At 49.6% G+C, this 68428-nt stretch overlaps 4 protein-coding genes and 1 non-coding gene across 10 annotated transcripts; 2 read left to right on the top strand and 3 right to left on the bottom strand.

Moving 5' to 3' along the window:
- Positions 1 to 9192: 9192 nt before the first annotated feature.
- On the bottom strand, positions 9193 to 9299 carry LOC127686641 (U6 spliceosomal RNA). Its single transcript, XR_007978222.1, has one exon. It is a non-coding gene; the product is annotated as a U6 spliceosomal RNA (small nuclear RNA).
- A 3575-nt stretch (positions 9300 to 12874) lies between these two features.
- On the bottom strand, positions 12875 to 18114 carry Sapcd2 (suppressor APC domain containing 2). 2 transcript variants are annotated; one of them, XM_052181818.1, is made up of 7 exons: positions 17200 to 18111; positions 16696 to 16794; positions 14599 to 14711; positions 13841 to 13990; positions 13590 to 13697; positions 13400 to 13501; positions 12875 to 13319 (listed from the first exon to the last, which is right to left on the bottom strand). In XM_052181818.1, the coding sequence occupies exons 1-7, from the start codon at positions 17765 to 17767 to the stop codon at positions 13191 to 13193; spliced, it is 1269 nt and encodes a 422-aa protein (XP_052037778.1). In that variant the 5' UTR covers positions 17768 to 18111; the 3' UTR covers positions 12875 to 13190. The 2 variants fall into 2 exon arrangements, with proteins under 2 accessions (XP_052037778.1, XP_052037780.1); XM_052181820.1 differs by lacking the exon at positions 16696 to 16794 and having other exon boundaries at positions 17200 to 18114.
- A 5817-nt stretch (positions 18115 to 23931) lies between these two features.
- Uap1l1 (UDP-N-acetylglucosamine pyrophosphorylase 1 like 1) lies at positions 23932 to 29335 on the top strand. Of its 2 annotated transcripts, XR_007977785.1 has the most exons (10): positions 23932 to 24284; positions 24522 to 24726; positions 24900 to 25075; positions 25289 to 25461; positions 25562 to 25755; positions 26155 to 26295; positions 26805 to 26990; positions 27519 to 27585; positions 27929 to 28752; positions 28870 to 29335. XR_007977785.1 is itself a non-coding variant. In XM_052181817.1 (9 exons), the coding sequence occupies exons 1-9, from the start codon at positions 23996 to 23998 to the stop codon at positions 28019 to 28021; spliced, it is 1524 nt and encodes a 507-aa protein (XP_052037777.1). In that variant the 5' UTR covers positions 23932 to 23995; the 3' UTR covers positions 28022 to 29335. The 2 variants fall into 2 exon arrangements, 1 of the variants encoding a protein (XP_052037777.1); XM_052181817.1 differs by having other exon boundaries at positions 27929 to 29335.
- Positions 29336 to 35872: 6537 nt separating this feature from the next.
- On the top strand, positions 35873 to 39995 carry Dpp7 (dipeptidyl peptidase 7). Of its 2 annotated transcripts, none has more exons than XM_052181816.1 (13): positions 35873 to 36019; positions 36108 to 36221; positions 36300 to 36439; positions 36536 to 36699; positions 37245 to 37380; positions 37454 to 37535; positions 37637 to 37803; positions 37969 to 38029; positions 38537 to 38655; positions 38746 to 38896; positions 39049 to 39113; positions 39493 to 39563; positions 39680 to 39995. In XM_052181816.1, the coding sequence occupies exons 1-13, from the start codon at positions 35923 to 35925 to the stop codon at positions 39825 to 39827; spliced, it is 1515 nt and encodes a 504-aa protein (XP_052037776.1). In that variant the 5' UTR covers positions 35873 to 35922; the 3' UTR covers positions 39828 to 39995. The 2 variants fall into 2 exon arrangements, with proteins under 2 accessions (XP_052037776.1, XP_052037775.1); XM_052181815.1 differs by having other exon boundaries at positions 35874 to 36019; positions 38746 to 38902.
- An 84-nt stretch (positions 39996 to 40079) lies between these two features.
- Man1b1 (mannosidase alpha class 1B member 1) lies at positions 40080 to 59247 on the bottom strand. 3 transcript variants are annotated; one of them, XM_052181814.1, is made up of 13 exons: positions 59011 to 59246; positions 58437 to 58545; positions 57471 to 57586; positions 53904 to 54058; positions 51730 to 51839; positions 50279 to 50464; positions 48646 to 48794; positions 48166 to 48354; positions 44037 to 44227; positions 43574 to 43694; positions 42855 to 43052; positions 42641 to 42772; positions 40080 to 41883 (listed from the first exon to the last, which is right to left on the bottom strand). In XM_052181814.1, the coding sequence occupies exons 1-13, from the start codon at positions 59119 to 59121 to the stop codon at positions 41680 to 41682; spliced, it is 1971 nt and encodes a 656-aa protein (XP_052037774.1). In that variant the 5' UTR covers positions 59122 to 59246; the 3' UTR covers positions 40080 to 41679. The 3 variants fall into 3 exon arrangements, with proteins under 3 accessions (XP_052037774.1, XP_052037772.1, XP_052037773.1); XM_052181812.1 differs by lacking the exon at positions 58437 to 58545 and having other exon boundaries at positions 59011 to 59247; XM_052181813.1 differs by lacking the exon at positions 42641 to 42772 and having other exon boundaries at positions 59011 to 59220.
- Positions 59248 to 68428: the final 9181 nt, after the last annotated feature.

The following is a 68428-nucleotide window of genomic DNA, read 5'->3' as shown; positions in this document are numbered from 1 at the left end:
TTAGATGAGCTGTATAAGTTCAAAGCTTTGAAAAGTGAACAGGTTGTAGCAATATCAGTGTGTGTCCCAATGTGTGCGGATTCTCGTGATAGGGCCACTTACCTGCTTCGGATCTACCCACAATGGCTTTGGGAAGATCACATCACACTTGAAAGGTGATTGGCACTGTAGTAGCCACATTCCTTACAGTACTCAGGGGTGCTCTTAGCAAGACTGCTTACAGCCAGACATGGAGATACACACACCTGAGACTCTAGCACTCAGGAGGCAGCTTTGGGCTAGCCTGAACTCTACACTAGCCAGGCCCACACAGCAAGACCTTGACTCAAAGGGCTGAAAACAAACTCATTTTCAGGTCCTCCATTAGGAACTTATCTTCTAACAGTCGACAGTTGCTCCTAGGTGGCAGTCTTAGCTGGCTGTCCTCGTTTGTGACATCGTTGGCATGGCAGAATAGTCCAAGGTACCAGCAATGGCTTCCTCCCAGTTCTGGCTTGTCCATCCCTGCAATAGTGCAAGAACCCCTCCCACTGATTATGTTCTCTCTCTCTCTCTCTCAGATTTATTTATTTTATGCATATGATTACACTACCATTGCTGTCTTCAGACACACACCAAAAGAGGGCATCGAATCCCATTACAGATGGTTGTGAGCCACCATGTGGTTGCTGGGAATTGAACTCAGGACCTCTGAAGTGCGGTCAGAGCTCTAAACCACTGAGCCATCTCTGCAGCCCTGATTAGGGCATCTCTTACACATGTCCCACTTCCAGTGCTCACCACTGGGTCACTGTCATCCTAACACCCTGGGTGTTTGTTCCTGCATCGCAGATGTTGTGTGTCTGAGGGATGGCACTACAGCTCCATGCACATTTCTCCTAAGGGACAGGTGTGCAATGTAAGGAGCTTCGCTCTCCTCACATCCTGTTTAATTGGTTGTAAAGGACCTTTCCTTACAGTCTCCATTTTCCATTTGGCCTCCCTAAAATTTTATTTTATTTTATTTTATTCACTTGTTTCGTCTTGTTTTTCAAGTCAGTGTTTCTCTCTGTAGCCCTGGCCGCCCTGGGATTTGTTCTGTAAATCAGGCTGGCCTTGAACTCACAGAGACCCGCCTGCCTCTGCCTTCTAAGTGCTGGAACTAAACGCGTGTGCCACCACTGCCTGACCCATTTTTTCATTTGCTGCCATAGAGAAGCCTCCGATGTCTCAGAGCCTGTGCCCAGTGGATTTTTTTTTTGTATTTGGTTTTTTTTGAGACAGGGTTTCTCTGTGTAGTCCTGGGTGTCCTGGAACTCACTCTGTAGACCAGGCTGGCCTCAAACTCAGAAATCCACCTGCCTTTGCCTCCCAGAGTGCTGGGATTACAGGCATGCGCCACCACCGCCCGGCCGCCCAGTGGATTTTTAATCTAACTAATTAACCATTAGAGGGTCTCAGATGATGCCCAGAATACTTTCACATTCCTGGCCTCAGTTGGGGTCACATGTGGAAGTGCTCCAAGGCTAGACTTATGAGTGCCACCTTCTTAAGGTTTCTGTTGTATGTGTTTGGCTGTTTTTCCTACTGTTTTTATGTGCACTGACTGTATGGAGTCGAGAAGATGGCATTGGAATCCCTGGAACTGGTTATGATCCACCATGTGGGTGTTAGGGTCCCAAAGAGAGAACTTAGGGAAGTGAGGGGTGTGTTTGAGGCTCGAGCTGCGGGTGAGCGGTGTACTTGGACCCGCATTCTGTAAATAGCTGTGCCCCTCTCACCCGATTGTGTTATAGGGCGGACACTGCTTCTGACTGGGGACTCTTTCTTACCTTGCACTGGAAACCAGGAAGCATGCAAACTACCCTTCAAATAAAATTAGCTGGACTTGCTCTGCAGGCCCCGGGGATTCCTGTTAGTCCACAGTGCAGAGCAGAAGCTGCAGGGAGACAGATTCTCCACGTGACAACCCTCTCTAGATGAGTTGCTGGGACTTCACAAAGAGCCTGTGGAGGCCAGCAGCAATTATGGGAACTCTGCTCTGGACCGAGATGCACTGACTGAGGCCATGGTGATCCTAAAACTGGAGCCGGATGGACCAAATTTCTCGAGGGCTGTCATGGGAACTGTGAGGAAACACCCGGGCCCACTGGAGTTCCATGCAAAAGGGAAATACCTGTGATTTGGGATATGTAAGCCAAATAAACCTTTTCCTCCCCAAATTGCCTTTTGTACACTATGTTTCATCAGAACAATAGTAACCCTAACTAAGGCAGCAAATTCTTGATTTTAAATTTTTCTTTTAAAAAACGAGCAAACAGCCCTGGGTGGTAGTGTGGTGCACACCTTTTGCCCCAGCACTTGGAAAGCAGAAGCAGGCAGGTCTCTATGGGTTCAAGGCCAGCCTTGCCTACAAAGTGAGTTGCAGGACAGCCAGAAACATAAGAGTGAAGCTGTCTCAGGGAAAAAGTAAGATAAAATGATAAATAAGCAAGCAGGTTGGATGTGGTGGCTCCTGCAGTCCCAGATCTCAAGGGCAGGTAGAAGGGTTAGCAACTCACAGCCACTCACCCTAGTATGGGGTTTAGAGCCAGGCTGGGATACAGGAGGTCTCTTATACAAGTAAGGAAAGAATACATAATGGATTGACCTGAAAGTGGTTTTCTGGAGCATGATTTGTTTTGTGTGCCTGGCCATTTAAAGGACCCTGTGCCCTTCACTGTCAGTTGCCTTTTGGAATTCTGGAAATAGGAGTGAATATAAAAAGTGGGCAGAGGGGCTGGAGAGATGGCTCAGTGGCTAAGAGCACTGACTGCTCTTCCAGAGGTCCTGAGTTCAAATCCCAGCAACCACATGGTGGCTCACAACCATCTGTAATGGGATCTGACGCCCTTTTCTGGTGTGACTGAAGACACCTACAGTGTACTTATATATAATAAAAAAGTCTTTTAAAAAAGTGATCAGAAACTGATTCAGGGATAGCAGAGAGGCGGTTCCAGGACAGAAGAGAAGGGTCAGAGGGCAGAGTGAGAAGATAGTTGGTGACAGCTGAGCTATAGAAGAACCCAGACAAAGTAGTGAAAAGGGAAAAATAAAACAAAAGCTGCAGCACTCTCCCCCTCTCCTTTTTGGCATTTTTTTTAAAAGTAAGTAGCAATGTTAAGAAGACACAGAATTCCAGGCAGTGGTGGCACACACACCTTTAATCTCAGCACTCAGGAGGTATTGGCAGTTGGATCCCTGAATTTGAAGCTAGCCTGGTCTACAGAGTACCCTACTTTCTCTGTGACAGCCAAGGCTACATAGAGAAACCTTGTCTTGAAAAACAAAAACAAAAACCAAAAAAAAAAAAAAAAAAAAAAAAAAGACACACACACACACACAAAACAGCCCCCACCCTGACCTTTGACATCAGAGGCACAGGGTCACCATCATGCAGAGCCACAGCCACACTTGGCTACCTCGTGTGTGTGTGTGTGTGTCTGCACACACATACAGTGACGTGGCTCCACAGACTCTGTGTCATACAGGAGAGGTCTCAGCTCCTTAAATACTCCCTCGATTCCAGCTGCTGGCCCTGTGTGAGGCCCCAAGCACCCATGACCTTCCTGTTTCCATTGTTTTAGCTTTTGCACAGTGGTGGAGGGAACCATTCAACACACAGCCTTTTCAGGGGGGTTCTTGCACCTTGACATATGTATTTGAATTTCCTCCACATCACATCTTTGGATTGTCCAAGAGCGCATTTATTTTTGCATTTATTCATTTTTTGTGGGCGGAGTCTATGCGAGTGAGCGATGTGTGCCCGACTCAGAGGCGGCTCTCTACAGCTGCTCTCCCCGCCATCGTCACGTGGGCTCCAGGCTCTGAGTCTGACTTTATGTTTTCATGAACGTTTTGAGGCAGCAATGGATTTTCTTTGTCAATCATTAATGCAATTCACTGAAAAAATATTAAAACAGCCTTGTGTTCCTCGTGACTAATCAAAGTCGAATGTAGTCTGGATGACTCCAGGATGGGGACATGTGTTTTTCTTTCCTTGCAGAAGAAAAACCCTGTTTAGTTTTTATGGAGATGAGTCTAACTTCTTACAGTGACTTTCTGGGAAAAGTGTGCTTCGTATCAGGGTCTCTACCACTTGGATTTATGGTGTGAATGCCAGTAAAACATGTGCAGGCCTGACATTTTCTTGGCATGATATTTTAAACTATTAAATAATAGTTTATCCTTTCAGTTTCTTTTGTGGTTATATGGCTAAATAGGTGTTCTATTTCTTCTTGAGCATTGATTTTGTATTTTTAAAGAAATTATCCTCTTTTTTAAAGGATTTATTTTTTTTTATGTATATGAGTACACTGTAGCTGTCTTCAGACACACCAGAAGAGGGCATTGGATCCCATTACAAATGGTTGTGAGCCACCATGTGGTTGCTGGGAATTGAACTCAGGATCTCTTGAAGAGCAGCCAGTGTTCTTAACCACGGAGCCATCTCTCCAGCCCAGAAATTATCCTTTTGAAATGGATTATTACTTGCCTGGTGCCTGCGGAGGCCAGAGGGCATTTGGAGTCCTTGAGATTGCTGTTCTGCATAGTTGTGAGCCACCGTGTGGTTCTTTGGAAGTTGTTAGCGCTCTTAACTGCAGAGCCATCTCTCTAGTCCCCTCTTTCATTTTAAATGATCCTGTATTCATAGGTTCCAGAGACAATGCCTCTTGGCCCTCTGATGCCTCACTGCTGTGGGCATCACGCGACTAGAGGACAGGAGTGACCAAGAGCCTTAAGGAGCTTGTTTATCACAAGTCATGACACACTTGTGCACAGCTCTTATCTCAGGACAGCCTTGTGTAAACGTCGCCGGCCTCACTGTGACAGTCACCCACCCCATGGCTGAAAGGCCTCTCTCACAAACTTTCCAGGCCATCTCTCGCTCTTAACTCCTGATCCCATTAACAGTTCCCTCTGTGTCTAATCATGGTATTTCATGATGGTTACATAAATAGAACAATGTATATAACATTAAGCAATACTGTGCTGGCTAGATGTAGGTCAACTTGACACTAACTATAGTCATCCAAGGCAAGGAAACTTCTATTGAGAAAATACCTTGGTTAAGATTGGGCTGTTGTCAACCAAGTCATGATGGCAAATGCCTTTAGTCCCAGAAATCTGGAGGCAGAGGAGGCAGATCTCTGAGTTTGAGGCCATCCTGGTCTACAGAGCAAGTTACAGGACAGTCAAGGCTACAAAGAAAAACCCAATCTCAAAACAAAACAAAACACCAAAACAAACAAATAAAAAACAACCCAAACCAAACAACAAAATGAAACACAAAACAAAACCCCCAACAACAATGAGAAATTCTCCAGAAAAACTGGACACTGTGTGGAAGAAAATGTTTGTTAGAGGCTCACAAAGGTAGAGAAAGGCTACAAATCTAACCTTCTCAAAGCAGGTCTACAGTTGGGCCCATAATGTTGCAACTTTGAGTTCAAAGGCCATCTAGAAGCAAGACTTGTTCCCATCTGGGAGTCTTTATCTTTTAAGACCATCATCCTATCAGGTGACACTCACTCATGTGGTAGAGAACAGTGCTTTACTTAGAGCCCACTGACTTAAAAATTAATTTGGTATTAATTAATATTAAAGCAGTATTTGACCAAATAACTAGATACCCTAATAGAGTCAAGTTGACAAACAATTAAAACCATCATAGAATATGATGTTCATTTTTATTTAAATTACTTTATTATTATTATTATTTATTGTGTGTGTATATCACGGGGGACATGAGCCACAGTGCATTGTGGAGGTCAGAGGACAGTTCTTTTACACAGAACCTTTGCGCAGGTTCTGGTGTTGCAGCTGAAGCAGCTTGGTAAGAGAAGCAAGCAAAACTCGGTCAGCAGCCTTGCCCAGCAGATGCCCTTAACCCTGAGCAGCAGTTACCGACCTATTGGACATGGCTGCAGCTGTTCTGGGACGCTGAGGTTTTCCGAACAGTTCCACCACACACACAGCCGCACCTAAATGACGGAGTGGAGCGGTTCTGCTGCTTCTCTGGTGTGACAAGTGACAAGGGTGTTTTGTTTTTTGCTAGCCTCAGTCTCCTGGCTTCTGTGTGGCTCATTTCTTCCTGAACACAAGCGTCTCTCTGCACATCCTCCATGGAGGGTCAGCTATGCCCACTGCGTGCCCCGAGAGAGATTATAAGTCCAGAATTGTTATCTCCCTAGAGAGTCGCTCCTTATTATTAGGTAGTTGCCATGTATTACGATTGGTAATATCTCTTGCCTAAAAACCTATCTGTTTGCCCAGCATGATGGCGGATGCCTGCAGTTCCAGATCCAAGGAGGCCTGGAACCCAGTTTTACTTAGGTTGACCTCATGAACTTGCAGTGATCCCTCTGCTCCTGCCTGTGTGGAATTACAGTGTGTATCACTAGGCCCACTCTGAATATCATTTTTTTTTTTTATTTTTCAAGACAGGGTTTCTCTGTGTAGCCCTGGAGCTCACTCTATAGACCAGGCTGGCCTCAAACTCAGAAATCTGCCTGCCTCTGCCTCCCGAGTGCTGGGATTAAAGGCGTGCACAACCACTGCCCGGCATTATAATTTTTTTTAAGTTAAATGATTTTCCTCTTCCTCCCATCTTCATCGGCCTTTGGAAAGCATACACTGTGTGATTACTTGCCCAGTAAGACACACTTTGTGCAGCAAGTGTGACTGCGAAGAACGGTCTTGGAATAAGAATGAGTCAGAGAAGCATCCAAACCCCAAAAGTCTCATTTTGAGACCAGCAGGGTAAGGACCACTCCCTCCCTACTCTGGGCCTGCATGTCCCAGACACAGCATCATACCCTCTCACCTTCTTAGGGAACTCAGTAGCCTCTTGGCCAAATTACAAGTTTAAACATCTGGAGTCCCCCTTCATACACATGGAGCATTCCTAGCACCTCGGCCCCAGCCAATAATGTACTCTCTCCCTGAGAAACCCCACCTGCTCCCCAAGGCTTATAGAGCCCTTGGCACTCCTGAGTTCGGACTGTCACCTAAGACAGCTGTTGCCTTCCATCTCACATCTGTTGCGATGTAGCCTTAGCTGCCACACCACCCTGCTCACAGCACCCGGAGGACCTGTCACGAGCCGCTCCTACTTCCACGACCTGCCTAGCACTGCAGATGTCACGTTAGTCTCAGCTTGCATTTTCCCACAAGATAGCACTGCTGCTATAAGCAGTGTTCAATAAGTTGTCCCTATCTTAACCACTCTTCTGTGCAGGCTTTAATTTTATGCATATCTGTGAATATAAGCACACATGTCTCAGAGATTTACTTTAGGTGTCTCCTACTGATGTAGAACTTACTAATTAGGCTAGGCTGCCTTATTGTCTAGCCCCAAGGATGTTCCTGTCCCCATCTCCCCAGCACTGAGATTACAAGTGTGCACCCCAACCTCCACCTTTTTTTTAAAGACTTATTTATTATGTGAGTACACTCTAGCTGTCTTCAGACACCCCAGAAGAGGGCAGCAGATCCCATTACAGATGGTTGTGAGCCACCATGTGGTTGCTGGGATTTGAACTCAGGACCTTTGGAAGAGCAGTCGGTGCTCTTAACTGCTGAGCCATCACTCCAGCCCCACTCCCAACTTTTTATGTTAGTGCTGGGGATTGAACTCAGGTCCTTGCAATGTGCAACAAGCACTTTACCAACCTAGCCATCACCTTGTCCTGTGTGCAGGTTTTCAAATATGTCCACAGAGTATTGGATGCCTGGCAAGGCTGTAGCATGATTTATTTTCTGTTCCTAGCTCTTTAAAGGTTCCCCAGTGGCTAGTCAAGTGACTCTTTGGAATGCTTAGCTGTTGGAACTGCTTGACTTTATGACCTTAGGGGACTTCTGGGAAGAGAAGAGGAAAAAAACCCAGCAGAGGCTGAGAGAGATTGACTAGGATGGAAGTAGGACTGGAGTAAGATCCAGGGTCCAGGAGACAGGAGGAGGAGGGTGCGGGAGACAGGAGGAGGAGGGTGCGGGAGACAGGAGGAGGAGGGTGCGGGAGACAGGAGGAGGAGGGTGCGGGAGACAGGAGGAGGAGGGTGCGGGAGACAGGAGGAGGAGGGTGCGGGAGACAGGAGGAGGAGGGTGCAGGGTCAGAGAGTAGGGTTCGAGAAGATGGCTGAGGAAGAAAGAAGATTGAGAAAGGAAGAGGAGAGCAGGGGAGGGGAGGGGAGGGGAGGGGAGGGGAGGGGAGGGGAGGGGAGGGGAGGGGAGGGGAGGGGAGGGGAGGGGAGGGGAGGGGAGGGGAGGGGAGGAGAGGAGAGGAGAGGAGAGGAGAGGAGAGGAGAGGAGAGGAGAGGAGAGGAGAGGAGAGGAGAGGAGAGGAGACACTTGAGCAGCCATAACGGGAGAGGGTGAGACCGGAGCAGCTGAGCTGAGCCAGAGAAGATACTGTTAGGAGACAGAAGAACCCAGGAAAAAAACGCACAAAGTAGCAAATAAAAAATACAGAGAAGCTATGTGGGGGCGGGTCTAGGACAGCCTACCTGCTGATATAGGAAAGACTAGCAAAAAAATACAAGCTACAGTGCAGTCCAATCGCCCTGTGTCCTTTTTATGTTTTTTGTTTTGAGACAGGGTTTCTCTGTGTGGTCCTGGCTGTCCACATACATACATACATACATACATACATACATACATACATACATACAAAACTGTCTTTTCTTGAAACCACTGAGGTTTGTGTGCTCTACAACCCTGTCTTTATCAATTACTCTTTCCTGAATTATATCTTCCTCCCGATATACCCATATTTCCCATTACTGATAGTCTTTTGGTGGTATATTTCCAATTTTGTTTGAAAATCTTTTGGTCTGACTGTGCTGTAAAGATAGCATCTCTTGGTACAGACTTTGAGGTGAATATATTGTTTTGGCCTTTGATTTTTTTTTTTAAAGTTAATTTTACATTGTTGTCTACAAATAATAGATTTTGTTTGTTTTACTTTTTTATTTTTATTTTATTTATTTATTTATTTATTTATTTATTTATTTATTTATTTATTTATTTATTGGTTTTTTGAGACAGAGTTTCTCTGTGTAGCCCTGGCTGTCCTGGAACTCACTCTGTAGACGAGGCTGTCCTCGAACTCAGAAATCTGCCTGCCTCTGCCTCCCAAGTGCTAGGATTAAAGGCGTGCACCACTACCGCCCAACACAAAATATGGATCGCTTCATGAATTTGCGTGTCATCCTTGTGCAGGGGCCATGCCAATCTTCTCTGTATCGTTCCAATTTTAGTATGTGTGCTGCTGAAGCGAGCACTGTTTTACTTTTGAGACAAGATTTTACTATGTAGCTCTGACTGGCCTAAAACTTACAGATATCCATTTGCCTCTGCCTCCCAAGTGCAGGAACCATATTGGGTTGTTTAGTTTAATTTTTTATGTGTATCAATTAGTGTTATTCCTGCATGCATGTCCAGGCTGGTATGCAGGTACTAGGACCTGAACCCATGTGCTTTCAATAAGCAAGACATCTCTCCAGCCCAAATAATGAATTTCTTAATGGCATTTCTATTCATGTGTCATTATACTGCTTGTTCTCAACACGCCCTGCCCACATAATGCCCCCCTCGCCCACATACTGCCCCCCCCCACATACACATTGCCCTCCTAGCAGCCCCTGTTCCTTCTGTCTAGTTCTCTTTCTTCCTTTAGATAAGTCTCTTCTGTCTTCTTGCCATTCTGGTGGGTTTTTGATGGGTGATTTCTTTTTGGTTATTGTATTCCTTTTGTGACCTTGTAAAATCAAGCTTTCTCCTTCTCCAGTTACTAGAATTTGCTGGTGTTCTTAATGGTTAGAACTGATGGTGGGCAGGCAAGTCTAACCTTTTGACATTGGAACACAATGTCATCTGCAAGATGTCACACAATCTCATGTTCAAGAACAAAGGGGAAAAGGAATCCCATGAGACAGACCAGGCATGTTTAGGGAGCTGTGGTCCTGGACAGATCAATGCCACAGCCTTACGTTTAAAGGAAGCTCACGATTTTGTGTGGGCGGCATTCAGAACCACCCTTGGCTGCACACAGCCACAGGATGCTCACGGGGCTGCAGGCTGGACACACTGAGAACATCGAGAAAGCTGTTTGACAGTTCTGTCTGTCCCTCCTCTTCCCTGTCCTGTCTCTCTCCAAGGTACCCAGCCGCACCCACCAGCCAAGGTCCTGAACCTCCTTCCTTCTCCCCACGACCTTGCTTGGGTTGCTTTCTAGATAGCTTCCTGACCTGTCTGGAAATGCAGTTCTTTTCTGGCTGGAATAAAGGGTTTTTGTCTTCTCATCTGGGGAGACTTTTACTTGCAGTGTTTTTTATTTCCAGAAGTTCTACTTGATTCGTATTGTTTGACATCCTTTTACTCTATGGAAAAGTAACACCTTTTGTAAAACAAAGAGCACAGACTACTTCCTATTCCTTGTTCACATGCTCCAGAATCCCTCCATCCCTCTAGATATATAAACTGTTGTTACTGTTTACTTGTGCTGACTCCAGCATCTCCTCCTCAGGAGGAGGTCTTGTCTATTGTTGGCTTCTGTGACCTGTTTTTGTTTTTAATCCTAGAGAAGCTTTTCTCCTTAGAACTTACTACACACAAAATGCTTGAAACCTGTTTGTTGTATCTGTGTTCCTTCCAACCACATATTGCCTGAGAACAGTGAACGATGTCTCTAGACAGTTTGTGTTGTCACAACTGGGAGTCTACGTGCGCGACCAGCACCCAAGGGCTGAGTATGCAGTTCCCTCAGAATGCAGGCCACCTGCAGGAGAGGCTTCCCTACTCTATACCACTAGGGTTGTGGCTCCATGAGGATCTGCACTGGTCTGTTGGTGGCTCTCAGCCTATCGGGGACACTTCAACACTCCCTTGATAGTGGGGGTGCACACCTCTAATTCTTACTCCAGGAGGCAAAGGCGGACAGATCTCTGAGACAAGCCTAGTCTATAGGGTGAGTTCCAGGACAGCTAGAATTACAGAGAAACTGTTAGGGCCCCCATGCAGTCTGGTTCCAGGCCACACACAGATTTCCAAGAAATGACGAGCACATGTTGCTTGCCCTCCGTGCACTACCAAGGCTGTGTGGCTGCATTTGCTGAATCCCCATCTATGTCATCTTGTTTCAGTGTACCTCCTGGCACGTGAGAGGTCGCCTAAGGAATGTCACCCTGGAACAGAGGCTGTGTTGTTCCATCTCTTACCTCTGACCCTGTGATGATGTCAGGAGGGAAGGCAGCTCTTCAAGGTGTGGCAAACACTTCAGAGGATGAGCTGCCCACCCAACCTCCCACTGGTGTCATTTTTCTGTAGGTGAAGGCTTGGGACAGGGTTTCTCCGTGCAGTCCTGGCTGTCCTGGAACTCACTCTGTAGACCAGGCTGGCCTTGAACTCACAGACCCTCCTGCCTCTCTGCCACCCCAGCCACCACCTTTTTTTCCCTGCTGTGTCATGTGACATGAGCAAATTTAAGTAGGATGTAGTGTGCAGAGAAAGAATGCTATTTTGTAGATGGAGTAGCTAGCTCGGGCAAAGGCAAGAGGAATGTAAAGCTTGAGTCTCAGGTGGCCTGGCCACCTGAAGAGATCCAACCCTTGCTGAGACCTGTCTCTATGGGATGGGCAGAGCCAGGCCCCAGTTCTTGATATGTCCCCAGGACCTGAGGGACAGGAGTGCCAAGCCATGGAATGGAAGGACACAGAGGTAAAACAAGGAGGCCATCTTGGGAAGGTGTGGGGGAAGTGAGGTAGGCAGGCCCACCCTGTTGCTATAGAGACCTGCCTCTAGACGGCACTCGTCTAAGGCAAGTTTACCTGGATAAACTGAATTGGAGAACACAACCCCCATTTAGAACTAGCTTTCGTTCATGCCCAGAAACCACTCTAGTTCCTGAAGAAGATGGTTTGGGTGCTGGACTAACTTGTACCTGATTGCTTTGCCAGACAAACACAGTGGGTTCACATTCCACACTGGAGTCTCCAGGCCACAGAACTCACCCGTGACGACTCAGTGCTCCACCAGACCAGGCTAAAAAGGTTCTCCTCATCCAATCTGTGCCCACCCAAGCTGCCAATGGGAGGCGTTGGCAGAGAAATAGCGCATCCACAGAGGCTCAGCTTCTGCCCACGCACCTGAGCCGCTTTCCTATGACTGAGTCAGTGATGACACTGAGTAGGGCATTGAGAGACACAGATGTGGCACAGCCTTTAATCCCAGTACTAGAGAGGCAGGTCTCTGAGAATCTGAGGCCAGCCTGCTCTACAGAGCCTGCTCCACGACAGCCAGGGCTGCACAGAGAAACTCTGTCTTTAAAAAGAAATAATAATAAATGGTGTGTTGTGCCCACAGTGCACTTCATGAGTTGGCTGAGAAGCCCAAACTGATCCATCTGCGGGGGCAGGACCTCCCTAGAGGATGGCCACAGCCTGAGCTACCTTGACGCTGTCTTTCCCCAGACGGTTTGGTAAGGTGGGTAAACCAAGCTATTACCGTACTTCTAGGAGCCACACTAGCCTGCCCAGCTGCATCCAGATTCTCCTTCTCAGTCTGTTACACACAACCCCTGATTTTGTGGCTCTTCCAACAGGCACAGAGCCCTCTATCAGATGGCCCCATCTTCCTCCCATTCTATGTCTCCCTTCTGCTCCTATCTGAGCCACAACCACTTTTCTATCGTGTCCCTGGTGGAGAGAAGGAACCCTTAACCTCTTGGTCTCTGGGCCTCCTAGCTCACCCTCAGCACAAAAATCTACTCACTCACTCAGTAGTAATACCACGGTAAGACACAGGGCAGAGGAACCCAACTCAACCAGTGGCCCCTGCTGGGCATTATGAGAAATACAGCCCAGTGTGACCAGTACTTTTTACTAAATACCAGTGATGGATCCCAGGGAACCCTGCAAGGGGGTCAGGACAGATGTAATCATGCCCCCTTCTCTGTAAGGGCTGCCTGAAGTCAGGTAAACATGAGGATGGTCCTCCACCTCCCACTGACAACGGGAAGCAGCAGTTTCAGGCAGAGCACCTCTGTGAGCAGCACCCAAGTGAGGAGGCAGGTGCCTCCTCAAGGGCTCTGAGGTCTTCAGTCAGAAGACAGGCTCCCAGCAGTGCCACGGAGCTGAAGCCAAGTCTCTGTGCACTCGTCCTAGAGGTACAGCCGACTAGATGAAAGTGGAGTCCAGAGGCCCCGAGTCCTGCTGGCTGAGCGCTCGCGCCTCAAACAGCTGCTTGATGAGTGCAGACTTCTCCTGCTCCAGCTGCGTGATGCGCTCGCTCTTATCAGTCACCTCCTGGGCGGGTGGGTGGGCGGGCGGGCAGGCGGTCAGGGCCTGCTGGGCCTCCAGCCCCAGCCCCATCTCCCACACCTCACCTGAGTGAGAAGCCGGTTCTGTTCTTTCAGCATGAGGATGGCCTGCTGCTGCCAGACTGGAGTTGAGGGTGAGGTGGGGCCCAGAGAGGACAAAGGCAGAGCCTGTGGGAGTACACAGTGAGCCCGGCCTCTCCTGGCATAGCATCTAGAACAAGGACAAGGGGTGCCAGGCAGCCTCCAGAGCACTCACTCTGCCAGAACAGGCTGCAGTCAACAGCTCCCCCAGGCACCGGGCCACCTCCTGCACTTTGGGCAGCAACCTCCCCAGAGGGCGGGGGCTTCCTTCAGCCCCAGAGTCCTGGAAGAGAAGCAGGGAATGCTGGGCCCTGAGGAGACCCCTATAGCTGGCACTCCTGTTCCTCTCAAGTTTCAGCTCAGAGCCTCGAGGGAGCCCACCCAGGGCAAGTTGGGTCCTGCTGTCGGGGCTGGCCCAGCACTCACGGCGGTGGCGGCTCTGCTCTGGCTCAGGCGGTGCTGCCGGTCCTGCACACGCTGCAGCTGCTGCTGGTACCATTCTCGGCCCCGAGCCATCATCTCCAGGCCCTGCAGCAGCACCTCCTGTTCCTGGTCTAACTCCTTCATCTGCTTCAACTGTAACACACATGTGTGCATTGGAATGTACTCATGCTAGCCAGCAGACTGGCACTGTGCACAGCTGCACACACCTGGGTGCTCCAGGAGCTGCAGGTGTGGAGGCTGACACCCGGGCACAGGCGGACCAGCACAGACACAATTACCATCGGCACCTGTGCTGTCTGCAATGCACACACAGAAAGCCCCAGCTTTTCCAGGGAAGGTTCGGACGTATGCCTTGGAGAGCGCAGCCCGGCTCCTCCTCTTTTGATGATGCTGGTCTCAGTCCCTCTACTGAGGCTTCCCCAGGGCAACGGAGTGACTCAACAGACTCAGCACTCCAGCTTAAAGTAGTCATGCTTTCGTGTGCTCAGCCGGCCTGTGGAGGTGAGCCTCGCACGATAGGCAGAGCAGGGTCCCACACTCTGTCTCCAGGCATCTCTAAGGAGCCTCTTCTCCCTCTGCCTGACTTGGTCTGTCTTCCCTTAAGCCCAGGAAGGGAGAAAGAGATTCATAGCTGACCAGTTTTCCTACGGGGATTCCCCAAGTAACCTGGCTCATGGTTCCTCCCTGGTTTCCAACCTTCTGGACAAGATAGAATCCCTCAGAGTCCTGGCCCCTCTCACCAGACTGCAGTCCACACCATTGGTGATGGTATGCCTTCGACGCTCGCCTCGGGCCCGCAGAGCCTGCCGGGCCTCACCTGTGCCCGTGTCCAGGGTCTTGCAGGCTGCTGCACCTGTAATAGTTGGGGCCATACCTTAACTCTGGGCAAGCCTAATGGCCTCAGAATCTCACCCTGGCTCCCCAGCCTTCCAGAACCCTCCAGCTAACTGTGACAGTATAAACCCCAGGGACAGGCCTGCCTGTACTAGGAACCTCTGTCGGTACTGATTCCTGAGTGTGCTTTTGCTTTTTCTGTTGACTTTGTGTCTAGCTAGGACTTGGTCTCCTCTTGCCTGCCCTGCTTCCCTCACCTGCCCTGAGAGATTGGGGGGCAGGGGGCAGGGGCAAGGAGTCACCTAGTGCCTGACAGAACAGATCAGATATCTATATCAGAGTATCAAAGGGTAAGAGGCGAAATGGACAGGCGCTGGTGTGGTGACCCACATCTTCTGATCCCTGCACTCAGGAGGCAGAAGCAGGCAGCTCTCTGTGAGTTCAAGGCCATCCTGGTCTCAGGACAGCCAGAAGTATGTAGAGAGACCCTATCTCAAAAAAACAAAACAAAACAAAACAAAACAAAACAAAACAAAATAAAAACCCAAACCAACAAGCAAAAACAGATGGAGAGGCAGAATCCTCTGGCTGTCTCCACACCTTTCTCAACTGCACGAGGTCCTGTAGCACAGCACTGAAGTGGGAAAACTAATCCTTCATTGGTGATGGAGACCTAATTCTTGCACAGAAGCAATCACAGTATAAAGCAAGCTATGTATATATGTGCAGAAGCAGTGCGCACGTTTGCCAAAGACTCCTGTGAACATCGTCTGGAGGGCCTTCCTCCCTACCAGAAGTGAAGTTCAGGTAATGGGGAAGGCAGCTTCCCGAAGGCTCTCCAACCCTATCCCTGGCATCAGGATCACCCCGGAGGCTAAGCCATCCGAGTGAGTGACAGAGATACAATAATTAGCTCGGATGTGCATGACAGACACTCTAGTTCCAAGCAGGCCCCAGAGTTCATGTCCCAGCCTGCTGTGCTGGCTCAGTGGCCTGCAGGTTCAGGGTGAGAGCTACAAAGACTGATGCTGCCTCTAGAGGGTGGGGCCAGAGCAGGTACTGGCACTGAGTTCTAGGAACGGCCTGGGACGCTTGTGTCTGACGTGCACAGAAAGTGGCATATACCATAGGATTAGGCATTTGATGCCAATGTGCTCACAGGGAGCTAACGTGGTTCTCTGGCTCTTCCAAAGCTTCGTCGAGTATATCAATACCCTTACCTGGGCCTGGGCTGATCTATAAAGAGTTAGGGCCGAGCCTGGCTTTAGGCTCTCAGAGCAATGACTAAACACTGCCCAGTCATGGGCCCTGAGCACATGGCTTTCAGAGGAGTAATTGACCCAGGGCTACACAAGGTAAAGGAGATGTGTACCACAGGCAAACCCTGGGCCCGTCCATTATACACAGTGCCATCCCAGGGCTGACCTCAGACTTACAGCCACCAAGAGGATTGGTGTTCCTTCCACAGGAACAGGGAGTCAAGGCTTGAACTGCAAGTAGAGCCCAGTCTCTCTATCTGTGTGTATACACACACACACAAACAAACACACACAAACAAACACACACGTCTAGCTCAGTTCATAAGGGAGTTAAGGGCTGCTGTGTTGCCAAATCCCTGTTTTGAAGTGGTAGGATATGGCTGAGGGAGGTCTGTTGAGGCCAGCAGAGCAATGGGCAGTACCAAATGGACTGGCAGCTGCTTCGGGTGGGCAGCCCTGACAGGGCAGTGCACAGGCCGAATGGGGAGCAGGGTTGGAAGAGGGGCTTGACTTCCTGAGAACCTGCCTCCATGCTTAGGCATAATGCAGGTTCTGTTTTCGAGGCAGACAGGGTTATTCAACAGTCTCCTGTCCCTGCCAACTAGACCGGAAGGAGGGAGAGGAGCCTGCTGGATTCCCCAGAGAGTGTGGTCTGTGTCTGGTGGGGTATCTGCAGCAGCACAGTACAGCAGGTGCTGTGGGACACACACACACACCCTCCTCAGCATCACACATACACCCAACCTTCTTCAGCACGTGTGCTAGGTGCTCCTGTGCCGCCTCCTCTGCCTGGGTGGAGAAGCAGGCCCGGTTGTCTCTGCAGGGTGTCACACTGAGAAGAACCTTCGGGGCAGGTTAGAGCGTGAGAGAGTGTCAGTACTTTTAAGAAGAAATGTGCACGAGCAGCCGCCCAGAATGAGGATGAGGACCCCGATGTCCCCAGGTCTAGGGCAGGTACAGCAGGCAGGCAGCGAGCCTTCTCTCACGGCCACAGATGCTCCAATGCCTAGCTCAGGTGTGAGACAGAGTGGGCTTCTCCTGAGTGAGCAGACACTTACCTGCTCTTGGCCCCGGTATCAGGCCTCCGCCCGTAGCTCACACAGGCTGAAGCCCCTTTCCACCCAGGTGCTTAAGAGGCTGCCCACAGTCGTCCCCATCTCCATCCCTCTGGCAAGACCCTGTCGATCTCCAGTTTCGAGCACAAGTCTCTGGAATTAAGAGGTGGGACAGGGGGCCACCCAAACTCACCCGAATCCACGCTGGGGATTCGCTCCAGCGCCTTGCTCGGGGGCCGCTCGGGCTCTGTGGGGCAGGGAGCCGCCTCCAACGCGACACATAATAGCTCAGGGTTCCGGGAGGTGCCACTGGGGCCGGCAGGAGCAGGGCGCGCACTCGGAGGCAGAGGCTTCCTCTCCAGGACAGTCCGCGGCTCATCGGCCGGAGCGAACATCATGCGCTGCTGCAGGGACGACTGGTCCCCAGGCCGGGCAGCGACGCGGGCCTGATCCCGCGGGCCGCCATCGGCGTTCAGCAGCGAGGTGCGCAAGCCCGCCACGAAACGCTCGAAGGTCAGGTAGCCATTGGCCGGGGCCACCTGGCGCAGGCCCTCGAGCACGCCGCAGGGCAGCTCGCGTGCGTCTGCACCTTGCCAGCGGGACTCGATCTCGCGCAGGTGCACGTAGCCGCGCTGCCGGTCGTCCAGGATGTCGAAGAGGGTGCGCAGGCTCTGGAGAAAGGCTCGCGGTAGACCCTCCGTGCTAGGAGCAGGCGCAGCGTGCGATAGGCGGCCACGCTCGGCCATCGCCGCCACGGCCATGGGCGTCCAGCTTCCACCCGTATCGGTCCCCGCAAGACCAGAAGGTCGAACCTGCAAAGCGACGCGCGCGTCCGTGGCGACAATGGCTGCTGTTTTTGAATGGAGCCCTGCTCGCCGCCGCGTCAGCTTTCATTAATATTCACGCGACTATTGGTCGAAACTGGGCCCATCTGCTCCGGGATTGGCTCGGCAGCTTCCAGTCCCAGTTTGATTTCTCCTGCAGTACGAGCGGGCGCCCACACCACCCCGCCTGGAAGTGGGTCCCGGGAGACGTGACGAGAAATGGGTAGAACTAGCCAGAGTTCTTACCGCTGCTGCCCACGATCCCCCTGCCTCCGCGTCCACCAGCCCTCCTGCCTCGGTAGAGCCTTTCCTCTGGTTTATAGGCGGTGCGCCTTCCCAGCCACTTCTCTGAGGGCGGAGCTTGGGGGCCCTTCACAGATCTTGTACCCTACTAGCCTCACAAGTAAGGATAGAGTGTCTAAGCCCTCCTGCTCTCTTCAGCCTTTATACTGAGGGTCCCCGGGCCCCAGGCGCCGATCGACTCTGGAGCTCCCTTCTCTTGCATTAGGAACGCCCCAAGAGGATTATAGGCTCCAGACAGTTGGGCGCTCTCCTTCACTGAGGCCTCTGTCTCTACAACTGCCAGCTCTACCTTGGGTCCTTTGGGACCGTCTGTCTTATCCTGCCAACTGTAGGACAAAGCCAAGTTGTCTTCTGTCCCTAGATGCCCATCCGGTGACCAGTTCCCTTGGTGCTCTGGTCCCCTGCTCTGGCCCTTTATAGGGACATCCCTAGCCATCATTCTGGCCCTCACAGCCCTGGCCTCGCTCTGCAGTGGGACCACTCGGCCATCCTGTCTCGGATTCTAGGCTTTAGCCTGATGCATTCTTAACCCAGTAGTCTCAGGGCTGACCAGGTGCACCCCCTAGAGGCCAGGGAGATCCTTAGGATGCCTCCCCCTCTTCCCCCCCCCACCCCCCCAGAAACAGGGTTTCTCTGTATAGCCCTGGCTGTCCTGGAACTCACTCTGTAGACCAGGCTGGCCTCGAACTCAGAAATCTGCCTGCCTCTGCCTCCCAAGTGCTGGGATTACAGGCGTGCGCCACCACCGCCCGGCTGCTTGCCTCCTCTGCCAACTCATTTGCCTGTTCTCTATGCCTACACCTGCTCACCTTCCCAAACGTTTTCTTTTTTTAAAAAAAGATTTGTTTAGCAGGGCGGTGGTGGTGCACGCTTGTAATCCCAGCACTCTGGGAGGCAGAGGCAGGCTGATTTCTGAGTTCGGGGCCAGCCTGGTCTACAGAGTGAGTTCCAGGACAGCCAGGGCTACACAGAGAAACCCTGTCTCGAAAAAGCCAAATCCAAAAAAAAAAAAAAAAAAAAACCCAAAAAACAAACAAAAAAGATTTGTTTATTTATTATTTGTAAGTACACATCAGACACACCAGAAGAGGGCATCCGATCTCATTGCAGATGGTTGTGAGCCACCATGTGATTGCTGGGATTTGAACTCAGGACCTCCAGAAGAGCAAGCAGTGCTGTTAACCACTGAGTCATCTCTCCAGCCCCTTCCCAAACTTCCGACTGTCACTGAAACAAGTGTAGCCAGTGAGAACAGCCCTGCCTGTTAACTGCTGCCTGTGCTTTCTGAACACACTGAGGTACTCTTCGACAACGCTTCTGAATGGCTGCTGACAGACCCTTTAACTCAGGGCTCCACTCCAGCCCATCTGGGAAGGCCTCTGACAATGGGGCGGGTGTCTCAAGCTGTGGGAGCGACTTCCCTGCCCAGCTCCCCTGGCTCCACGTGTCTAGGGCTTGCTCATTCAAAATCGTTTTTGTTTGTTTGTCTTGAGACAGGGTCTTACTATGCAACCTAGGCAGGCCTGAAACTTGCTAGTAGACAGGCTGACGTGGGACTCGGACCTCCCGAGTGCTGGCACTACAGGTGTGCTCTATCTATCACACCCATCTCACCCACAGTTGTGGTCCATTCATAGTAAGATCTTTTGGTGGGCCCAGAGTTCCATGGGCCTTGGCTACCCTTTTGAGGACAGACCTGGTCAGAGACCTGCTAATGCCTCACATTTTAATTACCTCGTGTTCTGCCTAGCCCTTAGGTGCCCATCCATGCTCCCTTTCTCCCGGGCCCTGAGCTTCATGAAGAGGGCTAGCCTCTGTATTGACTGATTGCTGTGGTCCAGGCCCCTGCATCCTCCGCCCCGCCCCCAGACCTTAGATGTTTTTACCTTACATGCCTGGCTGTAGTGACTGCTTCCCATGAGTTATTGCAATGTTTGGGAATAAAACAGAGCTATCCAAGGCGTAGCACTGGTCTGAAATATAGGCATTCAATGGGTAATAAGCATACAGGAATCGTTAGGTACAGGAGTAACCACCCTCATGAAGTGAAACCAATACTGCTTGGTACAGCAAAACCAACGAGACTCAGCCCATGGCCCTGCTGAGCTGAGGCTACTTGTAGAGAAGATAAGAGCGGGTGGGTGCGGGGAGGCTGTGAGGCCCAGCCTCTGCCTAGGTAGCGATAGGAGGGGGAGGGGTCATGTCCTTAGCAGTGCAGCTTTGCTCTGGTAAAGAACCTCCCACTGACGCCAACAATTCTGATTGCATGCAGTGGGACACACACACAATGACATGAACATGTGGGGGGACCTTGTTAAGAAGAAGAAAGGATTTGGGAGAAGGGAATGAGAGAAGATGATGGGCAAATGTGATCAAGGTACATTATCTACGTATGAACTTGTGAAAGCATTCATTTAAAATAAAAAAGGACATAAGAGCCTCTTATTGTCCAGAGCCTAGGAGAAGGTAGCTGAGGCTAGCCCTGGGTCTCTGGGCTTCCCTATGACTTTGAGTGGAACCAGTGCTTGGCTCTGAGCTCAGGACAAAGGTAGGCAACCCCGTGTCTTTTGCTGCCACCCCAGGGAACTTGCAGCATTCACACCAGGGATTACATTCTCACTGTGCCAACCACACGCCTTGGAGAGAAGTGTGAAGCGGGTGCATACAGGCTAGCAAGACAGGCTAGCAAGACTCCAAGGCCTCTCGTTGCGGCTCACACTGCTCTGAACGCCAGTTGCCTAGTCCAGGCCTACCCTGGGGTTTTCTGGTCTCCATTCTGGCCTCAGTCCTTAGCCCTTGACCACAAAATGTCAAAGGGGAAGGCCCTTCTGGCAAGTGGGACAGGGGTGGGTCCAGCGGAACTTCACCAACCTCACAGCCATCTGTACCCTTGCCTGCCCAGGGAGGCGCAGTCTAACGGTCCTGGAAGTGCTTTCAGCTCTTCAAACCTGGGAGTCTGACCAAGGATCTTGAACCCCACCCACACCTTGAGGCTGAATTTAGGGGCCTGTCCTGACTTAGGAGGCCCGTAGGGCATGCCTGACCTGCCTCCCTAGAGGCTTCCTTACCTGCCCAGCCCCAAAGGCAATAATAGCTGTTGTGGACTATGGCCTGTGAGAGGAGTCCACCCTCCCCACCTGACACCTGTCTGTCTGCTGCCCTCACCTTCCGTGTATTTTCTGGAATTATCTTCCCATTGCATGGAAGTCACATGACGGCACCCTACTGTCTCTTCACTCAGCCAACACTTTCTGAACATTTTGCTGTGACCCAGTCACACTGGTGCTTGGCTTGGGATCTAACACTCATTCATTTGCTCAGTAGACAAACGTGTTCCCATGTGTCTGCTATTCATGGCAGGTGACAGGGGCAGAGCAATGGGCCAGTCCCCTGCCTCCCGAGTTTACTTCTCATGGAGTAGTCAGAGAATGTAAGAAAGTGCTGGGACTGAGGAAGGGCATTCAGATGGGAGAAAAGCCGTCCACTGCAAAGCTTCGGAGGCACGGCTAGGCTGTAACTGTAGACCTGAGGTGTTTGTGGAAGAGGCTGTGTGCTGAAGCTGCCTGCCTAAACACACTGGGCCTTAATACAAAGAGACCTGAGAAGATGGTGCCTTTTTTGTTTTGTTTTGTTTTGTTTTGTTTTGTTTTTTGGGACAGGGTTTCTCTGTGTAGTCCTGGCTGTCCTGGCACTCACTCTGTAGACCAGGCTGGCCTCGAACTCAGAAATCCACTTGCCTCTGCCTCCCAAGTGCTGGGATTACAGGCGTGCGCCACCACTGCCCAGCTTATTTTGGATCCTAAAGCACCATTTAAACTTTGTTTTTCCTTCGGATTTATGTATCTTGTTCTACGTGTATGAGCATTTACACATCACACTGCCTGGGGAGACTGAAAGGGTGTCAGGCTCTCCTGCAGCTGGAGTTATGGAGTTGAGAGCCATCGTGAGGCTGCAGGGCACAAGAGGCCTTATAATGATCTCACCCTAACTTCTCCAGCCTCACCTTTGAACTTTTATTTTGTTTTGTTTTGTTGTTGTTATTGGTGGTGGTTTGAGACAGGGTTTCTCTGTGTAGCCCTGTCTGTCCTGTGACTCAAAGATCCACCTGCCTCTGCCTCCCTAGTGCTGGGATTAAAGGCCTTTGCCATCATTCACTTTTAGAAATGGCCTAAGTTGTGCTTTTGTTAAAAAAAAAAAAAATTACTTTAAGTGTGAATACACTGTCTTCAGACACACCAGAAGAGGGCATCGGATCTCATTACAGATGGTTGTGAGCCACCTTGTGGTTGCTGGGATTTGAACTGAGGACCTCTGGAGGACCACTGAGCCATGTCTCCAGCCCTGCTTTTATAATTTTTACAAGGGGCTTTATCTATATTTACCAGCTGGGGTTGGGGGGTGCACCCAATGCCTTTAATCCCAATGCCCCGGAGGCGGAGGCAGAGGCAGGCAGATCTCTGAGATTGAGGCCCAGAGTGAGTTTCAGGACAGCCAGGTCTACACAGAGAAATCGCCTCTCAAAAATAAAAGACTCGGCCGGGCAGTGGTGGCGCACGCCTGTAATCCCAGCACTCTGGGAGGCAGAGGCAGGCGGATTTCTGAGTTCGAGGCCAGCCTGGTCTACCGAGTGAGTTCCAGGACAGCCAGGGCTATACAGAGAAACCCTGTCTCGGAAAAACCAAATCCAAAAAAAAAAAAGAAAAAAAAAATAAAAGACAACACACACAAAACAACAACAACAACAAACAAACAAGAGGCTTTATGAAAAAGCGAATTAAAGCAGCACGGGCCCCTGATTCCAGAGCCAGGCTGGAACAGAGTCCGGGAACACAGGCAGGTGAGGGGAGGTGGGTGCAGGTTAGAGCCAGCCTGGGGCCGGGACTGAGAGGAACACTTACAGAAGTAAGCAGACTCCTCTCTCAGGCTCAGCTTCCGAGGGAAGAGATTCCCAGGCCAACGCCTTGTCTCTGGGTTGCTCAGAGGTTTAGTCAGAAGAGACAGCTGTGAAATAGTAATCAGCCTCCCAAGGATTGGAGTCTAGCGCTTCTGCTTCCCAGAAACACTTTTTCCAGAAAGTAACTTTTCCCAGTTTCACAAAAGGCACTTTTTTATTTGTTTTGTTTTGTTTTCCGAGACAGAGTTTCTCTGTGTAGCCCTTGAAGTCCTGGAACTCACTATTTAGCCCAGGCTGGCCTCTTTGCCTCCCAAGTGCTAGGTTTAACGGCGGGTGCCACCACTGCCTGGCACAATGGACACTTTTAGCAAGTCAATTTCCGCATACCCAAACCGATCTAGGGGTTGTCTGAGGGAACCATCATCTAAGCAATTCTCAGACTTCTTGGTCTGCCAGGGATGTCTTGGGATTACGTTATGCCAAGGCTACTTCAAAGCCTAGTGCCATCACTCCGGAATTCATGCCACGAACAATGGCCCTGCAAAACTCAACTGCAGACCACCCTTCCGGCAGTGATCAGGCAGGAGGCTGGGGTAGGTCTGGTCAGCCCAGTGCAGGTACCTCAGACTTCCTTTCTTCCGCAGAGCAAGGACAGAACAGCTTCACCACGTGGGGTGTGTGGTGAGGGTTGCTTAGGAGAGAAACGCCTAGGCCTTGGGGTACCACGGAGTTAGACTGGGAGGCCAGAGCCTAGCTTTCAAGTCCGGGAAACACGCAGGGGAAACTGTATTAATAGGGGTTGAAGACCCAGAGGACCGAACTGGAGCCCAAGAGGAAAAGAGGGCGGGGTCCCGATGGAGGTGCTGCACCCTGGGCCCGCCCCCCTGGGATCTTAGCCGCCGGCCTGGTCTCGTGACATTGGTCCGAAAGTCACGAGTACGGGCTGAGCCTGCAGCTGCAGTCGCAGTATGGCCTCGGAGACGGATGTACGCGCTCAGCTGCAGCGCGCGGGCCAGGATCATCTCCTGCGCTTCTGGGCCGACCTGGCTCCGGAGGCTCGAGCCGCGCTGCTGGCGGAGCTCGCCTCATTGGAGGCCGACGCGCTGCGAGAGCACTGCCAGCGAGCCTCAGCCGCGGGCGCGCTAGCTCCGGGTCCTCTGCCAGACCTGGCGGCGCGCCTGCAGCCCCTGCCCCCAGAACGCGTGGGCAGCGCGATCCGCTGCGACCAGGAGACACGCCTGCGGTGGGAAGAGGAAGGTAGGCAGCGCCGTGCCAGGCGGGGGTTGGGCAAGCGCTGGCCATTGATGCCGGAAGAGTTGGTGCCTGGGGGGGGGGGGGGGGGAGGACACGGGCTCGGGAAGTGCAGCGGGGAGTTATTTTCCTTGCAACTCCTTCCTCCTGCGCTTAATAGACCCCAAAGTCGTGAAGTAGCAGGCTCACTTGTGGGTCTCCAAAGTGAAAGAGGCCTTTCCTTACGACGCACCTCTCCTCCAGGTTTCCGACAGATTGCTCTGAACAAAGTAGCTGTCCTGCTGCTGGCTGGTGGGCAGGGCACTCGCCTGGGCGTCACCTATCCCAAGGGCATGTATCAAGTTGGGCTGCCCAGCCAGAAGACCCTGTACCAACTGCAAGCAGAGCGGATCCGGCGTGTTCAACAGTTGGCTGACCAGCGACTGGGGACCCACTGCACCGTGCCCTGGTGTGTCCTCTATGCCAGCCTCCCAAAAAGACCATCCCTAAATGATCCAGGCCTACCCCACACCAAGACCTTAGACCCAATCGTAGCCCAGCCCTAGACTACCCAGTGCTTGCCCCCCTTGCCAGGTTGCACCAGACTCCCCTGGAAGCAGCTCACTGCTAGGACATTTACAGGTACATCATGACCAGTGAGTTTACGCTGGGACCCACAATCAAGTTCTTCAAGGAGCATGACTTCTTCCACCTGGACCCCACTAACGTGGTGCTATTCGAGCAGCGCATGCTGCCCGCTGTGACCTTTGAGGGCAAGGCCATCCTGGAACGGAAAGACAAAGTTGCCATGGCCCCAGGTATGGCCCACACCTTGGACAGGGACCTGTTGCCCCACCACCAGGGCCACGGAGCAGAGCTGTGGGTAAGGAGGCCTGACTCCCCGGTAAGATGTACCCCAGCAGTCAGGCCATGCCGCCTGCCCGGCCAGTCTGGACTCACAGGCTCTTCTGCAGCATTTGCTAGACTGAGCCGGATGTCAGGCTGGAGTCCATAACTTTTCTCCTCTCTAGATGGCAATGGGGGCTTGTACCGTGCACTGGCTGACCACCAGATCCTGGATGACATGACGCGTCGTGGTGTAGAGTTTGTGCATGTGTACTGTGTAGACAACATCTTGGTGCGGCTGGCTGACCCAACCTTCATTGGCTTCTGTCTGCTCCAGGGAGCAGACTGTGGTGCCAAGGTGAGCCCCAGGCTTTCATTTTCCTTGGCCCTTGGCTCTACCTCTTGCTAAATCCCATCCTCTACTCCCGGCCCTCTGAGTCTGTGCCCGGTGGCTGCAGGTGGTGGAGAAAGCGTACCCCGAGGAGCCAGTGGGTGTGGTGTGCCAGGTGGATGGTGTCCCCCAGGTGGTGGAATACAGTGAGATCAGCCCCGAGATTGCTGGGCAGCGTGGGGCTGATGGGGGCTTGCTCTACAACGCAGGCAACATCTGCAACCATTTCTTCACCAGAGGCTTCCTGGATATGGTCACCAGGTATGGGGCAGCAGGTGGCTGTGGTATCCCAGACTACACTGGATCTAGGAATGCCACAGTAGCTGGAGCTGACATAGCCCGAGGCAGGCCACTGCTAGGAGTGGCAAGTGGTTGGGTAGAGAGAATCCCTGTGTTACTGTAAATATGCTCTGTGCGGTCTGTATGAGGCCCTGGCCACAGCTCTCTTTTGTGGGTTGGCCCTACCTCTACCCTGTCATTAGCTGGGGGAGATGCGGGCTGCGGGAGGGGTGGGAGGGCATTGTGTCTGGCAGGTCCTGGATTTTGGCCCCAGGAATGCCCAGAGAGAGTATAGCTAGGCCCGTGTGCTGCTTGCTAGACTAGACTGGTGTTCCAGGGTCCCCTGTCTGAGCCACACTCCCTCTGCCCTCTTGCTGCCAGGGAGTGTGAACCCTTGCTGAAGCTGCACGTGGCCGTGAAGAAGGTCCCATACATCGATGACGAGGGACGTCTGGTAAAGCCACTAAGACCGAATGGCATAAAGATGGAGAAGTTTGTGTTTGATGTGTTCCAGTTTGCTAAGTTAGTGGTGGAAGTCACTCATTTTTCCCTCTTCCCTCTCTGTTCTGGGATGAGTTTAGAGGCCCAGTAGGATGTGAGGAAAGTGGGAACTTGTGAGAAGCAGCTGTGGTGGGGGAAGCTTAGGGACTACAGGTTACTTGTTCTCAGGGAAGTCCAGAGGGTGTTCTTGTCCTGAGAACGAGAGCAGAGGGAACATTGGAGGTTCTGAGAGGACAAGGACCCCGTCACCCAGCCCCAGCGATCTCCACAGTTCAGACCCATGGTTTTGGAGTTGCTGGGTGGATCCGTCCTCTTCCTCAGGACATGTGGCAAGCAAGAGTTGGAGGATGAGGTTCCTAGGACCTCGGGAAAGTAAAGGTACTTTTTGTGCCTGCAGGGACCTCCTAGATCACCAGATCACTGAACTGGGGGGAACAGACTCTGAGTCAAGGAAGTGTGGCCTACTGTCGCCTGTCTTAGCAGGGCAGCTGACTGGCCTGCAGGGCATGATGAACCCTTTTTTCCCCCAGGAACTTTGTTGCCTTTGAAGTGTGTCGGGAGGAGGAGTTCTCCCCTCTGAAGAATGATGACACAGCCGACAGAGACAGCCCCTCCACCTCCAGGCGAGCTTTGCTAGCTCAGCACTACCGCTGGGCTCTGCAGGCAGGAGCCCACTTCCTGGATGTCCATGGGGCCCAGCTTCCGGAGCAGTCTGGGTGAGGGGCTCAGGTTAGCCTGGGCAGCAATATTCTCGTCCCAGCTGGCTTCTGATCCAGTGCCACCCCAAATGCAGACAGCTGTGTTCCCAGTGACCATTGACCCAGTTTCTTAATCTCAGGCTCTGCTCAGGGAACCAGGAAGGCAGGGTCTCAAATGTCCCCCCCCAAACACACTCTCATAAACTTTGAAGATGAGACCTAGGCCTAGCCCTCAAGAGACATGGGCAAGTCTCTTCAGGACAAGAGAGGAAAAGGAACTTTGGTGTCTGTCTCTCCTGTTGTCCTTCTGGAGCTGCAGGTAGGCCTGGCTGCCTGAGCTCTGTGCAGGGTCCGTGTGTAATGATTTATTTAGCTAGGCCAGAGCCTAGCAGATGGCCTCATGGGTTTAGGCTGTGCAGAAGGAGAATTGGTGGTGGGAGTATGAGTGGTGCCTGGCGTTCCGTGCTAGGCAGACATGTCCTGAAGGAGCTGGGAGGGTCCCTGCATTCACTTGAGAGGAAGGTGCTGACAGTTGCTCTCCCCTAGCTTGCTCCCAAATGGAGACCCTCCTGCCGTCTGTGAGATATCGCCCTTGGTGTCTTACTCTGGAGAGGTGAGCATGTAGTTCCTGTCCAGGATTTCATGACTTCTGGTTTGTGTCAACTGGAAGAAAATGGGAGAAGCTGGCACTGGGGTAGAAGGTCACAGCCCTGGTTCAGTTGGCCAGTGAAGTGTGAACTTTGGGGATGTGGTGGACTGAGGGGTCTAGAGGCCTTTGCCAATCTCAGAGGGTGTGTGGTACAGGAAAGAATCAAGGCTGAGACCAAGACTTTGGGGAGTCTTCTTAAGGGGAGACGGTATCCCTGTGCTGTCCCTCCCTAACATAGATGTCAGGGCATCCATAGGGTATGGACAGACAACATGAAGCCTTAACCACTGTAACCCCTTGTTTATAGGGGTTGGAAATGTATCTGCGAGGACGAAAACTCCAGTCTCCATTCATTCTGGATGCGGACCAAGCCAGGCTGCTGCAGCCACAAGACTGCTGACCTGCCTGCTCCCAGACTTTCTGCCCGTGGGGTTCTGTAGGGAGGTGATTATGGCTCCGGGGGGCCAGGTTCTGAGTGGACATGCTAACCTGCAGGACACCAAAGCAAGCGTGCTGGCTGGGACCCCTATGGACTCTGGTTCTCTCTCTCTCTCTCTCTCTCTCTCTCTCTCTCTCTGTCTGTCTGTCTCTCTCTGTGTGTGTGTGTGTGTTGTTTATTTTGTTTTTGCCTCCTTGCTGGCTTTGGGGCTGGGCTGAGAGGCAGGGTATTGAGACCATTGGAAAATGGGGCTAAAAGAGGCTTCTGGGTAGGGGGGGGGAGGTGTTGTCTAAGAAGGCAGCATAGGAGAGACCCTTCTAGCATCTGCCCTCCCATGCTCAGCGGACAGTGAGCTGTGCCATCTGGGGTGTAGTTAAGAGACCTGCCCTTGGGCAGCGGGACAATAAACTGGAGTGGGGCTGAGCATGTCACCCCGCGTGCCAGCCAGGACCAGTAGTTGGAGCCTGGTGCCAGTGGTCAAGACTGGGTTGGAGAATTCTGACCCGCATACCCAAGAGGAAAGGTGAAGTCTCCCTGCCTTCTCTAGAGCTCTCCCACAGCCCGAGTCTCCCAGTCACACCCGCAAGGGAGCCTGGCTGCTGTGTCCTGGGTATTTTCCTCCCAGAACGAGAGATCACAGTGGTTGCCTTCTGCAACTGATTTTGACCCAGTCAGGAGCACACCTCATCTTGGTAAGCGCTTAGGGCGGATACTCTGGGATGGAGATGTAGCTTCTGTGTAAAGCTTGGCTCTGTCTGCCGCCCAGCTTTGTTCTGTCACTGACACAGCCAACAGATGTTAATTCACAGCTGTTTTCCCATGACACCGGCCCTTCCTGTAATAGTGGTCAGGACAGGCAGCCTGGTCTGCAGCCACCTGCCCCCAGATATATGGGCTTCTGCTCGTTCCCGTCAGCTTTTCCAGAAGAGGCCAGTGGAAGGAGTGCATTCACCGTTTGGTGTGAAAGCAGCGGACACAGGTCTGGGAAAGGCGGGAGGATCAGACCTGTGGCTGCCATTGGTGGACCAGCGTGTAGAAGTTAAGCTGAGCTTTTGCTGGGCTCTGTGGCCATCTTGCTGTACACCTCAAAAGCAAACGCTGTATCTTGGACCCTTCTCTTACTGTTCCACAGACAAGCCAGGGCCCCTGGGGCAGGAAAGATCAAAGGGATGGAGATGAAAACCTCTTGTCTCCTCTTGAGTAAACAATCAGTTGGGTGGATTCTGGAAGGGACTAAAAAAAATTCAAAGAAATCTCCATGTCCTTTGCCCATTTCCTCGGTGATTGTGCCTTACATGATTATAAGGCTATCAGACTGGGGTAGATAGAGGTACAGTGTTTCAGGATCTCATATGAACATATTAGTGTACTCTGCATTCAATCAAGATGAGTAATTGTCCCCTCAGCATGGAGCTGTCCTTCAGGCAGCCTCTCCATAATCACACCCCCACCATTCTTAGCCCATACTGTCTGAAAAGACTACTGACTTAAGAGTGGACATTTGGAATAGGCCCAGGCTGCTGGGGTTGGTGGGTCTTGTGCACCCCAGCCTGGCCTGGAATCAGCTACACAGGCAAGGCTGACCTTGGACCTCTGAGCCTCCTGACAAGGTGCTCAGTTTATGGGGTGGTGGGAGTTGAGTCCGTGGCTTCATTTGCATGGTAGGCCAGAGCTCCAGCCTCAGATACAGTTTCTCATGAAATGCAGAGGTGGGAATTGGTGGGTCCAGAGGACAGGACTTTGGGAACAGGAGGCTAAGAAACCCTTCATGTTCCCACTCAGCTCTTCACCAGCGTTCAGGGAAATCCAAGACCTAGGACACTCCCGGGAAAACATTTGTGGCAGACCTGTGGCTGGCATTCCCCTTTTTGACAGGCCCCTAATTTTTCAGTGGCCATTGAAGCATCACTTGAGAGCTGGGACCAGTCTGTGTGGGAAGATAGCCAGAGGGACACTAAATGTGACCTGAGAGGGAGGAGGAGGCCTGAGACCAATAGGGTTTTCAATTTCAGAGAAACCAAAAGCCAAGTAGGCTTGCCATAATGGGGCCCTTCAGGTACCCAGAGATGCACAGCCTTTAATCCCAGTCCTGAGGAGGCAGAGGCAGGCAGATTTCTTGAGTTTGAGGCCAACCTGGGGATGCCAGGCCAGACAGCTATGTAGTGAGACCCTGTATGTAGTGAACTATGTAGTGAGACAAAAGCTATGCAGTGGGCCTGTTTTAGTCAGGGTTTCTAATCCTGCACAAACACCATGACCAAGAAGCAAGCTGGGGAGGAAAGGGTTTATTCAGCTTACACTCCTACATTGCTGTTCATCACAAAAGGAAGTCAGGACTGGAACTCAAGCAGTGTTGGAAGCAGGAGCTGATGCAGAGGCCATGGAGGGATGTTCCTTACTGGCTTTCATCCCCTGGCTTGCTCAGCCTGCTCTCTTATAGAACCCAAGAATACCAGCCCAGAGATGGCACCACCCACAAGGGGCCCTCCCCCCTGGATCACTAATTGAGAAAATGCCCCACAGCTGGATCTCATGGAGGCACTTTCCCAACTGAAGCTCCTTTCTCTGTGATAACTCCAACTTGTGTCAAGTTGACATACAAAACCAGCCAGTACAGGGACCTAGAGGAGACATGAGGTAGGGTACCCCACTCCATGGTGCTGCTTGTAGCACTGAGCACTGACTGGAAACCATGTGTGAAGCAAACCTAAATGGTTAGTCTTAGAGCATAGATCCCCAGTCAGTAAACCTCTTCCACCCCTTACCCACCGGAGTGGCAGGAGGGGCCTTAAGTGTACAGGGCTCTAGTCTAGCCACATTCACCTTATGGGGAATCAGGCTGGGCCTGTTCTGGCTTCCTCTGTGTGGAAGATAGCAGTCTTCATACTGAGCCTTACATGGATTTTTTTTTTTTTTTTTTTTTTTTTTTTTTTTTTTTTTTTTTTTTTTGGTTTTCGAGACAGGATTTCTTTGTGTAGCTCTGTCTGTCCTGGAACTCACTCTGTAGACCAGGCTGGCCTCAAACTCAGAAATCTGCCTGCCTCTTCAATCCATCTTCTACAATAGGAGCTGCTATATGTGTATCCCAAGTAACCATCAATGCATCACCTGCCAGGGACCCAGCCCAGAAAAACCCTCAGAGCTAAGAACCTTGCTTCTTCCATCGGGCCTGCTGTGTGGACCTGCCCTCTGCATCTGCTTCCTGTTCTTCCTTCCAGCTCTGAACCCTAAAGCCTCTGTAACCTTTCTTAGGCATTCTGTGACTGACATCGTTGTATGACAGACACAAAGTATGGAATTTGAGTTGTTGCTGTTAGTAATTAAGATTGGGATGTAATAAAGGAACCCATGTCTGCTACTGGTCATGATTACCAAGCAAAATCAAGAGTGCCCAGTGAATTATAGGCAGCAAAATCACAGTAGCTTGTGAATTTATGGAAAGATATAACATGCAGGTCTATGCTACTGGCTTGGCTTGTACTTGACCACTGCAGTGATCAGCCTATTCCATTCATTAGAAAAGGAATCTGGTAAGCCCAGTGTGATGGCATATTTGGTGCCCACAGAAAAGCAACCATGGAACTTAGAGCAGGGTAGGTAGTTAGGAAGGAGGACAGGACACAATACTACTTCTAAATCTTTAGGGGTCATGTGATCACCAGATAGATGCTAAGTATCAGTCAAGACAATTATGGCAGTAGTGACACCTGGATCTGGTGACACTTTGGAAACATGACAGTGTGTGATAGTGCAAGCCCTGGTGAAACACTGCACTGTATAAACCATAAACATTTCAGAGAACTTCACAGTGGAGCAGAGTGAGAACAAGTTGAGTCATTAGAAGATCCTATCTACCCTTTCAGGAAGTGTGTTACATAGGGCGGTGGTGGCACATGCTTGAGGCCAGCCTAGTCTACAGGCCTGTGTTGCTACTTTGTTTCCAACCCAATTCCCCGGTTTAACAAAACAAACAAAACAAACTACAAGCCTAGAGATTGGGCGACCTCCCACTATACTACTCTATTCCATCGATATTATCCCGTATAACTTGCGGTTTCTCCAGGCCAGGAGCTTCTCTCCCTCCAATGCCTCTCAGTTCCTCCCTGGTAGCTCCTTCCCCTCCTCTTTACCCCCCTCCTCCCCTAGACTCTCAGCTCCTCCCACTTCCTCCTGTCCAATCATTGACTCAAGCCTTTATTTGAAAAATTAAGGTGGGGAGAAGGTTCACAAAGCAACTCCTCATCTGCAGCCCCTCTGAGGAGTGGAATTAGCATCAAAATACAAGCCCAGGGCTATCCACAACACTTCCCCCTTTCTGTCCAATTAAGACTCTTTTATCTCAGACATCAATTGAGCACAATTATTCCCATTTTGTAATTTATAATATACAGGATAGACCTAACACCCAGTCAATCATTTTTTTATCAATTAAGTAGTACCCCTGTCATCTATTCGAACTCAAAAGACTTATAATTCTACACCTAACTCAAGTCCTGGCTTTAGACTGTAACCCATCTGAAAACCATCCTCTCAAATCTGTATCATCTTCCTAAATGCTAAACAGCTTGGACTGGCTATAAGACTATTAGCCTTCAACCCCATCAGAAATCGAAGAATGACTAATATTACCTGAAAGTATGAGAAGCACAACATATAGCTTCTAAAACTTAGCCAATTTATAGAGGCTGTTGATCACCTGGACAGGCCCTATACACCAAAACATTGGAGCATCAGTCTTCAGCCTTCTGGCCCAGGATCATCTGACAGACCTTGGTAATGTAGAATTTTGAAGGGCTGATTACTGTGTCTTGGCAGAGATTATCAGTCGACTATCCTGCACAGTGTGTCCTTTTTGGGGGGACAGTATTTGTCTGTAGATGAAATGAGGCAATTCTTGCCTGGTGACTGTCTCGTCACAACTGAAGCAACTCCGTTGATGCTCAAGTTCTTCTTTGAATTCAAGAAAGGGGTGCTGTCAGGAGCAGACAGGTCTCCAGTCAAATGATCTTTAATAAAGAAATGTCAATAAACATATTCTGTGGACTTCTGACATCTTTGAAGACCATCTGTCTACTCAAAACATCTCTGAACTGTTAAGCCTTGACTATTCTTGGCCATTTCTCTTTTTTTTTTTCTTTTTTGGTTTTTTGGATTTGTTTTTTTGAGACAGGGTTTCTCTGTGTAGCCCTGGCTGTCCTGGAACTCACTCTGTAGACCAGGCTGGCCTCGAACTCAGAAATCTGCCTGTCTCTGCCTCCCAGAGTACTGGGATTACAGGTGTGTGCCACCACTGCCCAGCTTTCTCGGCCATTTCTAATAGAAATAACTGAGGAACACCCTTTTAACTAACTCACAACCACGAGTTTGCTATCTGGCCCTTAACAGGTATTACTTAATCATCTAAAAGCAGTTTATACTGGCAGTTATAGAAGGACTGGAGCTAAGCCGTGTATTCTTAAATGTGTTATGTAGGCACAATGCCTACATGGGAGTAACAATATTAATCCCAGTTTTATATCAATAATAAATTTATACCAATGAAAACCTTAAATTTACATCAACTAAATTCTGAACCAATATAAGAGATTATAACTTCAACTTTGTATCAATTATAAAGACTTCTACCAATGTAAGATCTGGCTATGTAATGTTTTGCTTAAAAGTACAGTTGCTAACCTATCTCTATTTGTATATTTCTATAATTTCTATGGTATTACTATATCCCCCCCTTTTTCTTTACCATCCCTTTCCCCTTTACCTAAGAAAGAAGGATAGAGAAGAGGAAAGGAAAGGTAGAAATCCCTGAGTTTAAGTTCTTTAGTTCCCTCCCTGTCCAAAGCTACATTTGTAAAGTATCCCTAAAATGATAGCATATCTATAATTCCTAAAATAATTAGAACCATCCACCCCACATGAGTAACTGGGATGATGATTGTCTTCTGTCTGCTTCCAGCTTAATTGGGGCGAAGAATTCCCATCTGGGGGCCCTAAGGGAAATAAGAAATTTTGAGAGCTAGCTGGCATCATTTGCCTTCCAGTTACTATGTGGTGAGAAAGTTCGTGCCTCCAGGTCAGGTGACATCTTGATCATGACATTCTGAAAGGCTGGAGAGGCGAGTAAAGTTCAGCTCTGGCTGCTCTTCCAGAGTACCTGTGTTCAAATCCCAGCCCCACAGGCAGCTCACAACCATCTAACACTACAGATCTAAGGGTATTAAGCAACCATTTCTGCCCTCCATAAGCATTGCATATACATGGTGCACAGACATACACACAGGTAAAACAACCATTTCATAAAATGAACAAACTAAGATTTTCAAGCTTAAAGGTATCCAAGTAGATGTGCACTAGTAAGACGTACGAAGGGAGAAGGTAAGATGCCTAACTCAAAATTAAAGACACTGATAAATGAATACATCTTTCCATCTTAAAACTCATGAAGGAAGAGTTGGCTCCGTGGTTAAAAGTGGCCATCTGTAACCGTAGTTCTAGAGGTTTCAGAATCCAATTCTGGACCCCAAGGAAACCAAACATGTATGTGGCAATACACGCAGTCAAAACACATAAAATAAATACGACTAATTCTTTCAATTAAAAAAGGAAGAAGACAGCTTACAGAAAATTCCCAAGATACCAAACCATAAAATAAAAAGGAGAAATGCATGATAACAAAGACCTGTGTGTAATGCCACAGGAAATGCCGTTTCTGCAAAGGACATATGGGTGTGAGCTGTATAAACAGATGGCAGGCAGGAACCATAGAGCAACACGGCATGAAATTCAAACAGAGATTCAAGTGTGTGAACGCTCATTGACAATGTTTAAATGCAGAACACCAGCAGATACACAAGCCACACACAGGTAGGTCTTTACTGGGCAACGAACGCAACAGTGACACCCTCCAAACTACACAATAATAAACGTAGGCACCTAAACAGCATTAGGAGTTCCCTGACCTGTGGAACGCCGTTCCACAGCTCTAGGCTGTGTGTCCCACTGTCTGTGACCATTCTGGATGGGTGTGTTCCGCTCATGGCCCAGCCAGTCCAAGTCACCAACTTCTGTGGGTGTCTCTCCTCTTCCAGACTTGGGACTGGGTTCCAGAGAAAAAACGGGTTTTTTCTTCTCTTTGCACACTCTGTGCCAATTAGGTGGAGGGCAGCTTCCAACAGAAGCCCTGCCCCTCCATCTCCCCCATTCTGTTTGGGCTGTGGGCACAGTGCCAGCAGGGGAGAAAACAGAGCAGCTCAGAGATTCCCAGAGAAGTCCAGGGTCCTCTCTCAGAGACACTGTTCCTATGCAGCAACCCCTACCTTCCTGAGGCCACTGTCTGAGGACAGACAGAAATGTTCCAGTTTCCCTGGCTCTGTAATGGTCCTGTCTGGTGCTGACCAGAACTGCGGGCTGGGAGCAGAGCGGTCATTTTGGCCTGGTGGTGATGCTCCAGCCGTTTTCAGTGTCCAGAGATGAATGAGTAGGTAGCTCTAGCAGCCAGTGGAACATGTGGGTCCTGCAACCCCTAGAGACTTCAACTTCCGGAGGTGTCCTTGTGTGGGAGGACCCTCCCACACATCACCTTGTGATACTCAGTAGCTGGACTCTTGGGAGACCATACAGTCCTGATAAGCCTTAGGCCTCTCTCTGCTTCCTGGGTCTCCACAGTAACCATCTCTGTGGAAACAAGTAGAAGCCCAGAAATGTGTATCGAAGAACTAGAAGCAGAACTAGAAGGCTGGTCCTCCAACTAGAATCTGGTCACAGTAGGCCAGCCCCGCCAGGCTGTCACATGATGTTGCCCCGCCTCTTGTGTCTGTCATGTGACCAAGGTCACATGACGACCAGCGCCCGGCTCCGAATCAGGCATGAGCTTCCAGCCTTGTTATCCTGTGGACCATGGGGTCCCCTCCTGGATCCTGGTCCTGCTGCTGACACTGGGGCTGGGCAGCCTCCAGGCCAGAGGTGAGTGCAGACGGGCTGCCCTCCCTCCTGACCCTCCTGGATCCCTGATGATCCCTACCAGCTCCTGAGTCTCCGCACCTGCCCTCAGCCGATCAGGTTCTAGACCCTGGCTTTCGTGAGAATTATTTTGAGCAATACATGGACCATTTCAACTTTGAGAGTTTCGGCAACAAAACCTTTGGCCAGCGGTTCCTGGTGTCAGGTGAGTGCCGGCCCCGGCCCCGGCGTGGTTCCTACCCGCGTATCCCTGGCCTAATGGAAACCCGTTTACTTCCCGTAGATAAGTTCTGGAAGATGGGCGAGGGGCCCATTTTCTTCTACACAGGGAATGAGGGGGATGTCTGGTCCTTCGCTAACAACTCTGGCTTCATGGTGGAACTGGCAGCCCAGCAGGGGGCCCTGCTTGTCTTTGCCGAGCACGTGGGTACCTGGACAGTTCCCGGCAGTTGGCGGAGGTGGGGAAGCACAGAGGTTAGCCGAGGTTAGCCATCCCTTCCTGCTTCCTGCTTCCTGCAGCGGTACTACGGGAAATCGCTTCCGTTCGGAGTGCAGTCCACACAGCGGGGGTACACACAGCTGCTGACCGTGGAGCAGGCGCTGGCCGACTTTGCTGTACTGCTCCAGGCCCTGCGGCAGGATCTTGGAGTCCAGGATGCCCCCACCATAGCCTTTGGAGGGAGGTGGGTCCTTGATCTCCCTTCAGGACAGATCTATCCCCACAAGAGATCCTAGAGTCCTAATCTTACCCCACTCTAAGGCCCCACCATGTTGTACCGAGTGACACCCTATACAAGGAGTGCCAAAGAGCTGTTTTTTACATTCTCTGCATCCTCTGTCTACCCACTGTATGCCTAGCCCCATACATGGAAGGGCTAGGTCTAGCTTTACCTCCTCCTGGAAGCCCTCTTTGATTGGACCTCATAGGAAGTGTATGGTATGTCACTCACACTAGTGGGACAATTCCTTCTGATTTTGTCTCAGCAATGTCTTCACTGCTGGGCCAGGGCAGGGCACCCACAGGTGCCTTCTCCCAGTGAAGGCTGTATCTGCCTTGGCCCTGGAGTCAGAGTGTGTGCACCTGACAGCTTCAGGTCCTGTTTTCCCCACACTTGGGGCTTCTGAGCAGGGAGAGAACAGTCTAGGTACCTCAGCCTGAGGACGGTGAGGCTGCTGGCCTGAGTCGTGGGCAGCTTCCCACAACCGTAACCTGTGCCCCCGCCCCCAGTTACGGGGGGATGCTGAGCGCCTACATGAGGATGAAATACCCCCACCTGGTGGCCGGAGCCCTGGCAGCCAGCGCTCCTGTCGTAGCTGTCGCAGGCCTCGGCAACTCCTACCAATTCTTCCGAGATGTCACAGCGGTGAGTGAGGGGACTTGGGTACCCCAGGCCAGTGCCAGGATGGCAGCAGCAGCAACCTTGGTGTCTTCTCCAGGACTTTTATGGCCAGGATCCCAAGTGTGCCGAGGCTGTGCGGGATGCTTTCAAGCAAATCAAAGACTTGTTCCTCCAGGGAGGTGAGGAAGTCCTTCCTCTCCTGTTGCCCGCTCTGAGCTTCTCACCCTTCACGTTTGCCAGCGGTTTCCTCAGCCTTTTCTCCTGGCCTCTCTTTTCCCAGCCTATGACACCATCAGCCAGAATTTTGGTACCTGCCAATCACTTTCCAGCCCAAAGGACCTGACTCAACTCTTTGGGTTTGCCCGAAATGCGTTCACTGTGCTTGCCATGATGGACTACCCGTACCCTACTGAATTCCTAGGGCCCCTCCCTGCCAACCCTGTCAAGGTGAGGGGGCTCTCCCTGGGTGCAGGACCCAGTGCTAGCCTGGTCCAAGAGCCCTGTAGTTACCTGCTTTCATGCCGTCAGACACTATTCTGCTGCTGTGTGCATGGAGGCTAGCAGCCCTGAGGCACACTGTGAGAGGGGCCTCTGCTGCTCTCCCTTCTCCAGGTAGGCTGTGAACGGCTGCTGAGTGAGGGCCAGAGGATCGTGGGTCTACGGGCACTGGCAGGTGGGTCCACTTCTTGGCCTTCATGGGGCAAGGGTGGTGACCCTAACAGTGACAGGGCTGAGTAGGGAAAGGACCCATGTCTCTGAGCTGGGGCTTGGTCTGGTAGGCTATTTGACATGTAGTAGGGGCCCCAGTACAGCTTTTGAAATGAAAGGACCCGTGTTTTGGGAACTGGGCATAAGCTGAAGTGGGTATCATGACTTCCCAAGCATCCTAGGAACAGGCATAGCTACCCCTGAGGGTTGCTATGGGGCCTTTGGAGTCCCTAGCCACAAAGCCTGTTCTGCCCTGTTGTGGGGCAGGGTACTGGGGGTAAGATAGTGTCCCAGGACTGTTGAAATAGCCATGCCAACTGGTGGCACATGCTCCAAAGACTCCAAGTGCTTACCTCACTGTGGCATACCTATGTTAGCCTTCCCTCCAAAGTGGGTGGGTACCAGTACCAGCCTGAGCATGTACTGGCTGGCTGGCTGGCTGGCTGCTGGTCTCAGCACTAATCCTATCCAGGGCTAGTCTACAACTCCTCTGGCACGGAACCCTGTTATGACATCTACCGGTTGTACCAAAGCTGTGCTGACCCCACTGGCTGTGGAATTGGCTCTGATGCCAGGGCCTGGGACTACCAGGTTTGTGGACATAGAGGAGCTAAAATGGTAAGCACAGGGGTTGGAGTGTGGCTTGCCCGTCTGACTTATTTTACTGTGGGGCACCTGCAGGCCTGTACAGAGATCAATCTGACCTTTGACAGCAACAATGTGACAGACATGTTCCCTGAAATCCCGTTCTCTGATGAACTCCGCCAGCAATACTGCCTGGATACGTGGGGCGTGTGGCCCCGGCCAGACTGGCTGCAGACCAGCTTCTGGGGTGGTGGTAAAGGGCTGGGCTGGTGTATGGGAGTTGGGTGCTGGGAAGGATCCTGCCCTCTGTCCTGAGCTGGTTCTGCAGTACCCAAATGCAGCTCACAGCTTTAAAGCACATACTGGATACCTTGCCACCACTTGCTGTGTTCCTTTTAGACCTTAAAGCAGCCAGCAACATCATTTTCTCCAACGGTGACCTAGACCCCTGGGCAGGGGGTGGGGTAAGTCCAGCCTGGCAGCTGCTGGCCAGCCCCATGTAGGTATTCTTGGCAATGCTTGGACTGCATTGCCAGGGTCCTCATAGGAACTTTGCCTTTGCAGAGTCACACTTGGGCTCTTCTGGCCATTGTTGCTCTGGTCCTCATCATCTCTTCTCTCTTTCGGGCTGCTTTTTCCCCTACTCGCTAATGTAGTCTAACATCTGGCCTATCACATTCAACCTTTCCTTTCCAGTGGAGCTATATCAAACTGCAGAAGCTCATTATTGCTTCAATTGCATCCCAAAGACAGTACTGGCATCTGTGAGGGCGTAAGGGTGGGAGAGGGTTTGCCTGCCTGTGGCCTGAAGCACAGACCACATGCCTCAAATTCTTCCAACAGATCCAGAGCAACCTGAGTACATCAGTCATTGCTGTCACCATCCAGGGAGGGGCACATCACCTAGACCTCAGGTGCAGTGTTGTGCAGCCCACCTCTGGACAAGTGTTGGGTTGTGGGTTAGATGGGCATGATGCTGACCCTGCATGCTTGCCAGCTGAGCATCCCCACCCCTTACCTGTCTGCTTAGAGCATCGAACTCAGAAGACCCCCCATCTGTGGTGGAGGTGCGTAAGCTGGAAGCCGCCCTCATTCGTGAGTGGGTAGAAGCAGCCAGACTAAAACACCCAGCAATGCCACAGTGGCCTGGGGCTAAGAAGCAGCACCCTTCCAGCTAAGTGCAGCAAACTCCAGAGATGCCTTGTTTTATGTGAGCAACTGTGGTGTGACAGCTTGCCTTACATCTGATGGACTGTCTAGATCCATGGTGGTTTGTCTAAGCTGGACTTCAAGCAAGAAACTGGTGGTAGACAGAAGAAACTGAATAAATATAGGTTTGTTGTGTACTTGTTTGTTGTGTCCTTGTTGTAGGATCCATGTGTGGAGGGATGAGATGCGCTCTGTACAAAATAACACTGCACACAGCCTGCTGAGACCAGTTAGACATTTAATTAAGCAGAGACTCCAGCTCTCAGGTTTCTGACTTTGGAGGAGGAGGAGGGACTGGCACCTCTCCCAAGCTGTCTGCTTTAATGTGGCTCCCAGCCTTGTGACATCTACCCAGTTATTCTGATCCACAGGGCAGCTGTTGTCCCTTTGACACCAACTAATCTTCCAGAACACATCTGGGAGAGGAAGGTGGGAGACACTTCTCCACTGCTTAGGCCTTGCCCACAGCCTGAGCCTGTCCATTCACAAGCCTGCGGGGCTCCCGGCACAGGAGGACAGCATAGGGAGAAGCTAACATCCACAGAAGGGACGACAACTGATGTGCGGGGGTGGGGGTAGGGCAGTTTCTACCCATGAATTTGAGGCCTAAGGATATATCACTAGCGCCAGGTCCTTCTTTGTTGACACCTTTGGTGTTAGAATTGGCTTAGGGCACAAGTGTTTGACTACTGTATCTCAGAGGCACAGGGCAGCTGCCACCAAGATGCTCTGAGCTGCAGTTGGGTTAGCATGTCAAATCTCCAGATCTTGGGATGCACAGATCACACAGGCCCAGAGCCTTGAGGTTGTTTCTGTTCCGTCCAGTCTGCCCTATGCTGTGCTGCAGAGAATTAGGCAGGAGAATCCTAGCCAAGGTCCAGGGATAATCTAGTAACCACTCATCGAAGACAGGGCCTACTCTGTAGGCTCGGATGCCAAGGCACAAACTACCACACACCTATCATCCAGCAGCGGCATGTGATCCTCTCAGACCATTCTGAGACGCACAAACGAGCACCCTGGCCTGTTTGTATAGTGGCCCCAAAGCCTGTCCTCCCCAGCTCTTCCTATCTGAAGTGGACAGGAGCTCTGACTTTAAGGGGCAGTTACTAAGACATTATCCAGAGAACCTGCTGTCCCCTTAAGGATGGTCTAGATAGACACCACCCCTTCCCCCCTCTCCACAAGACCCATTACAGTGGGACCAAGTCCACTTTCTTCTCAGCTGAGAAATCACATTATACCAGGGTATCCTGGGAATAAAACAAATTTGCTGTTCTAACCCCTGCCAGCCCAGCAGGGTAGCCAGGAGGATCCCTGAGTCCAACCCGTAAACACTAGAGCCACAAGGACCCTCAAGGTCACATTGGCCCAGCGGACCTGTGGGTCAATCAGGAGTCAGGGCTTTCACAGGCCATTGGGCCAAGCCCAGCACCTCACTGGTTTGGGCTATCACTGAACTCAATACAGGCACTGGGGTCCTGGGCGGTCCCAGGAGGTGATAAGACATGTTGGGACCACCATGGGGCTGCCGGCAGCCAGCCAACAGGGTCATTCGGGCATGGAATCGGAGCCATGATATGAGGTTCCGAGGAAGTCAAAGGCTTGGTAGACTCACCAGCCTAAATCCCAGAACCCATACCTGCTGGTCTGACTCCTGCCCCTCCCACCATCTTCATGAAAAGCTGAAACTGGAGGGGCCTACAACTGGGCAGGAGCATCACACTTTGGCTGCTCAAAACTATGCGGGCCCTGTGAAGGTCACAGACCCAACTGGACCACCTCAGCCTCCCATTAGTGCCCAGGCCAGGCGCTGTCCTCCTAGGCAGGAGCCCAGATGGGCAGGGGATGGGCTTCTGTGTTAAACACACAGGTGTCCAGGCTGAGCAGCTCCAGGTCATCAGAAAACAGCAGGTAGAGGTACTTCAGTGTTTCTCCCACAAAGAAGCTCTCCATCTTGTCCCTGGGCTCAGGCCTGTGGGAATTCTGGACGTTGTTGATAGAAGAATAGCCACCTGAGGGGACCTGCATAAGAGTCAAAGCCTCAATGACACAGGTTGAGTAAGCCTTGGGAAGAACCACTAGCTAGAGGTCACTCAGGCTACTTGTTCAAGCCCACATATATGGCCCCAGGTAGGCTCTATCCTAGAACGACCTAGGTAATGGCCAAGGTCAACTACAGTTCTACAGAGGACCCTGTAAAATGCCAATAAGTGGCCAGAAAATACCTCCAAAAATGGTACAGCTACAGGATGTGTCCAGGGTCTAGCTTGTTAAGCACAACCCAGGGCAGGCACAGGCAAGAAGCTGGAGCTGTTGAGGCCTTGAGCAAGGAGCTAGGTGTCACATTAGACATCTAGCTCGATAACCTTTTCTGGCCACCTCACAGTGAGAGAGAGGGCGAGGCAGGCCGTGGACCCCAGCTGCAGAGGGGCAGGTGTGAGGTCAGTACTCTGACTCACTGAGCGTTCATAAGCCATGGGCATGACAGGGCAAGAGAAAAAGACCCTTCTCAGAAACCCTTGGGTCCTGAGAGTGAGCCCAGACACAATGGGCATCTCTAAGCCTGTCAAGACAACAGGGCCCTGATACCATTACACTCAGCAGGATGAGTATACTATCAAGGTCACATACAACTAGGGAGCAGCCAACTGGAGGCCTCAGAAAACTGACTCTTCCCAGTCTGTCACAGCAGCTCAAGGGTAGGTCCAGCTAGAGCTTTGCAGGAACCTGGCTGTGTCTGTCACCAGCCAAGACCACAGAGAGGCACCTAACAGCTCACCCGTGTGTACTTATTGAAGCTCTGCAGGATTTCCCAGCCCCAGTCCTGGTACTTGCGGTCCCTTGTGACACGGTACAGATAGAATAGGCTTTCCACAGTCTCCGGCCGCAGCAGGTTGTGCCTGTCAGCTGGCTAGGGGCAGAGCAAGAGGCTCAGGGAGTGTCCACCCTTGCTGGCATCCCCCTGCCCAAGTCCAGCGCTTGCCCAGGCTCACCTTGACCTCCACGTCTTTATGATCTGCCCGAGGGTACATGTTGAAATGTGCAATCTCAGGGCTCAGACCTGTCTCCATCTGTTGGTTCATCTGGTAGCAGGTCTCCATGAGTGCCCGAGCTAGATCCATGTGGTCAGCTGGCAGGCCATGGTGGACGCCCAAAGCCAGTGTCCCTGGCAGGAAGCACACCAAGTGGTCCTGGAATCAAAGTATCTCCTCACATTTGGGCCCAGGCCCACGCTGCTTGACCAGTACCAAGACCAGTCAACCTAATGGGAGGCAAGAAGCCCCAGGGGCAGTAAGGCTCAGCAGCACATGTCACATGCAGTCTCAGGTCCAGGCAAAGCACTCTGTGCTCTAGAGTTGGGGGGGGGGGGAACTATAGTACAGGTTCTTACTGGGGGCCATGCTGACCCAGGTTTCTGGTTCCCCTCAACCTGCCTACAAACACCTTCAGAGATTTGCTGCACCTCAGGAACCACAGAGCAGACTACAGGGAAGGCAGCTGCACCAGGGAGAGCACATGCCTGCTACTGCAGGGTATGTGGGGCCTCTGCTTGGGGCTGTCACAAGGTCAAGCCAGGCAGCAAAGGTCAACCCATGGCCATGGCATATAGCTGATAACTAATTTCCTTGTTACTGGCAAACAAAAGTTAAGATATTGAAAAATCACAGAGACCAGCAGCTTCCCAAAGGCTCTGCCAGTCCACACAGCTTACCATCTTGGCACTGAAACGGCCGTGGGCAAGTTCTCCCACGAAGGTGAGCTTTCTGGGCTGAGACTGCCGAAGCAGATGTGCTTTTATCCCCTCAATGGCTTTGACATAGTCTTCCAGCAACCTGTGAATAGCACAAGTCAGCTTACTCTGAGCTCTGGCATGGCACTGTCTTCCTCAGAGCTACAGGACCAGGAGCTTCACTAAGCCTGACCCACACATGAGCTCTACAGACCTGGCCCTGCTCAGGAAGCAAATGCTGCACACACAGCCCAAGTCAGAGCTCAGGCCCTTGAGCATCTGCCAACATGAACACCGCTACAAGGCGGCCGTGCTGACTGACTGGCCCCGCAATCTGGGAAGTGAGTTCCTGTGGAGGAGCTAAACCACCTGCACGACTATGCTTCTAGCCGAGGGTGGGGACAGAAGCTGGGGACCCTGCATCAAGGCAGTGGTCAGGCCTCACTGTGTCTCCTTCTTGCCACCCTGGATCCACTGTTTCAGCAGGTATTCGTAGTAGCTGTCAGCCCTGGCACCCAAGGTGAACACTCCCGGGTGGGTGAAGAGGCCGCTGTTCGTGTTGATGAACATGGGCACCAGCCCGTCTTTCTTCCCAGACAGGGAGTGGATGTGCTTTGTCACTTCCTCCACGGCCTCCTGCGGCAGACAAGGGGAAAGTGGGCTTACTCCAGTCAATTCTTCTCAAACTTCAGGAAATGGAAGGGAACACGTTCTGACCTGTCCCATGAAGCCAGTAATATCCTAGCCCAAAGCCATAGGAAAGCACCCACAGGAAGGAAACTAAACCAGTTTCTTCACCAAAGTGGATGCCGAGACCCTCCACAGCATGCTAGTAAGGCAAGGCAGCCGTAGAGTGAGCTGTCATGCCTCACGACTCAAAATGCAATGGCGGCTCAGCACAGGAAATCACTGTCACAAATATCAACAGAATGATCATCCCAATTGATTAAACAGTATCAAATCAACCAAGGCCTGTGACTCAGGAGAACTGCATCAAGTTCAAGACCAGCCTGGGCCACAGACTAAGCCCATCTCAGAGAAACATACAAACAAATGAACAAACAAACAAAAAACCCAGAACCATTAGAAGGAAATAGATTCTTCCCTTTCCTGATAAAAATATTCAACAATAACAACAACACACTCAACCAATAAGAAACAAAAAGGAACTACTTCAGGGTTGACTGTGGCTTGGTGGTACCTAATATGCATGGGGCCTTAGATTTGTGAATCTTTAACACCACAAAAAGACCAAATATACCAAAAAAGGGGACCATCTTAACAGAAGCTGTATGTGAGAAAATCACAGATATTTCATAAAGAATAAAACGCAACATTTAGACAAGACTTCTATAATAATCTATACAATACTGCAGAGGGAGGGCTGGGTGTGTTGATAAACATCTTAACCTCAATCCCAGAATTAAATGGACAGATGTAGAGGCAGGTAGATCTCTGAGTTCGAGACCAAGTTGGTCTATACAGTAAGTTCCAGGCCAGTTAGGACTACACAGCGATACCCTGCTTCAAAACAAAACATCACTGAAGAAAGGTATTAAAACTGATCTAAAGAGCTGGGCAGTGGGCTGGAGAGATGGCTCAGCGGTTTAGGACACTGACTGCACTTCCAAAGGTTCTGAGTTCAAGTCCCAGCAACCACATGGTGGCTAAAACCATCTGTAATGAGATCTGACTTCCTCTTCTGGTGTGTCTGAAGACAGCTACAGTATACTTACATATAACAATAAATAAATCTTTAAAAAAAAAAAAGAGCTGGGCAGTGGTGGCGCACACCTGTAATCCCAGCACTCTGGAAGGCAGAGGCAGGTGGGACCTCTGAGTTAGAGGCTAATGTGGTTTATAGAGTTTCAGGACATCACAGGGCTGCACAGAGAAACCCTGCCTCAAAAAAACAAAACAAAACAGATAAACAAAAAGCTGGTACAAGTAAATAAAAGCTCTTATGTTTACAGGTTGGAAGACTTAACTGTTGAGGTGTCCAAATTCTCCAAAGTGATCTACAAAGTCAATGCAATTCCTATCTTTTTGAAACACAAAAAAGCCCATGTAAAACTTACATACAATTTTCAAGAAATTTCAAATCGGGCTGGAGAGATGGCTCAGCGGTTAAGAGCACTTCCAGAGGTCCTGAGTTCAAATCCCAGCAACCACATGGTGGCTCACAACCATCTGTAAAGAGATCTGATGCCCTCTTCAGGTGTGTTTGAAGACAGCTACAGAGTACATATAATAAATAAATCTTTAAAAACAAAAACAAAAAAAAGAAATTTCAAATCACCAGTTCAGTGTCTAGCCCAGTCGTCACCAGACAGACTTCCTCTGGCCACTAATAGGAGCAGATGCAGAGACCCACAGCCAAACATTAGGTGGAGTGAGAACTCCATCGGGTTCAAAGCACCCCTTGGAGCTTTGGAAATTCAGTGGAGGAGAAGGAATTGTAGGAGCCACAGAGGCTGAGAACAGCCCACAGAATCAACTAAGCAGGGCTCATGGGGCTGAGACTGAAGTAGCAATTATGGAGCCCGTCTGCATCAGTCTGTGTCAGATACTCTGCATAACGTTATGGCTCTTAGCTTGGTGTATACCGGGGCTCCCAGCAGTGAGAGTGGGCTGCCTCTGACCTCCCCTGCTCCGCGACCTGCTCCTCCTCCTAACGGGCTGCCTCACCGGCCCTGACATGAGGGCCTGTGTCTAGACTTGTATCTCGTTACGCCAAGAGAAACTGAGGATGGATCTGGGAGAGAGGGAAGCGGGGGTTTGGGGCATGATATGGAGGAAACTGGGGATGGATGGGTGGAGGGAAACTGTGGTGGGGACATATTGTATGAAAGAATAAAAGGAAAAAAAAGAACAAATAAAGTTGGAAGACTTGCTATCCCTACCCAAAACAACACAAAACAAAGTAGGCTAAGAGGCAGTGCAGGGGCAACTTCAATGCTGGGGGCATGGAGCAAAGGTGTGCAGGGCCCTGAGTCTAATTCCAGAACCTAACACAAAAAGGTGATGGTCAAAAGAACTCAAACAGACCTTTCTTCAGAGCAATAACACAAGCACATGAAAAGACTTCATCCTCAGGACCACTAGGGAAATGCAGGTCAAATCACAATGAGATGCTACTGGCTCTTCACAGAAAGTCTGATCAAACAATGTGCTGCTGAGGATGTGGAGAAACTGGGATCTCGTTATTACTGATGGGATGTAAAAGGCACTGCCCCAGCGGGAAGCATTGCTGGTCCTCTGAAACAGTCATCACAGAATTACCACGTGACCCAGCAAGTCCAGGTTGAGCGAAGGAGCTCAGGAGTCAAAGCGCATATCAAACAGCTCTCTGTGTGCCACATGCAGAGCGACGTCACTCAGAGAGCTGAGACCTAGAAGCAACCACACGTGTACAGGGAAAGATAGGACCCCAACAACTGCAGCGGCACAGGGGGGCTGAGTGGAAGACACCACCAGGAAATGGCAGAGCGTGGCCTGTACCCACATGTACATACCCCTTCCCAGAGACGGAAGCCTGGAGCTGTCAGGGGCTGGGAATAGAAGCAGAGTTTTTAACTGGCACAAGTTTGCACTACAAAAGATTAGGAGGGCTATTAATAGATGGTTTCATATGGCAGACATATTGACGTCAGTAGAAACAACCAGGTGGCCCAGCATTTGCCATGCAGCCTAGACACCTGTGCTTAATCCTTGAACCCAGTTATATAAAGGTAGAAAGACAGGACAGAGTTCACCTTAGTTGTTCCCTGACCTCACACACATCACAAGTGTAGCCCCACACAAATAATTTAAAAATGTTTAAGTAAAAAAGCAAAAAATGAAATTCACAGAGCAAAACAGCATGGCAATCACACCCACAAGAGGCACTTAGACCCAGGGCGATCACACTCACGAGAAGCACTTAGACCCAGGGCAATCACACTCACGAGAGGCACTCAGACCCAGGGAACCATGTCTAGCTAGAACCTGCCCTTCTTACCTGAAATTGGATTTTTTTTTTTTTGCCTGAGATTTTATTCTTTTGTTTTGTTTGTTTTTTGTTTTTTCGAGACAGGGTTTCTCTGTGTGGCCCTGGCTGTCCTGGAACTCACTCTGTAGACCAGGCTGGCCTTGAACTCAGAAATCCTCCTGCCTCTGCCTCCCAAGTGCTGGGATTAAAGGCATGCACCACCACCACTGAGATTTTATTCTTATTTTGTGTGTATGAGTGTTTGCCTACATGTATGCGTACCACATGCATGCCTAGTGCATATGGATGCCAAAAGAGCACTGTGTCAGACCCCCTGGAACTGGAGTTACAGAGGTGGGAAGACAGCTGTGTGTGGTGGGTGACACCTGTAATTCCAGCACTCGAGGCAGACAGGTGGATTTCTATGGTCTATGTACTGAATTTTAGTCCAGCTAGGGCGATATAGTAAAACTCTGCCTCAAATCCAACAACCAACCAAAAAAGCACAAAACAGAGGGTTGTGAGCCAACTTGTAGTTTCTGGGTACTGAGCCTGGGTCCTCTCGCAAGTCCAGCAGGTGCTCTCCTTAACCTGTAGCCCGTACCTGGAATTTCTTAATTCCGGTAAGACGAGAGAGCTCCCGGAACTCCAGCTGAATGCTTGTCACTTCTGCCACCGTGCTGTCTGAAGTCCACTGGGGTGAGTGGGCAAATCCAGTACCAATGTTCACATCAGAGTATGGAATCTTGGAGGGCGTAGTGAAGGCAGGCATCAGTCGTTTTCCAAAATCTTCCTAGCATAAAAGCACCAGAGATCCAAGTTAGAGTGGTTTTCCACATTCTAGCCATCTGTGCCCAAACAGGTAGAGAAGCAAGGTCTGGTGGCTTTCTAACACCTATTACACAGCAAAACTAGGGTAAACCAACAGCATCAAGAACATTCCTATACATCACAGCAGTAAAAAGGAGTATGACAGCAGCTCATCTACACCAACGCAGAACAAACTCCAATCACTGGAAGGGGGAAGCAGAAATACTTTCTGCAGACTCCACACACCAGGTCCCAGGAAGCCACAGGCACTCACAGCTTTGCTCAGGAAGAGGCTGTCCCCTGACAGGTGGTAGGTGCTCAGCAGGCCCCCTAAGATGCGGATGGTGCTCTCAAACAGGTTGACATCAACATTCTTCTGAAAGTCTAAGTTCTCTGACACCCATTTCCTGGCTTGCTTAAATTCTGTAGAATGAAGAGTAAGAGCAAGAGAGCAGAGTCCACACCTGTCACTCTGCAGTGGAGCCAAGTGCAGGGCACACTGGGGAGGCTGAGGCAGAAGGACTGCCCAAAGTTCAGGACCAGGGGCTACAGAGTACCTTTTGGGACACCTAAAGATATATACTAAGACTCTGTTTTTTACTTTATTTTTATATATTTGGGTGGTGTGTGTGTATGTGTGTGTGTGTGTGTGTATGTGTGTGTACAACGTATGTACAATGCCTCTAGAGACCAGAAGAAGGTGTTAGATTGCCCCTGGAAATGGGGTGGTAGAAACCAAACCTGGGTCCTGTGAAAGAGCAATCACTATTAATTATTAATTTATCATCATTATTATTACTACTACTACTACTATTATTATTAACAATTAAGCCATTTTTTCAACCCTCCTGTTTTAAAATATATTTTGACATTTTATTTTTATTTTACACGTATGGATGTTTTGCATGTATGTCTATACTGTTATGTGTACATCAGATTCTCTGCAACTGAAGTTACAGACAGCTGTTAGCTGCCCTGTGGGCACTGTCAACAGATCCTTTGAAAGGCAGCCAGTGCTCTACACACTGAGCTATCACTCCATCCACTAAGACACTGGGTTTTTAGAACTAAAACCAAAAAATAGTCAGGCATGGTGTGGCATGCCATGGAAGTAGGTATCTTCAGGTACATGTGGGCTCAGGGTCACTCTAGGCTATCTGAGACCTGCCTTTAAACAACCAACAGGGCAGCAGAGATGGTCAGTGAATACAGGCACTTACTGCCCACATCCGACAACCTGGGTTCAGTGCCTGGAACCCACAAATTGGCCTCTGACCTGTTCATGTGTACCATAATACACACACCCAAATGCCCACAAACATACACACAAAAGGAAGGAATGTAATAACCAACCCCGCAGGATGGCTGTCAGCACCACAGCAGACTCACAGCCATGTGTAACTCCGGACTTAGAGGATCTGATGCCTCTGGCTTTGCAAGGGCACCTGCGCTCATATCATGCACATACCTACATGCAGGCACACATGCCTACACATGATCAAAAATAATAAGTCTTTTAAAAGAATAAAAATTAAAATAAAAACAATTATCAATTTAGAAATTCAGGACCCACACTAACAAGTTAAATGGGATCTGAGTAACTTCCGTTGGGAATCTCGGAGCTACAAAGCCAGAGCGAGTCCAGCCCTCTAACTGCATCAGAGCAGACTGGCTGAGAGTCCGAGGCCACACTCAGCTCTTTAGGAGAAAACAGACAGCTGCTCTGAGCAGGTGCTTGGACAAGAAATAGGCCCCGAGCACACCAAGCATACATGGTCCTGTACCTAGGATGAGAGACCCAACTCCAATGGAGCAGCATGTTTGGCCCACACGAAGGGAACTTTCATGCACTGCTGGCTTATGTGTCACGTATGAAAACCCGGTCCAATCAAAAAAGGAGTCATTACCTTGCTTCAGACCCAAAATCCACATGGTATCCAAGGCATCAATTAGGGTGAGGCCCAGGCCAAACCACTCACTGAAGGTTTTGGACACAGGCTTCAGTTCATCGTGGCCCCAAGCAAACTTTTGGTAACCCTTCCAAGCATGGAGAAAGGCTTCAATCACTCCCTTCTGGCGCTCATTCGGGGGTACTAGAGAGGAGAAAGCACAAGTGGCAGGCACAGTCACAGTCTCGGGGCAGGCAAGGCTTCCAAATACCACCCATGACGCTTCAGTTAATGTAGTAAGACAGACACTGATCTGAAGCACGAGTTACAGTGAAGAAGGGAAGGCAGGCCAAGGCACAGGTTAGACCTCAGTGATATAGTGACAAGTAGGCATGTCACCTGGAGGCCACATTCAACAGCTAGGACCTCAAGTCCCTGTCTGTTCAAGGGGAAGAGGGCAGCATTCTTATGGTCTACCACCACACTGCAGATACTGAATGTGGAACCTGGCCACCAGTGTCTACTGTGAACTTAGGAGTAGGCAGGACCCAGTGACGGGGCAGACTGTGGCAGATACATCCTAAGTGTACACATTCTCCAACCACGTGAGCTTCAGAGTCCCATAGGAACAGCATCAGCACTTATGTGGCCTCCTTGAGAGGCCCACGGGGAGCTTTCTTCTCCTAAACTTGGCAGCACATAGCACCCTGTAGGGTGCCACACCCCACACCTCTTCCCAGGAGGTTCTAAGGTTCAATGTACACTGAAGCCATGCAGACATCTCTTACCTCAAAGATTATACAACAGAAGCAGGCCAAGCACACTGAGAGGGGAATGGGCCAGTACACACACAACACAAGGTCAAGGCCAATCATCTCAATCAACAGTGCTACGTGGCCCAGAGACCTGCAAGGTCTAGAAATAAGCTGACACATCAAGGGACATTTTATCTCTTCTTTCCATTAACAAGACCTTTATTTTTAATGATGCTGGCAGTGGTGGTGCACACCTTTAATCCCAGCACTTATGAGGCAGAGGCACACAGATCTGCCTCTACAGAGGCCAGCCTTATCTACAAGATCAAGTTGCAGGACAGCCAGGGCTACAAAGAAAAAAACCCTGTCATAAAAAAAGTTAAAAGAGAAGAAAAAATTAAAAAAAAAAGAATGATTAAAAAAAGTTTATTGAATCTTTATTATTAAAATGTATGACTTTATTTTTGTGTATCTCCTCATGCTCAGGCACAACTTGGCCCAGGAGCAGAATGGCAAAACCCACCTTGTCCAACAGAGCATCCTCTGGTTGCTCAGTGCTCTGATAGCCTTGATGCTGTAAGAGGTATGTGGACAGATAGCTGCCGAAGGTTGAGCTGCATGGGGCTCAGGCAGGAGGATGACCTGGATGCAGGGTGCCAATCCCCAGGCTCTTGGGCACAGGTTCTGGTGAGGCAAGGGGGCGGGAAAACTCACCTGGCTCTTTCCATATCTTGGATGCCAAAATCAGAGGTTTGTTGGAGGCTTCAGCTCCTCTGTCAGGAAGTTCGGTGGCCTGTTCAGGCTCGATCACTGCTCCCCTCCAGCTTGAGGGGAGAGAGGAAAGCAATGAGCTAGATCAACCCTCCAAACCCCACACTATGCCTTGGACAAGCCCTGCCCCGAAAGGAAATCATCTGGTAGGAGCAGGGCATATAGGGTGACAGAAAAACAACCAGGCAGTTCTGACACACACCACACTATCCGGACCACGGCCCTCTTCCTGGATGCAGGCAGTCCTGACACACACCACACTATCTGGGTACAGCCTTCTGGGTGTAGGGCTGCTCTAAGAAAAAGCCTGGATCACAGAGACCTAAGCAAGAGGAGTTCCTGAGATCCGGAAGGAATCTCAAGGAGCAACCCTGGGGAGGGATGCAGCAGCCAGAGGCGGAAGCTTCACACTGAACGAACCCAAAGTGAAGTAGGTAGGTGCAGGAGTCTAGGTACCCGCTTAGACTGGCACTGTAGCTATGACAGCTGGGGAGCCCACCTGCGTGCGGGTCTGTGAGGACAGGCACACCAGGAACAGGAGAGGTTTGCCACATGTCACAAATAAGCATGGACCTAAAAGTTTTCTTTTTTGCTGTTGCTATAGTGTATCTTTCTCTTCTTTCCATTTTTCTGAGACAGGGTTTCTATGTAGCCGTGCCTGTCATAGAACTTCCTCTGTAGATGAGGCTGGCCTCAAACTTACAGAAATCCTGAGGACTTTGTCTCTCAGTGCTGGAACTAAAGGTGTGGACCACCACCTCCCAGGACTATAGTGTATTTCCTTTTCTTTTTTTATTTGTATTTTATGTTTACTGAATGTATGCCTTCATGTATTTGTACTGCCTGTATGTATGCCTGGTGCCTTCAAAGGACAGAGAAGTCCTTGAAACTGTAGTTAGGATTTTTTGTGAGCTGTTATGTGGGTGCTGAGAACTGAATCTGAGTCCTCTGCAAGAACAAATATTCTTAACCTTTTATCTATCTCTCCAGCTCCCCACTCAAGGTTTTTGTTTTGTTTTGTTTTGTTTTGTTTTGGAGTAACCTTGGCTAGCCTGGAGCTTCCTATGTAGACCAGGCTGGCCTCAAACAGATATCCACCAGCCTCTACTTTTTTTTTTTTTTTTTTTTTTAAGATTTATTTATTGGGGGCTGGAGAGATAGCTCAGTGGTTAAGGGAACTGACCGCTCTTCCGGAGGTCCTGAGTTCAATTCCCAGCCACCACATGGGGGCTCACAACTATCTGCAGTGGAGTCTGATGCCCTCTTCTGGTGTGTCTGAAGAGAGCAATGGTGAATACATAAAATAAAAAAATAAAAAATAAAAAAATAAAGCTTTTAAAAGACCTTAGCAGAAGTGGGCTCAGCCACTGCCCTTCTATTCTAAGAGCTTCTGTCCTCAAGAGCATAGCATAAGCAACCCACGCTGAACCAGACACTGGCTTGGGAAGCACCTTTTCCTTCTGCACACATGATCAAGAGCTTCTCCCTAGGACTTTTCTACAATGCTACTTCCATACCATTCTTCACATGCTCATGGATCTAAGACTGCAGGCTCCACATCCTTGGAACAGCTGTGCAGGCTTAGAGCCTAGGCCGCTCTTGATGTTTTCAAGAGTGGCACTGAGTAGGAAATGAAGCTGAAACCCATCTAGGCTGAGCTGTCTGTAGGTAGTGCAAGCAAGAAACCAAGAAACGTGCTGGACTGATAAAGTGACAGCTCGGTCCAGGGGGCCAGGCCAGGCCCTCTCATTGTGCTCACTGCCAAGCCAGGAGGAGCTAGAAAAGGGGGGCCCGTCAACCAGTGGCCACTCCCACAGCTGCCTGCACAGACAAAGGCTGAGTCATACTTTCTCCTCACTGCACTCCCTCTTGAAACGCTACCTCACATTCCTTAAAGCAGCCGTGCTCTCAGACAGAGCAGCACACCATGAGAACAGGCACGGGCCAAAAGCGGCTCTGAAATCTGAATGTATAATGAAACGCACTGAAGCTATCTTTGGAATACTGTCTGTTTCAAATGGAAAATATGACATAGACAAAATCATTTTCATTAAAACCAAACCAAGCAAGCTGCCATCAGATACTGCACATTCAGACCCATCTCCTGCTAGCGGTACCTGATGACGGTTCTCTGGGTGTTTTCTTCCTGCTGAGCCTTCCCCGGGGCTGTTTCTCTTTCCTTAGCATCATCCTGCATCCCATCCTTGGAGACTGTGTTCGGGGGTCTAATCTGTAGGTGGGGAGGGCCCCGCCGAAAATGCCTTTGCCGCTTCTAAACCAAAATCAGAATCACATGTGAAAATATATCACCTGTCATGGTCTGGGCTTCTCTGTATGTGTAGGATTCTGTTCCTCAAGTGTGTATTCATACCCAAACAGGGCAGTGGACTACTGTGCTATCCTTGAGGGAAATTGGTTTCACTTTTTAACAGTCTGAAGGTTTGAGAGATGAGCTGCTTAAGAACTTGGAGAAATACCAAATAACTAGTACAGGTCTGGAAAAGAGCTGAGAGCCTTCACAGGGAAGATTTTAAGACAAACAGTCCCAGAAACAAGTAAGAATGGCAAAGATAAGGATGCCGTGGATGACAGCCATCTGAGAGGGTTACACACTCTCCATCTGAGAAAGTGAGCCTTGGGTTCTCACAAACAACAGGGCTGAAAATGAGAGCTGGGTCCCCCGGCCCCCCCATCCCCACCTCCACCCCCCTCACACCCAGGGCAGGCCTGTCAATAGGATGCCGCACTTCCCAGTCTCCTGAGCTTCCATAGCAACAGGCACAAAAATTCACTCTTACCTTTATTTATATTCTCAATAAATAACTTGTAAATTATGGTACAACATACATGCAGGTGATGACCCAGCTATAAGAACTAACATGACAGAAGATACCAAACATTCAGGATAAAAATACACATGATGACAGGGTGGGTGGTGGTGGCACATGCCTTTAATCCCAGCACTTGGGAGGCAGAGGCAGGCAGATCTCTGTGAGTCTGAAGCCAGCCTGGTCTACAGTGAGTTCCAGGTCAGCCGGAGCTACACAGAAGAACCCTGTTTTGAAAACACAAAACAAAACAAAACAAAGCATATGGCATAGCCTCTCTGGAGGCAGGGGCAGGTGAATCTCAGCTTGGTCTACAGGAGTTCATGATAGGCAGAGCTACACAGTGTGGCCTGTGTCAAAAACCCAACCAACTAAATTAGGTCCACATGACACCTATCCTCAATTGTGCTCAAATGTGTGTATACAATTAAATTGACTGAAGTATAGCTAGTATGAAGAAAGCTATCATGAGTAAGGTGGCAATGGTGCCTTCACATGATACCTGTCCTAGCATTCCAATTTCCTCCTTAAATACATGTGATACTCAAGTCAGTTGAAACCTACATATTTCAAAGCTCTCTTCTCCTTGTAGAGAAAAGCCAGAGGCTGAGCACCTGACAGAGTGCATAAGGCTGCGGAGGGCAACATACTGAACCACTGGAGAAACTCAAAATGCCTCCTCTCTCACCTGACAGCCCCACTGCTAAAGGGAAACTCCAGAGGAGGGAAGTTCCCATGGACTGAAACATTCCATCCTGCGGATAGATCCTTGAGCAGGAGACCACTGAAACTGACCAAATTCACTAGGCCCTTCACTATTAGAGCAAGCATAGGCTGGAAATCTCTCTTAGAGGAACTTAGCTACAATGAAGACCCTCAGACAAGCCAAGCTACAAAGACTGAGACCAGAGCAGCTGCCTGGAAGAGGGTTAGACCAACTGGAAAGGACACTCTCCGTCCTGTTGAGCTGCCTGCAGTCTGTTCAGTAGTTCCACGTTTCCAGCTCTGTGGATGGTCACCCACGCTGAGTAGGCTTTAGCGATACAGCTGTCTTTGAGTCACTTCTCTCCCATATTCCTGTAAGCAACTCCAATAAAAGTCACTGGTTCACCAAGTGGGACTTTGGTGATATCCATACTTTGGTCTGTTGTGGATTTTCTATCTGGGGGTGAATAGACATGTGTTATGCCTCTCCAGGAAAAGTTTTATCACATAAGACCTCTGAATTCTGCTAGGCTATTTCATGAACCAGAGGCCAAAGAACACAAGGAAGCAGCGTCATCATGGGGAAACGAGCCTGTGCACAGACCCCCGTCTAGAAGCAAGTCTGTCAACCAAAAGCTATACGGGCAGTTCTACAGAGATGGCATGCTAACTGTCCTTTTCCAAATTCTCCCCACTCCCCATCATGGCCTGACCAAGGGACTTGCCAGCTCCTGTCTACTTTCTTGTACCTTCTAATAAGCATCTAGCAACTTAGAAACAAGCTTTTGAAGAATAAAAAGTACAACACTCCCTGATTAGAATGAAGGCACCGCTAAATTCACCAGGACTGACATCCCATGCTTGGATCTCAGGCCAACCTGCATCCATTCTTGACCTGGAATCAGTACCAAGAAGACATTTTTCTATCTGACATCTGTCAGCAGATGTTTCCTGTTTGTACGATACCCTATAGTCTTCGAGGATATGAAACTGCCAAACTGGCCCAAGACTCTACCCACAGGGGAAATTGAAGACTTGCAACGTCAACTAGGTGTAGCCTTGGCTATGTGGAAAAAACAAAGAAACAAAAACAAATGAACAAACAAAAACAACTAGCCAAAGGCTTTAGAGATGTAGAACTCAATTGCAGTAGGCAACTACCCCAACTCTCAAGAAATCTGAGTCTGGCCCTATCACAAGTCAGCTCTTAGCAACTGGCTCTTTTATGGTCTCTGACCTACCTCTGGGCTCCACACCAGACATTCCCATGACCCTAATCTGCTCAGACTGGGTACCCCAGGATGAGGCCTGCCTGTTCCAACTTCTAGACAAACTACACTACCTCACCCAGGATACCCCAGAAACACCTCTTCTGGCAGGTGGTTCTAATTCCATGCACTCATAACGGCCCCATGATGCCTGTTAAGGACAACGGAGCAGTCTGATGGAGCTCCTTGGTGCACCTAAGCTGGCTCCTGCTCACATCTCTGTATGTCGACCCTCACTCCTTTCCACACCATGACACCCCTGGGCAGCATCCTGCTCCACTGTGCAGCACCTCCGCCTGGGCACAGCTCTCCTCTCCTTCCTCAGATCTTCCTGAGCACGCTGTCCACACCCCTTAGGCATACCAGAACCACACCAGAACCACAGTTGGACAGATCCCCGTTCCTACACCCCAGCCTGGCTCCAGCAGGTCACTTTGCAAAGGTCTATGTCCTTCAATCTTGCTCTGCCCACCTAGACAGAGACAGGGTCTTCCTAAATGGATCCAGGTATAGTTCCACATTTCAGCACTGATCTGTACTCTGACAGGCGCCAACCAACTGTCTGATCCTACTTACTGCTGGCCCCTCTCTCGTCTGCCCTTCATATCAGCTTCTGTGATTCCTCCAAAGAGAACAGTCCCTTTCCTCATAAGTGGGCAGCCAGCACCGACACAGGAGCTGAGCCATGGCAACGATCAAAGAGAATGAAGCAAGTATCTGGCTCTCCTTCCCCAACTTCATACGCAGTCTCAAGCGAGCTGGTGTAAGGGTGAGGGTGATAGGGAAAAGAAACACTTCAGCCTCGTTGAGGCAGTCTTTGCCAAATCAGAATGCTCCAAAGCAGACCCCAGTGACAACCCCACATAGCCTTTACTGGAGATACCTGAGAGAGTATGTCTGCAACCCCTTCTGGTTCAGCACTTTCCTTCTGAGGAGCTGGTAAGACAGGCAGGACTTCTAGCTTCATCTTCTCTACTTCTGCATGTCTGCCACTCAGAGCTGTGGAAGCAAACCTCTCACGTAAGGTCCACATAGGCTCCAGAAGAGACAAACAGGTGCTGTTTGTTTCAGGTAGTGAGACCTCCAAAAAGCTACTGAACTCAAGAAGGCCCAGAGGAACAGAATCGGGTGTTAGTGTTGCTGTTTTTTGGAAAGAGTTTCTCTGTGTATCCCTGGCTGTCCTCTGTGTACTCCTGAATTCACTTTGTAGGCCAGGCTGACCTCAAACTCAGAGACTCACCTGCTTCTCCCTCCCAAGTGCTGGGATTAAGAGCGCCACCACCTTCCAGCCTGAACACGGAGCCGAAGCTGGCCTCGACTCCTGATCCTACCTCTGTGTCCCAAGTGCTGGGACTGCAGTTATTCTTTTTCAAGCATTCGGCAGTGTGTCCTTACGCACAATATACAAGCCCCACCCCTCCAACATATCAGTTTAATAGTGCCTAAACAGGCAGCTTGATACGAGCAATTTGAGGCCATGTTTGGGTCTCCAGCCTTAATGCAGCCCAGGAGGAATCCTAGGCTTCCTCTCAGGATACCCACTGGTCCTAGGCAAGCACATGGTAACACACTGCAGGGACATGTGATTACTGCTGATAGATCTGGTGTTATTGACTGGTGTTCTCTGAAGGGAGAGGCAGCACTGTTGGCCTCAAAGACCTAGAGAGCAGCCCACAGGGTCACATGTACCCCAGATGGTCATACTGAGCTCCACGTTTCCCCCTCTGCTGTATTTCTTGTCAGTCTATCACTACATACCTTGTGGTACTGTTTTATCTGGATTGCAATAATGTATCTGACCTCACTCAGCCTGCATCCCCTCTGCCCTAGCACCACTGGTATTTGATACCTTTCCACTGGTCAGCCGCCTGAAGAGAATACAGGAATCCACAGAGAATCAGAAAGCCCAGGAAGAAGAGAATCACATTCCGCTGTAGCCTCGAAAGTTGCTTCCATTTCTAAGAAAGCCGGAAAATGACACTTGTCACAGATTCAGTTAGGAGAGCAATTCAGAGAGACACTTACTTAAGGTATGTCCTTACTTGAGGGCAGGTAAGTTCCCTCTCAGCAACGTTTACATTGACAGGGCAGGGCCAGAGGTGACAGAGCACACTAGCTCATACGTGGCAAAAGAGCTGTACACCATGTGTCCAGCTGCACGTGCACTGGAGAAAAACTCCTGAAATCCCCATGACTTGGCTCAGGCGAAGTCGGACCATACAGCTGACCATACATGCTGTGCCCACGCCCCTCAGCCTAGGACCCCCAGGGCACCTGGCATTAGGCAGGGGAAGCAACAACACCGGAACCCAAGCCGCAAGAACCAGACGCAACACAGAAACTTCTGGAAGCTGGAAAAGACAGGGACGCTCCAGCGAGGCACTTCCCTCAGCGAGACTTCCCCAGTCCGGACCCCGCCTCACCCTCCAGCACGAGCGCCGCCGCCGACTCTTGCTGTTGTCGTAGCTCTCGCCCAGGCTCAGCGTCACCGAGATGAAGTCCCGGTGAGGCGCCGGCGGCGGCGGTGGGTACATAACTGCGAAGCCGGCCCAACAGACTTCGTTTGCTGGAGGTGTCAGGAAGCCCAAGACTGAGAAAGACCGTGGGCTGCCATATCGAAGGCATCCACACCCCGCCCATCGCCCTAGACACCAGTGCGCACGCGCCACGTTTTATCGGTCACTGCGCAAGCTCAGAACCTAGTCTAATCACCGCGCCTGCGTACACCCTTGGGCTGGTATTTCCTGGTGGGTCGCCTGCGTCAGGATACCCGCCCCTGCACCGTTGGCGTTATTTCATCGCGTCCTTACGTCACAAAATCGCGCGCACCCGCTCCCTTGCAGGCGTCCTGCAGACTCCCTGGTGGGGGCGGGCTGGCTACGGTCTGGAGCAATGTTCCTTGTTGCAGTTACGTCTGCCTTGAGTTGCGGACCATCTCCCTTGCCGGAGTTCTGCGCTCGGTCTCGGGGAGCTAGGTCGGGCGTCACCCTGGCGCGCCTGGAGGTGAAACGCAAAACTCCTGACCGGAGGAAGGGACGGCCCTGCTGAGGCTGAGTCCTGGGCAGGCTCTGCGCCCTGAGGCCGCGGCCTGACCTTTCTAGTCGCTCCGGCCTGGGAGCGACCCTTTCTGCGACCATTCCGCTCCGAGCCCTACCTACGTACTCGGCAACGGGTTTAAAACGACCGCACTTATCTGTGCGCGTGGTTCCCTCGAGGAAAACACGCAAAATGATAAAAACTGCTCGCTGTCCAGTGGGTGAAACCGCTGTTTCCCAACAGCTTACTTGTGGTATTTCTGGGTATGTGAAGAGTTCTCTACAACGCGACCATTTAGTTTGGATCATCTACAGAAGACGTACCTGATCCCCCGCCCCTTCCCTACTTATAAGTCCTCGCTGGACTATTACAACAGTGCCCTCAAATGTAGGTTTTTGGAACCATGGCAGACGGTGCGATGACTTTGAAGTCTGCATATCTTCCCAAAATGAAGGCGGAGTTCTTGTTGGCTATTCACGCTAACTCAAGCCAGGTCTGCACATTTCCAAGTGCTGCGCTGCTGCTGCTGCTCATGACCATGGCAGTTGGCATGCCAAAGGGCTCTTTAGCGCTCTATGTTAAAAATTAAATAAATAAATAAATAAATAAACCTTTGAGAGAAGAAATAGGAAGGGTTTGTTAGATCAATAAAACAATCTGTAGTTGAAAATCAATTCAAACCAGGCAAGAATGATAAGCCACTGTGGGACAAATCCTTGTCAAGGTCCAGAATCTAGCAACAATGAAGGTCTTAAGAGAAAAGTCAGCCACAGCGAGCAATGATGAGGTAATCTCATCCTCATTAGTACCCTGACTTCAGAAGCAAAGCAACACTTGACCGTGCCACTGCGGTGGTAAGGAAGTTACATAGTGAGTTCCAAGCCAGCCTGAGTGAATGAAACCTTGTCTCAAAAGGAAAGCAAGAAAAAGCCAGGTGGTTGTGGTATGCTCTACTCCCAGCACTTGGCAGGCAAATCTCTTGAGTTTGAGACCAGCCTGATCTACAGAGTGAGTTCCAAGGGGAAGGCAGAGGTAGGCAAATCTGTGAACTCTGGGACAGCCAGAGCTACCTGCATAAAACCTGTCTCAAAAATAAGCAAAACCATGCACATCAAAATAACCACAAGATAAAACCTGACAATTTAAATGAGAAACAGACTCATATCAAAAACAGAATTGACGTTAGAGCCAAATTTGATGGTGCTATGTGCCTGTAACCATGAAATTTGTGAGGCAGAGGAGGACTGGGAATTCATGTCTGTTGAGAACACACACACACACACAGCAGTTTGTCAGAGCAGGGAGAAAGAAAACGAGGGGTAAGGAAAGGGAGGGAGGAAGAGAGAGAGAGAGCAGTCCAGTGCTCAAAACCATTTGACCTAACTGAATCTATCACACAATATTCAAACAATGGGAAGCTATACCTTTAGACACACAGACATTCATCATAGGCCATATTAAGACCTAAAAGAAGTCTAAATGAAAAAATTTAAGACACACAACATATTTTTAGCCACATTGGGACTAAAAAGGGGAGAAATCAAATATTTGAAAAGCTTAAACACCATTCTAAGGTTTTTTTAAATCACAAACTAAATTAGAAAATAATGTTGAATCAAATGAAAAAAGGGGGGCTGGAGAGGTGGCTCATTGACTTGAAGGAATGTACTACTCTTGTCCATTCTTGTAGAGGACAAGGGCTTCCACATCAGGTAGCTCACAACCACCTGTAACTCTAGACCCAGGGTGTCTGAAGTCTCTTACTTCTGTGAGAACCTTCACACAAATGCACATACCCACACATGGAATTAAAAATAATATAGTTTTGAAAAAATTGAAGCTTGGTTATGAACTTTTACCATAAAAGTGATGGAAAGCGTTAACTGTTTCACACTAACTTCAGGAAGAGCCGTCTGGAGCCCACACCTGTGCTTTCAGTACTCAGGATGATGACACTGGAGGATCTCAAGTTCAAAGAACAGAATGAGACCCTATTGGGGAGGATAGAGGAGAAAGGGATGGGGAAAGGAAGGAAAAGAGAGAAAGGGGGAAGGAGAGAGATTATAAGAGACATAAGTCTCTTATATGTCAGGTCTTATATATGGCCTATGATGAATGTCTGTGCATTTAAAGGTATAGCTTCCTGTTGTTTGAGTACTGTGTGATAGTTTCAGTTAGGCCAAATGGTTGCCAGCCCTGAACTGGCAAGATATAAGACAAAGTATACTCATAAATCAAGAGGATTAGGTAAACTAGGGAAATTCTTAACCTACAAGTTGGCAAAACCAACCCAAAAAGTAGAAAACGGAGAAATACCCATAAAGAAATTTAATTTAGAATCTGTGGCACACCCTACAATCCCAACACTCTTCGGGTTAAGGCAGAGAGATTTCAAGTTCAGACTTGAACTTGACTGAGTCTTTGTGAGCTCGAGGTTAATCTAAACCACATAGAGAGGTCAAGGCCAGTGAATCCCCGTTTCAAACACAACCACCCTCCAACAGAGGATCCACGTCCTGTGCATCTCCCTTCTCCTCAGGCCACACCAGCTCCTCCAGCTGCTTGAGCCTATGAACTTTGGAGTGATTCTTGGGCCCTCATCTTTCTTTGGAGTAGGGTTCCTCTATGTATCCCTGTCTGACTACAGACCAGGCCGACCTCAAACTCACGAAAATCTACCTGCCTTTGCCTCTTGAGTGCTGGAATGTAAAAGGTGTGGAGTTTTATCTAAGCAACAAAAGTAACTAATACTGAGCCATAGTCCTTAACAGTTATTTAGACTGGATTTAACATTAGAGAATTCATCCTGGGTAAAACCCCAGGACTATAAAGAACATGGTGAGGTCCTCAAACCTCAATCCTTAGTCAGAATAAGTGAATTCATATTTGTAGGTACTACATGTAATTACTCTGGATGGGTAAGATATGTATTCTATTTACAAGTGTAAAAAGAATAGTAAAACCTTTGCTCAGACCTCAATCTCCCCACACCCCCTTCTCTTCTCTTTTTTCCCTCTCTGAGAATACCAGTGAATACACTTGTAAGGCCAGAAGTCAATGAAGGTCTTCTTCAATGTTTGTACAGCTTATTTTTTGAGACAGGGTCTCTTGCTGAGCCTGGAGCTTGCTGTTTCTGCTACAGTGGTTGGTTGGTGATCCCGTGGTCTAGCTGTCTCCACTCAGCTCTGTAGTTACAGATACATGCTGTCTGTCATGCCTGGCTTTTCAGATAGGCCTTGTCATTGTGGAGTTCCTGACCCCTGAAAAAAGCTCAGAGACTCAATCCAATTATAATTAAAAGATTTACTGGTTATGGCTAGCGGGACAACAATATCTGAGCCGAACCTGAGACTAACATGAGAAGATGGGTGAAAAGGGGGATCATTTTTAATCCTTTTTTTTGAGATTTTTATTTTATACGTATGGGTGTTTTGCTGGCGTGTGTGCATACCATTTGTATGAAGTGTCCATGAAGGCCAAAAGAGGGCACTGTTTCCCCTGGGATTAGAGTGGCCAATAATTGTTAGCTGCTTAGTGTGGGTACTGGGATTCGAACCTCAAAGAGCGGTCAGTGCTGTTAATCATGGAGCCATCTCTTCAGCCCCTGAGGGAAGGATTTTTAAAGATGAAAACCTGGAAAATTGCAGGAAACCCAGCAATTCAAGAGCTGTTTTGCTCTGCTACATGAGCAAGTTACAACAGCAAAAAAAGTAGTTGGTCATAACGTAGCACATAGATGGTCACTGCTGTACGTTTCTGTGTGTATAGGGGAGGATGTCGCTGGGTCCAGTTTACTGGGAATTTATCTTCTAGGGATGAGAGTCAGAGACAAAGAGACAGTGGGCATCAAGCGGAATGCCTCGCATAAAATGGAGTTAGAGTAGCCATCACATTGAGGACCCCCAGATCCACAGTGCTCTTTACCACTGAACCCCTCACACCTCAATCATAGTATACTAAAAGGATTTTGTTATTTTTATTGTTTTTGTTGAGACACCGTCTTGTTGCATGGATCTCTTGATTTTTATTTCCTTGAAGGAAAATATTCAACTGAACCCAGATATAGTGGTACACACCTTCAGTGCTCGAGAGGCAGAGGCCAAGTGGATCTCTGTGAGTTCTATGCCAGCCTGGTCTAAAGAGAAAGTTCCAAACCCAGTCAGGACTACAACTCTGTCTTCCAAAAAGAAAATTGGATTGAAAGACACAGATTTAAGCATACATTTATTTAACATTTGTTTAGCATTTATTTAACATTTATCTAACAAATGAAAATAAAAGCGGGGTGCTGGGAGGAGAGACCTCCCCAAGCTGGGGAGAGCGGCAAAGGCCTGTCGGTGGGCTCTCAATGATTTAAGAGGGAGGTAGCAGGAGCATATTTGTGGGGTAAGGTGACCTTTTCTCTTTATAAGTCATAGTGTGTTAGGGGATCCCCTACAAATCTCATAGCCTGTTTTGGGGGGAGTAAAGAACAAAACTTGAGTAATGCCATCTTTGCAAGCACTGGGTCAAAGTCTTCCAGAGCCTGACCTCATGGTTAAGCACAGTAGAATTTGTGACCTGTGACTATTACAATAAGAATGGATTCTGAGCCGGGCGGTGGTGGAGCACGCCTGTAATCCCAGCACTCTGGGAGGCAGAGGCAGGCAGATTTCTGAGTTCAAGGCCAGCCTGGTCTACAGAGTGAGTTCCAGGACAGCCAGGGCTATATAAAGAAACCCTGTCTCAAAAAAAAAAAAAAAAAAAAAAAAAAAAAAAAAAAAAGAGAATGAATTCTGTTGGCTGATAAATAGCTCAGGGCCTAAGAGCAGTGGTTCTCAGTCCTGATGAAGGCTTGGGGCTACACTGGGATCCCAAATTCCCAAATACCCAATGTAGTTGACAGCTGGCTAATAAAGACTTTCTACTGGTTTAAATCCATGTCTGAGCAGTCTTCTCTGGTACATACCCCACAAAAGTACATGCAGACAAAGCCCTTATACACATAAAAATAAAATTTAAAAACCGGTAAGTAAACAAATAACCTCAAAACCTAGTGGCTAAAGTATAGCAAAGGGCCTGGCTATAGCTCAGTGGTGGAGCACTTGTCCAGCATGTACAGATCCCCAGGTTCAATCAACAGCACCATCAGAATTTTTTTATGAAAACCAAAAACTAAGAATAATGTATATCTATAATATGAAGGCGCAAGGTCATCCTTGCTAAGTAGCAAATTAGAGGCCATTCTGGGCTCATTGTGACTTTTTCAAAACAAAACAAAAAAGCAAGATGGCCTCCCTTTGCCACTGAACACTCCTCCTGCAGACCCATGCAGAACTACCCCTCTTACTGCCAAGAATCAAGGCTGCTAAGAATCAGCCTTAGCCCTAAGCCAGTCTGGGCTTGTGTCGTTTGGTGCTTCCTGTGTGATATATCCTGTGAGGGTTCCTCTCTCGCAGCCCTAGGCCCCCACCCATGCTCAGCTGCTCCAGCAGTCAAGATGATTGGCCCTCGACTTCCCGAGGAGTATCTGCCTCCTGCAGCAGACCTGCAGCTGCAGGCATGGCAGGGCCACAGCTAGTGGTGAGGGATTGATTTCCTATTTAACCCTGGCGAGGACTTACTGCTCCCAGGTTAAAGGAGGCTTACAAACTCTCCCAAAGAGACCGAGAAGGTCCTGTGACTCGCAGGACTGTGTCACTCAACTGAGTGTTATCTCTGAGTTGCAGGGATAAGTCAGGGATAAGCACACATTTTTACATGGAAGATGGAACTGAATGCAGCTGTTATAAAACACCAGGCCTGAAGGGTTTCTAAAAATTAATTCAAAATCAAACACATAATAAATCTGAGGTATTTCTGGTCATGTTCATCCATGTTACACTGCAAATTCACTGAAGCCTTGGTTAACAAACAACCTGTGTGCTTTATACTTCACATGATGTCACAAGAAATACTAACAGGCTACCTGCAAAACCTCAGCTTGGACATGAGTTACGGATTTCAGGGTTCTCACTGTGCATACCAAGCTCTCTTCCTCACAGGCACAGAATGATTGAATTGTATAAACAAATACTTTATTGTTTTACGGCCATTATTCCTAAACATGTAAAATTACTATATCTTTTGATTGTATCGTGTAAAAAGCATTTTCAGGTTTTTAAATTTTCATTTGAATTTCTTTTTCTTTCCTTGAGACAAGGTCTTTCTGTATAGCCCTGTCTGTCCTGGAACTCACTCTGAAGACGAGGGTAGCCTCAATGTCCACCTGCCTCTACCTCCTGAGCTCTGGAATTAAAAATGTGCACCACTCTGCTTGGCCTTTCATTGGAGTTTCTGACTTGAGTTTCAAAACAATTGTTATGTGAATTTGGCTTGGAATCAGGACTGAGTATCTGACCATTTTTAAGGTGGCCCTAAACATACAAAGCAATCATCTCAGCATGATGATGGTACAATCAAAATGCCAATCAGCTCTGAAAAACATTAACGATGGTCTACAAACTGCAGTATCTGTAGTCAGCTAAGGTGTAGCTGCCACCACACCAGTTCTGCTCCTCTCCACAGCTCATGCACTCCTGTGTTCCTGTCTGTCACCCATTCTCTCCTTCAGAAGTGGGCTTACCTACTGGAGCTGGCGGGTGACACGTTTGTGGCTGGACCAGCCCCGTGCATTTCCTTAACTGAGGTTCCCTCCTCTCAGATGACTCCAGCTGTATCAAGTTGACATTAAACTCTCTAGCACAACCACTGAGCCATGTTTTCATCCCTAGAGGAGGAGAGAGCCCCTAGCAAGCCCCGGGAATTATGGGAAAAGCGAAAAAGCTTTTTCATTCATTAGGGCACAGAGTGACATTTGGTCGTAATCAAGAGCGTGATTGGTCTTCCTAGGGAGCCCTAGCAGTTTCTTCTGAAGCTGGGCTAAGCACCACAAGTGAGCAAACCTAATGCCCAGCTGTGCAATATAACAGTGGACCCTCGACCCCTCGCTCCTGGCTCCAGGAGAACCCCACCCCACCTCCTTACAAAGAGAAAGAGGTTATTGGAAACATTTCTCTTAATCAGCATCTTTTCCCAGAACCTAGATGCCAGGCATTAAAGTACAAACATCCCTTTATACAGATCACAACTAAACTCAAAACATCAGTGCTCCTGACCTACTTATAAGAACAGCTAGAGGCTAGGAATATAACACAGACGGTCATTGGCTTGTGTGCAAGCATGGGACCTCAGTTTGGATCCCAGAACCATATAACAAATGAGGCCATGATAGCCTGTAATCCCAGAATAAGAATGCTAGGTTCAGGAAGATACAGAGACTTGTTGGTCAGCTGGTCTGGTCAAATTGGGAAGCTTCAGGCTCAGTGAGAGGCCCTGTCTCAAAAACAACAAGCAAAGTGACTCTATGGGTAAAAGTCCTTGTTGCCAAGCCAGTTCCAATAACCTGGGTTCTGTCCCTGGGGTTCACACAATGGAAGGATAGAATCAATTTGCACAAGTTGTCCTCTCACACCCACATGCTTACAAAGATATCTACACAAATAAAAAAAATAGTGTGGCGAGTGGTTGGGTTGACTCTCATATGTTGACTCTGACCTATATGCACACACATACTCTTGTATCCATATACATGAATACATACACAATACATTACACATGTGTACTCCACACATAAACACTGTGTGTGTATATGTGTGTATGTGTGTGTGTCTGTGTGACGCACGCGTGCCTGTGCATGCAAGCATGCTGGGAAAAAAAAGTGGCCTTGATATGTTTGTCTTTTATTTGTTAGTCTTAAGGGAGGAGAGAAGTTCCAGGCAACACTTACTACTCACTCTTGTCTATCTGGCTGATTTGACGTGAGACATGAGGAAGGCAGCCCAGACCACAAGTCTGCAGTAGCAGAGCCTCACGCGAGACCTGAAGACTGAATCCTTTACTCCCCATTTACTTCAAAGTATTCGGTAACTATAAGCTGGACACCTGGAGCACTTAAAGTTCTGGGACTGTCTTCTCTACATTCAGTGCCAGAGAAGACAGGGACAGGGGTGGGGAGGAGGGGTGGTGGTAGAGGCAGGTAGTGGGACAGTGGATAATACTGGTCAGGAGGTGATATAGGCTGCCTTAGAATTCCTGCTGGTGACTGGTTGTTCTCTGTGAGGCCCTTGGTTACCCCAGGTCAAGCATAGAAGCCCTGTCCCAGTCACTTTACCTGTGGCTAGACCTAATGCTGGCCAGTCCCAGTCTCCAGTCTAAACAGAAGCAGCCCCATCAGTTGAACTCCAGGCAAAGGCCTGTCATCTGACCATGGGGCCGGTATATTAGATATAGAGCTAATCTGTACCTGGCCTACCTCTCCTCTCGTTTCTAGTTTCCTCCTTTCAAATGCCTTCCACTTGGTGAGAACATACCCACAGGCTGGCCCTGGCCCTGGGTCACAAGGATTCATTCGCCTCTAGAGAGGGTGCAGAGTCCAGCTCTTTCCCAGCTTCTGATCTGGGATATGAGGGCAAAACCAAAAGCACCAGCCTGGGTTGGTTAACAATCCATATTTCACCAGGCAGTGGTGGCACAAGCCTTTAATCCCAGTATTTGGGAGGTGGAAGCAGACAGAGCTGTGAGTTTGAGGCCAACCTGGTTTACAGAGTGTGTTCCAGGACATCCAGGGTTACACCAAGAAAACCTGTTATGTTTTTTATTATTTATTTTATTTTATTTTATTTTATTTTATTTTATTTTATTTTATTTTATTTTATTTTTTTTGGTCTCTCTGTATAATCCTGGCTGTCCTAGACTTCACTTTGTAGACCAGGCTGGCCTTGAACT

This window comes from Apodemus sylvaticus, chromosome 5 (assembly GCF_947179515.1).
Source record: "Apodemus sylvaticus chromosome 5, mApoSyl1.1, whole genome shotgun sequence".
NCBI classification, from domain to species: domain Eukaryota; kingdom Metazoa; phylum Chordata; class Mammalia; order Rodentia; family Muridae; genus Apodemus; species Apodemus sylvaticus.
This window is presented reverse-complemented; position numbering and strand designations above follow the sequence as displayed.

Coding starts and splice junctions, on each gene's coding strand:
- Sapcd2 (XM_052181818.1), bottom strand. CDS start 17,767: ATGGCCGTGGCGGCGATGGCCGAGCGTGGCCGCCTATCGCACGCTGCG. Junction 13,698..13,840: donor AGAGCAGAGCCGCCACCGCC/GTGAGTGCTGGG, acceptor CTTCTCTTCCAG/GACTCTGGGGCTGAAGGAAG. Junction 13,502..13,589: donor CTGCAGCCTGTTCTGGCAGA/GTGAGTGCTCTG, acceptor GTACTCCCACAG/GCTCTGCCTTTGTCCTCTCT.
- Uap1l1 (XM_052181817.1), top strand. CDS start 23,996: ATGGCCTCGGAGACGGATGTACGCGCTCAGCTGCAGCGCGCGGGCCAG. Junction 25,076..25,288: donor CAAAGTTGCCATGGCCCCAG/GTATGGCCCACA, acceptor TCTCCTCTCTAG/ATGGCAATGGGGGCTTGTAC. Junction 26,991..27,518: donor CAGCTTCCGGAGCAGTCTGG/GTGAGGGGCTCA, acceptor GCTCTCCCCTAG/CTTGCTCCCAAATGGAGACC.
- Dpp7 (XM_052181815.1), top strand. CDS start 35,923: ATGAGCTTCCAGCCTTGTTATCCTGTGGACCATGGGGTCCCCTCCTGG. Junction 36,700..37,244: donor ACCATAGCCTTTGGAGGGAG/GTGGGTCCTTGA, acceptor CCCCGCCCCCAG/TTACGGGGGGATGCTGAGCG. Junction 38,903..39,048: donor GACCAGCTTCTGGGGTGGTG/GTAAAGGGCTGG, acceptor TGTTCCTTTTAG/ACCTTAAAGCAGCCAGCAAC.
- Man1b1 (XM_052181814.1), bottom strand. CDS start 59,121: ATGTACCCACCGCCGCCGCCGGCGCCTCACCGGGACTTCATCTCGGTG. Junction 58,546..59,010: donor GGCGGCGCTCGTGCTGGAGG/GTGAGGCGGGGT, acceptor CGGCTTTCTTAG/AAATGGAAGCAACTTTCGAG. Junction 42,773..42,854: donor ATAAAGACGTGGAGGTCAAG/GTGAGCCTGGGC, acceptor CTCTGCCCCTAG/CCAGCTGACAGGCACAACCT.